General features: G+C 41.0%; 1 protein-coding gene across 3 annotated transcripts; it reads left to right on the top strand.

Annotated features, from left to right (window-relative positions):
* The first annotated feature begins 17589 nt into the window (after window positions 1–17589).
* Window positions 17590–69196, top strand: Aldh3a2 (aldehyde dehydrogenase 3 family member A2). 3 transcript variants are annotated; one of them, XM_077800665.1, is made up of 13 exons: window positions 17590–17931; window positions 19757–19988; window positions 20743–20828; window positions 22964–23172; window positions 24399–24516; window positions 26369–26510; window positions 35735–35901; window positions 37700–37799; window positions 41940–42175; window positions 45584–47391; window positions 47636–47761; window positions 53808–54061; window positions 68778–69196. In XM_077800665.1, the coding sequence occupies exons 1-10, from the start codon at window positions 17779–17781 to the stop codon at window positions 45596–45598; spliced, it is 1458 nt and encodes a 485-aa protein (XP_077656791.1). In that variant the 5' UTR covers window positions 17590–17778; the 3' UTR covers window positions 45599–47391; window positions 47636–47761; window positions 53808–54061; window positions 68778–69196. The 3 variants fall into 3 exon arrangements, with proteins under 3 accessions (XP_077656791.1, XP_026236108.2, XP_026236107.2); XM_026380323.2 differs by lacking the exons at window positions 47636–47761; window positions 53808–54061; XM_026380322.2 differs by lacking the exons at window positions 47636–47761; window positions 53808–54061; window positions 68778–69196 and adding an exon at window positions 43058–43181 and having other exon boundaries at window positions 45584–45670.
* The last annotated feature ends 2893 nt before the right edge of the window (window positions 69197–72089 follow it).

Raw genomic sequence — 72089 nt, 5'->3', positions numbered from 1 at the left:
TCTTATTGTTTCTTTTGCTGAGAAAAAACTTTTTAGTTTGAGTAAGTCCCATTTGTTGATTCTATTTGTTAACTCTAGCGCTATGGGTGTCCTATTGAGGAATTTGGAGCCCGATCCCACAGCGTGTAGATCATAACCAACTTTTTCTTCTATCAGATGCTGTGTCTCTGATTTAATCTCAAGCTCCTTGATCCATTTTGAGTTAACTTTTGTGCACGGCGAGAGATGGGATTCAGATTCATTTTGGTGCAAATGGATTTCCAGTTTTCCCAGCACCATTTGTTGAAGATGCTATCTTTCCTCCATTGCATGCTTTTAGCCCCTTTATCAAATATAAGATAGTTGTAGTTTTGTGGATTGGTTACTGTGTCCTCTATTCTGTACCATTGGTCCACCCGCCTGTTTTGATACCAGTACCATGCTGTTTTTGTTACTATTGCTCTGTAGTATAGTTTGAAGTCTGGTATCGCTATACCGCCTGATTCATTTTTTTTTTTAAAGAGAGAGAGATAATATATTTTTTTAAAGAGAGAGAGATAATTTTTTAATATTTATTTTTTAATTTTTCGGTGGACACAACATCTTTGTTTGTATGTGGTGCTGAGGATTGAACTCGGGCCGCACACATGGCAGGCGAGCACGCTACCGCTTGAGCCACATCCCCAGCGCACCAGACCTTTATATTTTTAATTTTCAGACAAGCTAAATTGCTTAAAGCCTTGCTAATTTGCTGAGGCTGGTCACAAACTTGTGATCCTCCTGCCTCAGTTTCCCAAGTCACTGGGATTACAGGCATGTGCCACTGTACCCAACCTGCATTTCTTTGGTTTTAAAAGATGATAGTTCCCATATTGCCATCACCTTAATAATTACAATTAATACTTAGATAATGATTATTACATACCAAGGAATGGTATAAGGGTTTTCCATAAACTAAATAACTTAATCCAATGAAAACAACCTTGTGATATAGGTGCTATTGTTCCCCCAAGTTGAAGTGTCTGAAGTATAGGGATATTCAACAACTTGACCAAGGTGCTCAGGTGGTACTAGACTTCTTGGCAAGCTTTTGGTTCCTGCCATTCTCTCCCTCTACCCACCCTCAGAGACAAGTCATTGGGACTTCCACAATATGTACAAATTAGGATTTAATTTTCTCTCCCTGACTGAACATTTGCTAAATTCTATCAAATTCTTAACTCCTGTCTTCCTAATCTCATAATTCTATGAAAGGTGTTATCACTAACTGGTAAAGAACCTACTATGTTCCAGGCACAGAGGGTGAATAGGAGGAACAAGGGATGGGGTAAAAAGATAAAGCATGATTAAAAGGTAAATTATGATTTATACTTATTAACGTACAATTAATCTCATTTTTTATATCAGTGTTAAACTATGCTTGAAGCATATAATTAACATGAATCCCAAGAAGGAATGCATCCCTGGAGTGGAACAGGACAAAATGCACGACCACTCTCCTTCATGCTTAGTTGGGTGTTCATGCCTGGGGAGAAGAACCTGGATTCTAAAGTTTCGTAGTCAAGCAAAGAGGAGACTGCTTGAGATTGGGCCACCTCAGTCCCCTCTATCAGTAGTCTGGGATTCAGTGACTTTCTCTCAGGCCCATTGGTATTCTTCTCTTCCAAGTAAGTGGAAAAAAAAAAAGTCCATAAATGGCCACTGTATGGATGGTTATGAAAGCTTTATTTTGTAATACCCCCCCAAACTAGAAACAATCCAAATGTCCATCAACAGGTGAATGAACAAACTGGCATATCCATATGATGCAATACTACACAGCAGTAAAAAGGAACGGACTGTTGGTACATTCAGTAACATAGATAAATCTCAGGTGTGTGAGTTGTTCACCAAAAAAATCAACCATGTAGTTAGAGTTGAAAATTTCAGCCACACTGGCTCCCCAATACCTGGGGAAGAAAGAAGAACTGCAGTTCAATTATATGGCCAATAATATAACCAATCACATCTGCATAATGATTATTGTATACCAAGGAATGTTCTAAGAGTAAAATAATATAACCAATCACATCTGCATAACCCCATATAAAAAATCTGGGCTACAGAGCCCAGAGGTGCTTCCTCCTGTTAAACACTTGATATCTGGGAGGGTGACACACTTGGATTTCAAAAGAGGGCCTGGAAGCTCTCTAACTATCTTGCCTGTGTGTTTCTTTTGTTGGCGGGGGAAGAGGCACTGGGGATTGAACTCAGGGGCACTCGACCACTGAGCCTGGTCTCCAGCCCTATTGTGTATTTTATTTAGAGACGGGGTCTCACTAAGTTGCTTAGTGCCTTGGTTGCTGAGGCTGGCTTTGAATTTGCAATCCTCCTGCCTCTGCCAAAACCACCAAATTGTTTTCCATGGTGGACAACAATTGTTTTCCATAATGCACCATGTTTTCCTTCCTACCATCAATATATGAGGTTCCAATTTCTCTACATCCCCAATGACACTTATTATCTGTGTTGTTTACAATCACTTAGTCCATGTGTAGTGATATCTCTCTGTGGTTTTCATTTGCACTTATCTAATGTAGAGCATCTTTTCATGTGCTAATTGGTCATTTGTGTAACATCTTTGGAGGAATGCCTATTCAAATCCTTTGTCCATTTAAAAAATAGCCAGGTATATACCACGCTTGTCATCCCAGCTACTCAGGAGGCTGAATTAGGAGAATCACATTCGAGGCTAGCCTGGGTAACTTAGAGAGACCCTATCTCAAAACAAAATATTAAAAGAGCTGGGGATGTGGTCAATGGTAGAGTACCTCTAGTTCAATTCTAGAACCACATAATAAAAGTTTGTTTTTATATCAATTTTAGCTTAAAGAAAAACTATGAAGAAAGTAGAGTTCCCTAAATGCTGCCTCTACAACCAGAGTTTCTCTTATTATTAACATCATGCATTAGAGGAATAAATTTGTATATGATGAATGAATATTGATGCATTATTCACTAACCTCCACATTGGAGTTCACTCTTTGGTTTGTCCAGCTCTATGGGCTTTGACAAATATATAATGCCATGAATCCACTATCATTGTTACCAGAGACAGTAGCTTCACTGCCCTAAAAATCCCATTTGATCTACCTACTCCTCTTTTCCCAGTCTAGAACTCCTGCCAATCACTGTGATCTTGCCTTCTCCAGAAAGTTGCATATTTGGAATCACAGAATATGTGACCTTTTGAGACTGGAGTCTTTCACTTAAAAATATGCATTTAGGGCTGGGGCTCTGGCTCAGTGGTACAGTGCTTACCTAGCACATGTGAGGTAATGGGTTCGATCCCTAGTACCACATAAAAAAAAAAACAAAATAAAAGTATTGGGTCCATCTACAACTAAAAATATTTTTAAAATATGCATTTAAAAATTATACTCCATGTATACATAATATATCAAAGTATATTTTAGGGGCTGGGGGGTCATAGCTCAGTGGCAGAATGCTTGCCTAGCATGTGTGAGGTACTGCATATAAATAAATAATAATAAATAAAGGTTCATGAACAACTAAAAAAAATTTTTTAAAGTGTACTCTAATGTCTTGAGTATCTAAAAAGAACAAATATTTTTAAAAACGTTTCTCAGAAGGTCTGGAAAATGGCAGGATGAGTATCCCACACAAACCTGTTCCTCCATAGAATGGAAACAGAGCGACAGACGTGTAACTGCTTGAGGAGGTGAATGGTCAAGGGTAACCTTTTGAAACTGTCACCAGAGAAAATGAATCTTAGTAAAATCCAGAGAGTAACTGCTGCGCCCCTCCCCTGACTCAGACAATGGCAAGGCCCTACTGAGGTGGATGGCGCAAGGCGTCCATCCTCTGGAGGAGCGCAGTATGTTTCTGGGAATGGGCTGATTTGTTTTTGTATTCCTTTAATAAGTATAGTTGTGATTTCTCATATGACCATTAAGTATGAAGGAAAAATCATGACTTTCCCAATTAATGCAACCACTTCTAAAGCATAGATCTGTTTGCTCTAAATGCAATGATTCAGCTGTGGAGTGTAAATTGTTAATGTCTAATGAAAAACTCCCTGTATTCCTGTCAAGGAAGTTTTTGAGAAATTAAATTAAAATCTAGAGAAGATAGATTAGTGCTTAGTACTGGGCAACTTGTTCTTGTTCCTGTGCACAATGGTTTGTGCTCTTACTTTTGTTTGATTAAAAGTAATAACAAATCAACCACTTTCCGTAACCATGGCACCGGTTCCAGTCAGTAAGTCAAGAAACAATAGTCAAGGTATAGGCCAATAGTTTGGGACATTTGTAACTATTATTAAAAGTTAACTAAGCAGAAACAGCTCAAAACAAAACGCGAACTGAAAGTACAAATGCTTGCTTATGCATAAGCCAAGATACATTCTTCTATTCTAATTGTAACTACGTAATATTTTGTTTCTTTGAATAATGATTCCTGTTTTGTAACCACAAAGTACTGTAAGCCTGCCAAAATGAAAAGTATATATGATCAACTTCACAAGTAAAGATTGGGATCAACACCTTCACTTTGGTGTCTGTGTTGTTTCTCCACCCCCTCTTTCGCCGACTCCTCACCATCCGTTCGTCTCCTGAGACCCCCTGTTGGAGCTGGTCTCCGACAAGTAACAAAGCAAGAGAAGTGGAATACCCCAGCACTTGGCACCTCTCTTGAGGGTAAAGGACAAAGGGCCAGAGCATGACTCAGAAGTCTGCCTCCCACACATAAACAGCTTAAATAAATAAGTGAGCTAGAGTCTGCACAAGAGGCAAGCTTTGGAGATCTCACTGCATCTCTCAGCGATAGCCAGGATCATCTTGGAAAAATTCCCACTGTCTGAGATTTATACTGCTCTGGGAGGCAGAAAATCAGGCACAAGCACATCTCCAGATTCCTGTGGACACCTCCCTGCACTGACCAGGCAGAAGGCAGCCATGCAAGACACTCTTGACTTAGGGGAATGTCTCTTGACACAAATCCACAGAGAGTTTTATGCCACAGGGATATGACAGGAAGAAAGTAGAGGGCAATGCCCTGTGGAATCAGTGGTTTCAGCAAACCTGCCCTCTGTGCCTGGGAGCAACACCAGTCCTATGTAGTTACCATTGGGGGCTGAGTCTGAAGACAGTGAGGTCAAGAGTAGCAGTTTCTATAAACTTCCTCCAGTAATTCAATTGCTCCCCAGTCCTCGGTGGCTTTGGCCTTTGCCACACTCCTGGGCACACAGACTGAAAACCTCTAGAATGAACGTAGGCCTGGAATGGGCTACATTCTACCCAAAGTTGATTGGCAAGAAGGTGTGATCCACCACCACCCAGGCCACACAGACCCTTCCCACTGGAAGCAGAACTGAAAACCTCCAAGGAAGAAAGATTCCTGACCCTAAGGAAAGGTTCAGTAATGTTGTTAATAATTCATATATGTTGATATTTCTAAAGAGGAGTGATCCAGATGTCCCCTCTTAAGGAACCAGTAAACAAATGACATAAAGGAATATTAGTAATGATTAAAAATATGTCTTTAACAAGTGCCTAGGGATAAATTACATATTCTGTATAACCTCATATTTGTGAATAACAGAATTATACTGAAATAAAATACATTGAAAAACCCTTAACTTTTGTAGCTGAGAAGTGCAATTGTGTCAATTTTTTTAATATTTTTAGATTTCCCCCCCAATTTTCCACAGTTAATGTATAAATTAAGTAATAAAATGTTATTTAATAAATATGAGCATTTGTTTTGTACAATAGCAAGCAGTTCATTAGTAGGCAAAGAGAAAAATCTGACATCTCACTTATTCTAAAGGAGCTTAGAGTTTGATAAGGGATTTTTTTATTTATTGGTTTTTTTTGTTGTTGTTGTTTTTTTTTTTAAGGAAAGACGAAATAAATGTGAAACCTCAGCTCATTAAAAGTAGGGATTGAATAGTATTTCCCCAGTGTCTATCACTGTGCTTTGGTAGAGAAGAGACAATAGCATATATTTGGTGGTTCTGTTACCAAATAAAGAATGATGAATTCCGACTTGAGATGAGTCAAATACAGTAGGGGGTCCCAGTCTTTACCTGTTACTAAAAAGAGACACAAAGCCAGGCACGTTGGTGCTTGCTTAGAGCCCCAGCTACTTAGAAGTCTGAGAGTACAAGACCACTGAGGCCATGAGCTTGGGGGAGCCTGAGTGATCCAGCTTTAAAAACAGGGAGGGAGGGAGGGAGGGGTGGGGGAAATAACATTGAAGACAGTTACTTCTTAAGTCACCAAGAGATATTTCCGAGACGACAGGATAAGAAAATGAAGTCCCTGTGTTTATAAGATACAAGAAAGTACTTGTGATAGCTGCAAGATCAAAATTTCACCTAGAAACAGGGACAGGGTAAAATTTTTTTATCATGTAAAATTTTTACTATGGTTGGATACAGAGCAAAAGGAGTTGTTTAAAAACATACTGCAGCATTCATTCCATGTCTCATTAGACTATTTTTTTCCTAAAGAAAATAAAATTCATTATTACTGAAATCAATATAAAATGCAGATGTGATATAATCATGGAAAACAAATCTATAACAAAAGCACATGAATTATGTAATGATTCTATATATTTTAGAACCTCAATAAAATGGGTAATTTTCTTCTCTCTCTCTCTCTCTGTCTCTCTTTGATACGAAGGATTGAGCCCAATTCCTCATGCATGCTATGCAGGTGCTTTAATCACTGAGCTACATCCCCAGCCCAAATTTCTCAAAAATATAAATGAATAACATTGATCCAATGAAAGAGATTTTCAGAATGATTTTCATAAAAGAAATTGAGAAAGTTGTAAGTAGGATTAAACTCATCTAAAATATGAGCCCTTGACAGTTCTATAGAATCCCACCAATAATTTATGAAATAGATTATTTCTATACTATTTAAGTTTTCCCAGAGTATAAAAAAGAACAAAATTTTAATTAGCTTTATGAAGTAAGAATAATGTTAATACCAAAATCTAACAAAGAAACAAAAAATAAAGTTAGACTGGTCTTGCTTATAAATGCCATTGCAAATCTCTTAAATATTTAACAATATGAATTCAGCACCTCAAATAAAATAATTTCATAATCAGAGTAGTTCAATATGAGGAGATCAATAATTATAACTTATCATCACAATAGTTCTAAGGAAAGAAACGATAGGCTCAATTTTATAGGCACTAAAATGGCATGTGACAGAATACTCAAAGCTTCTTATTGGCAATATTCAATAAAATAGACTCCACGGACACTTCATAAACATAATTTAAAAAAAACATGCACACACTTACAAAGCTCTGTGTGTATATATGCATGTAATTCAGCTCCAAATCTAGCATGCTATTTAATTGAGAAACATGAAAACATTATCACTGAAGTCATAAGAATTTCCACTAATACTACAATTTATTATACTACTACAGGCATTAGGAAAAGAAAGAGAACTACAAATCTGTGGTAAAAAAAATCTGTAAAGAATATCAAATTAAGATTATTCACAGATTATATGACTATATATCTGGAAGACTGAGAAGCAACTATAAGTCACTGTAAATAATAAGAATTCAGAATTTTATTCTGCTGCAGAATAGACACTAGTATTGCTGTATGTCTATACATGTCTGTATAACCAATGTGATTCTGCAACCTGTACACTCAGAAAAAATGAGAAATTATACCCATTTGATTCAAATGTATGGTATGTCAAGATCATTGTATTGTCATGTGCAACTAATAAAAAAAAAGAATTCAGAATTGTAACAAGATTCAAATTCACACACTCATTAATGGCCTTCATCTGTGATGTTAAAAGAAAAACTGTGGGGAATGGGGTATAGCTCAGTGGTAGAGCACTTGCCTAGTATGTGCAAATCCCCATCTATGTTCTATCACCAGTATTGGGGGGTGGGGGTGGAAAAAAACTTTAGACAGATTAAATTTAATAGAGCCTATGTGGGCAAAGAATGATTTATGAATTAGACAATATTCAGAAATAGAAAAGGCTCAGAGAGCTCCACCCAATAAGCATGGGCAGTGAGCTTTTATAGGTAGAACCCAGAAGCAAAGTAGATAAATCACCTTAGGTTTGCCTTATTTAGCTTGCTGTGATCAGGTATTTACCTTATTTGGGCATGGTCTGAAAAATTGGACATCTGTGATTAGCTGAAGCTCAGCTGTTTGCGATTGACTGAATTTTGGTTCAGTCAATTGCAAATTTTGTTTCCTTATTTACTTAGTTAACATTGTCCTTTGTTATAGAAGAACTCTTCAGTACAGAGACAGCTTCAGGGCAAGTGCCTACTGTTTATTTAACTACATAACCACCTAGATCATTTAATGGAAGGAAAGGCCTTATCTACACAGAAGGATAGCTGTGTAGGGATAAAGTAGGACAGTGATAAAAATATGCCTGAGCCAAACTGGCATTTCATCAGCTATGTGAACATAAAAGCTTTGTTAGAGAAGCACCCATTTCATAAAAACAGCTGGCTTCCAGGTATTGGTCATGATATTAACAAATAACTTTACTTGTTCCTTTCTCATTTTGAAAGGGTAAAGTTTCTAAGCTGGAAAGCTTGAATGTAAAAGATTAGGTATTATTAAGTTCCTCTGTTACACCCAGAACTTGGAATTCCTGAGATAGTTAAAACAACGCCCTACTGGCCGTTTAGCCTAGGGCCCTGTGCAGTTCCTCACAGGGCCCGAACCAATCAGTTTGAATGTGTAACCCGCTTAGGAATGACGAATCACCCCCGCCCCACCTGTTCCTGCCAATGATTGTGCCAATCACGTCTCAGAGTTGTTGTTCAATTTCCCCACGCCTCATGATGATTTGTTCTGATGTATGCAAAGCCCACCGCCTTCTCCAAAAAGTGTACTTAAGTTCTGCTTGACCTTTGCTCTGGGCTGCTCTGCTTCTTGAGTAAGCACGGAGCCCCAGCGCGCTGGAATGGATCCCCAATAAATCCCCTTTTGCCAATTGCATGGAGTAAGTCTCTTGTGTGGTCTCTCCCTCCGACGCTCCACCGGACCCCTCTTACAATTTAGACATGTTTTCTTTTTCTAATTGTTCTGTGTCAAACTTCCAATACTATGTTGAGTACAAGTAGCAGAACCAGACATCCTTATCTTGAGCTGAGGGAAAAACTTAGCCTTTCACCACTTTGTTTATAAATGGCCTTTATCACATGGAAGAATTTTCCAATCTTTGAATCATTTTTGTTTTTCTGTCCTGCATTTTTTATTGTGATAAAACACACATAACAGCATTGACCTATACATTGACCTCAATGGTGTTTAGTATATTCACACTGTACAACCATCATTACTACCTACCCCCAGGACTTTTTCATTATTCCAACTGGTAATTCTGAAGCCAGATTTAAAGATAGTCAGTGTAGTTAGGTAAATCAGGTCTAATATGGAGTAAAATCCAAAATGAGGGCCATGTTGAGAATGAAGTCCAGGAAAAGCAGAACAACTCTTGGAATGTTAATGTCCCCAAGGCCCAGAGCCCATCCCAAAGAAATGTTAATGAAACAGCTCCCAGCAAACTTGAAGATGCTGACCCAAAAGTCCTTCCTGCCCAGATTATTCCTTTGGCCTTCCCACCTACATTCCATCACTGAAAGATAATAGAACAGAGGACAGGAATGCGGGAAAGCTAAAAGAAGACCTTAGCTATAAAAGAGGGAGACCTCCCCCCCCCCACTTCCACGGATTCCACCTCTTGGGTCCCCTTCTTCCTCCGGGAGAAGTCTTTTCTGCTGTCCTTTAATAAAGCCTCTACTTTCCACTCTGACCTTGCCTCGGCGTGCTTCTCTGGTGTTATACTTCAACATTGGGGAAGCAAGAACTCTCACCAGTAAAAAGCAGTAACAATTCTACACCCATTAAATGGTAACTCCTGTTACCTCCACTCCTTCCCGAATCCTACCACCATTCCCTGGTAACCACTACTTTCTGTCTCTATGAATCTGGCTATTTGAGGTAAATCATACAAATGGAATTACATAGTATTTGTCTCCTTTTTATCTTAGGTAATTTTATTTAAACTTCTATTTTTCATCTCTTTACCTTTTGTTCTCATTTTCTGTTAAAGGGTTCTTTATTCTTCCATTTCTTTCTTGAGTTTTAATTACTTGTTTGTCCTATCTTGTGTGAGAAACAATGCTCACCTGCCCAAACCCAAAGAATGGACTCAGAGATCCGAGGTGTGGTGAAAATCGAGACTTTAGTGACAGTCTTGAAAGGATAGGAGGCACACCAGGAACAGTTATAGCAAGCAATTTATTTATTCCTTGCATACAAATCCTCCTGCCCCAACCCTGTTTTTCATACGCAGGGTACTATGGGGGTTATAATCATCCCAGGAATCACCTAAGTTTCCTTATAAGGTCATTCCCTTTTTGGAAATGACTCCTGAACCAATCAAATCTAGGTGTATGTCTTTAAAAAGGAGTGCATCCTGTGGGGCCTAACTTTGGAGTTGTTTATGTTCAAGGATGTTCAAGGATGCACTAAGCTGGGGAGTGTTGGGTGGGAGTGGGGGAGTTTATTCCTGATGTCTGCCAGTGCAAGATAAGGACATGCTGGTTGCTGGTGGTTTTGTGCTTTATAGTCATCAAAACAAGCTGTTGTGCAAACTGGCTACCAGTAATCCTTCATTCAAAGCTGAGCCATTTGCATTCTTTAAACTAAATACTTTGCTTTGAAAATAGACCATCAAATATTTTATTCCTCACATCTGATCTATTCTTTAACCTTCCTTTGAACATTTTTTTTTTGGTACCAGGGATTGAACTCAGGGTCCTCAACCACTGAGCCACATATCCAGCCCTATTTTGTATTTTATTTAGAGACAGGGTTTCACTGAGTTGCTTAGCGCCTCACTGTTGCTGAGGCTGGCTTTGAAATGGAGGTCTTCCTGCCTCAGCCTCCTGAGCCACTGGGATAAAGGGCGTGGACCACCATGCCTGGCTTGGACTTTTTTCTTTTCAAAGATCATGTTTAAATCTGCCAAGAGACTGTATCATACACCTGGATATTTATTTTGTACAAGGTTTGTATTTCCTTTTTCCTTAGTTATATATACATGTGCATGTGTGTAACGTCTATGGTCCTGTGATTATTCTTTTTTGGCTATTACTGATCTGTGACCATAAACTACTATGCCAAAGCTAGCATTTGCTGAAAAGGAGTGAGGTAAGAGTTAGGAAAGGTATCTAAGGCAGTCTGAGGCTCCAATTCAGATTTTATTCAGATTTGCTTAACCTTTCATAAAATTTGTTATTTCTAATCATGTAAATTATGAAAAGAGTCAAAAAACACATGAAAAGGTGTAATTGAAAGGAAAGTGATCACAACACTCTAGCGACCAAGAGCTCTTTATTGCAGCAGTGCAACAGAGGAGAAAAGAGAGAGGGGGGGGCAGCTGGGGAAGGCTTTTATAGCCCTTCTGCTGTGCTGCCTAAATCTAACAGGTCTGTGGGTTTGCAAGCTGCCTTGTTGGCACAAGGGGGGTTAAGTGTTCGGCCTTGAGTGGGGGCTTAGGCATTTAGGCTTGAAGCAAACAGGTGATAAAGAACCAGACAGAGGGTTTGAGTGGCCAGGTCATCCTGCAACTAACTTTGTTTGGCATGCCCTGCAGACAACTTATTCAGCCTGTCCTGCACCTAACATCCATAATCATTAATCAATAGGGAAATGCAAGTTAAATTCACAATGAGGTATCACTATACATCTTTCAGAATGGATAATTTTTAAGAAGCTGACATTAGCAAGTGTTAGAGAGGCTATGGAATACCTAGACTGTGCCATACATTACTGTTCCGTATATTGTTATTCCAGTTAAATTGGTATAAACATGTTGAAAACTTATTGGGTTACTAAAGTTAAACATATATTGCTTCTGCCCAGAAACTCTATATTAGCAATTGGGTAGGCCCTACCCAACTGAGAAATGATCTGGGTAGTAGATATACAGGTAGGTTAATTATGTACACTATTTTGTACTTAAGTGTAAGAGGGGTCCGGCGGAGCGTCGGAGGGAGAGACCATACACAAGAGACTTACTCCATGCAATTGGCAAAAGGGGATTTATTGGGGATCCATTCCAGCGCGCTGGGACTCTGTGCCCACTCAAGAAGGGAGCGCAGCTCAGAGCCCAGAGCAAAGGTCAAGCAGAGCTTAAGTACACTTTTTGGGGAGGGCGGGAGTCTTTGCATACATCAGAACAAATCATCATGAGGCGCGGGGAAATTGAACAACAACTCTGAGACGTGATTGGCACATTCATTGGCGGGCGAGGGTGATTGGTCATTCGTAAGCGGGTTACAAATTCAAACTGATTGGTTTGGGCCCTGTGAGGAACTGCACAGGGCCCTAGGCTAAATGGCCAGTAGGGTGTTGTCTTAACTATCTCAGGAATCTGGGTGTAACAGAGGAATTTAATAATACCTAATCTTTTACATTCAAGCTTTCCAGCTTAGAAACTTTACCCTTTCAAAGTACTATCTAATAAAATATACTATTTATGTACACTATTTTGTATTTAAGTACTATCTAATAAAATGTACTATTTATTTAAGTACTATCTAATAAAGTGTATTATTTATTACCAAACTCTCCACCCCCAAACTGATGGCCTATATGCAAGGTTTAGGTCTTTGATCTCCTCACAAAAAAAAAAAAAAAAAAAAAGAAGAAGAAGAAGAAGAAGCACAGAGCTTGTTTTTAAGGCAAAGGTGAAATAAACAATTATCTCAACATCTGAGGGTGGAAAACGGTGTGTACCCAGGACTTACTTCTTTCTTCTGGTTAATTTCATTTCTTAGATAGCTGGATATGATTTACTTTTTAGTTATTTTCCCCTACAAGGAGTATATTTATTGCTTAGGATTATTATCACAGATTTAAGATATTTTATTTCTTCCTACTCCACAGTGTAATCTGAGGACCTATACAATAGAAATGAGTGAAATTTAGCAAGTTTTTCTATAATAAAGTCTCTTTTGATGGGAAGTGGCAAATAGTTGATTTGAATGTCTGTCTTTAACATCTGAAAATTTACTGACTCATGAAACTACAAAGTGCAGATGTACTTTTAACCTACAAGTTTTTACTAAGTACAATAAATCTTATCAGGACACTGTCTCTAAACTCTTCTTTCTTTTGTATTGACTTTATTTTTAAGGATTCATTTCCCTCTGGGTGCTAAAAAAAACTAGTTACACGGAGCTCTATGATCATACCAAATACATATATAGTAATCCTACAGGGAAAAGCATTTCTTTTGCATGATACTGTTAACAAAAGTTCCAGGGAGGACTGAGCTTGGGGCATTGCACATTCCTGAATGAATCACTGTGCTGAGGAGGATTTGATTCTCTATCTAGATATGCATGGATCATTTAAACCCCTGAGGTTATGATGGGGAGTGGTGATAGTGAATTTCCCATAAAAAGATGCCTCCTTTAAAAAAAAAAAAACTGGAAATGGGGTTGGAAAAGTACCATGGACAGGCCTTCTAATATTATTACAATCTAATACCTTTCCTGAAAGTAGCTTGGGAGGACTCATCCCATGTTTTTGTATCCTGCAGTTGCAATTTCATTGGCCCTTAGCTACTTAAATGAATGGATCATATTTGAACCAGAAAAGAGAATGTTTCAATTTGGGAGCACAGTAAAAGAATTCTCAGTCCTCTCCTTGATTCCATACATAAATTGCCTTGTTAAAGTGTTTGAATATGGGTTTTAAATATGCCCATCAAAATGCCATCAATTGATTTCTCTAATAAAATGTGCAAGAGCAAGTAAGAGTCAACTCTGTGATTATGCCATTAGAATCACAATACATTAGTTTTGTAACCTTCACATTTTATCCTCAATAGAAGCAGCTCTTCTCAGAGATTAACTCACCATAGAGGATATTGATTGCTCTTCAATTTCACTCTGGAATCCTTATTTATATTTAAAAAGATTTATAGCATGGTTCCTATTTCAATTTACTTTACAAAATTTATGCGTACACAATGTTTATTAGTTCAGAGTTTAAAATGTTCACTCTTTCAGATTAGATAAAGATAGTAACTGAGTGTACTGTATGGTAAACTTTGAGCTGATTTAAACATTGCCACACAGTTCTAGATGTTGACCTTAGACAGTTGGCTTACTAAGCACAGGCATTCCTCAATTATGTATGGAGTTGACTTAAAGATTTCAATGTCTGGGGCTGGGGTCATGGTTCAATGGTACCGTGCTTGCCTGGCACATGTGAGGTACTGGGTTTAATCCTCAGCACCACATAAAAATAAAGATTAAAAAAAAATTTGGTATGTCTTGTGGGGGGGCTATTGCCTGTAATCTAATAAGCTGTTTACCTTCTCCCGGGTCTCCTCTTACCTACAATTTCCCAACCTTAACCATAACATCTCCATATGGACTGGCTTGTTTTGTTCTGTTTTAGCAGGCAAGGGAGAAGCAGAAGGGAAGAAGAGTTTGATAATCTTGCCAATTTTCTTGCTTCACTGTTTTATCAGCTTTTTTGCTGCCATGACCAAAAGACTGACAAGAACAAATTTAGAGGAGGCAAAGTTTATTTGGCACTTATGGTTTCAAAGATCTCTATCGATCCATAGTTAGCTGGCTCCACTGCTCTGGGTATAAGGTGAGGCAAAACATCATGGTGGGTGGGCGTGGTGGAGAAAAGCAGCTAAGACACAGCACCAGAAAGCAGAGACACAGACAGTTCCCCTCAACACAGACAGAATATAAACCCCAGGGCTCTCCCCCAGCAACCTATCTCCTCCAGCCACACCCTGCCGGCCTACAGTAATCCGGATCAGGGAGTTGATGCACTGAGTAGGTAAGGCTCTCATAAAATGATCATTTCACCTCTGAACATTCTTGCATTGTTTCACACATGATCTTTTGGGGGGACTTCTCATATCTAAACCGTAATATTCACCAAAAAGCTCCTTAAACAAGCCTCAAATTACACGCCGTTGAGAAAACCACAAATTAGCTGGTCATGCCATGCAAAGGAAATGGAGTGAAAAAGCCCTGGGGTGGGAATGTGTTCAGTGACCTTCAAGGAACATACTAAAAGGGAACATCCTGAACTTGAGACTATTAGGTTAAGTGAAATAAACCAAACTCAGAAGGTTGAGAGTGGTATGTTTTCTCTCATATGTGGAAGCTAGAGAGGAAAAAGGAAAAGAAAGTTGGAGGTGGGGCAGGGATCTAATGAATCAAAGGGAGATCAGTAGAAGAAAAGGACCAGGGGATGAGAGGAACAGAGTGAGGGCAAAAATGTTAGAGAGTGATATTGGCCCAATTATATTGTTATATTGTGTATGTATAAATTGTAACAACTAATCCCATTATTATGTACAGCCATAATGCACCAATAAAAAATGTGGAAAGAAAAAAAAAAGAGGGAGCATCCTACAAACATAGGTATACCCAGAGGCCAAGACATACAGGGTTGTAGAATCTGGTGTGGGCTTTGGATTTTATTCTTAGTGTGACTGGAGGCTGTTGGAGTTTTGAGCAGGGAGCTAATAAAGTCAGGGTGCCTTCTAAAGGATCAACAACAGTCAGGTGAAGAATTAAGCTACAGCAAAGTCCATGAGTCAGGGTCCAGTCACAAAATAGAAAATAATCTATTATTTCATATTGGGGGAATTTTAAGAATAACAGATGTCAAAACGGAGAATGGGGTGATACAAGAGATCAGAAGCTTCTACAAATAACCCTGGCTGGAACCCATAGGGCTGAACAGCTCCTGTGCCAACTGGAGATGCTATCCTCTCTTATCCTCTAACAGACAGGTGTCACCTTGACCAAGGAAGGAACTCCTAGAGTCAGGAAGAAGCCAGGTGGCATGAGAGCCTAAAAAATATTGTCTATGCATTCTGGGTCCCTGCGGTACAATCAAGGCAAGTGTAGAACTGAGAAATAACAGATAAATAACTACCAAGGAGGCAAGAGCAGAAGTAAGGAGACCATTAGGGTGCTATTGCCATACATAGATCAGGTGAAAGATGATTATTTGAATTAGGGTAGAAGTATTTAGATTTAATATATATTTTAAAGACAGCCAAAGAGAAGAGCTAAGGACTTCAGCTTGAGTAAATGGGATAAAGAACAGTCTCATTTATTGAGACAGGGAATACAGGATGCATATATTGTATTTGGTGAATAGAGTTCAATTTAAAGTTAAGACTCCTATTACAAATTCAAATGGAGATAAATAGAATGTAGCCGAACCCTTTGGAGTTCAGAGGAAAGATCAGAATTAGAGCCTTCTCTGACCACTATCCATAGGATTACTTGAGCTAGTGAAGGTGAAAAGAAGACCAGGGCACTAGAACACTTAAAGAACTGAGCCCCAGGGCACTTGAACTTAAAAGAGAACAGAAAGGGGCAAAAGATCCAGCAAAGAAAACCCAGAGGACTCCAATGGGCTAAAACAAAACCCAAAAGAGTGCAGGGAAAGTGGGCGGGGTAGCGGGGGGCACTGTTTCTAGAAATGAGAATGACCAACTGTGCCAAAGGTTGCTGAATAGAACAAGAATGCGAACTAAGCTCTCCTACTAAATCTGCAAAAAGGAAGTGGGAAAGAAAACTTGAATAGTGTGGGTTCCCTCTATTAGGAGGAGTTGAGCAGAAAACCAGGATGATTTGCAGCTGAGAGAGGGAGGGAGGTGGGGGATGTGGCTCAATGGTGAGTGCAGGCTAGCATGCATGAGGCCCTGAGTTCCATCCCCAGGGCCTCCCCGCCACCCGCAAAGCCCTAAAACCAAAAAAACGGTTGGGAGATGATAATGCTCATTAATTATATTTCTGGAAATTATCCCTGGGCTAGCATTCCAGGAGATTAATTCCTGAGTTCCTGCCCTCGAGAGAATTTCTGGGCTCCACCTGCAATGCTAAGTTGTGGCATCTAATTCGCGAAAGGCAGGCTCGCGGTGGCGGGTGGGGTGGTGGTGCTGGGGGGGTGGGGGCAGCTGGAGAAAAAAAGGGGTAAAGGTGGGTCCTTCCTCCCCTTGGTGGCCTCGGTGGCTGGTGGTTTGTGGCTGAGGCGGCGCTGGGCTCTGGGGCCCACTCTCCCACCCAGAGGCGAGACCCTGCCCACCTAGGCCCAGGGCGTTCGGCCCCCCCAGGCCCCCGGACTCTGTGTATTCAGCCACATCTGAAGAGCCACAGAACCGAGGAGGAAGGAAACCCGCTTTCCAGGGCGTCTCGGTGTGTGGGCCGCATTCTCTGGGCGTCTGGGTACTTCCTGCACGATGTCTGGCTCTCCGCAGCTGCTTGCCCCTCTGCGACTCAGCTCACTTCTCAAGGACTACTTTTCCCTTTTTGGGGGGGAACCATCCAGGGGTTCCCTTCCCCAGCCCCCGCAACCTCTTTACTCACCTCGGCATCCAAAGCCCCGCCGCCTCCGCTCGCGGTCAGGGAGGGGGGAGCGGGCGGGGCCGCGCGGTCACGTGGGCCGCCAGGACCAATAGGCGCGCGGCTCGGGGTTGAGCTGAGCCTGGCGGCGCTTCTGTTGGGCAGTTGGACGTGGCCGGCGCTGAGGCCGCCTGGGAAGTAGCATTTAGTGGGACAAGTGAGGGGCGGCCTGGGTTCAGCGGTGGGAGTCCAACCGAAAGGAGGAGAGAATATCTGAGAAGGGGGACAGCGCCCGCAAGCACAGCCTCCATCCCGTTCGCCACGCCCCAGCGCCCCGGGAGCTTGCCTTTTTTTCTTGAGGACCAGGCCATGGAGAGCCTAGTCCAGCAGCTTCGACAAACTTTCCGGTCCGGCCGGTCGCGACCCCTGCGGTTCCGGCTGCAGCAGCTCGAGGCCCTGCGAAGGATGGTGCAGGAGCGCGAGAAGGACATCCTGTCTGCCATCGCCGCCGACCTGTGCAAGGTAAAAGTACGCGGAAGGAGGGGCGGGGATGCTAATCTCGTGAAACCTTACTCCGGGGCCAATTTCCGCCCGAACTTTTGCTTTTCCCTTTATTTCTGATTATGCAAGCACTGTTGGAATATTCTTCCCAGCAATACAAACAAAGCAAAATTCCTGTCGACTTTCCGATTCTCCTTATCCTCCAGTCTTGCTTAGATCCAGCCCTAACTGAATCAGCAGAGACCCTGAAAGTGCATGCGTTTCCTGAAGTCTGTAGTTCCTCTTCTGAGAATTTCTTTTTATATTCTTGCTCATATTTCTGTTGCACTTATGGTCCTTTTCCTTATGATTTGTAGGAACTTTTTGTATATTCTGGACGTCAAAAGTTTATCAACCTGACTTATAGCCAGATATTTTGCTCCAGGTCTATTCTTATAACTTCGTTTTTAGTTTCTTCTGTGGACAGTGGTTTGGGGGTTATTATTTTTGCACTCAGATTTTTCTTCATTGCTTTGTGTATTCTTAGGTCTTTGCTCCTCAAATTCTGCACTGACTGTCTCACCTGGGGATCTTGTTAAACACAAATTATGGTTCAATAGGTCTGTGATGAAGACTTGAGATTGAAAGTTTCCAAGGAGATCTCCTGTGAGACTATACTGCCTTTTTTGGAAGCACATTTTGAGTAGGAAAGTTTTAAGTAGTATTTAGGGTATAATTTTTTCTAATTTTCTATTGCTATAATTTTTTCTAATTTTCTAATATTTATGTATTTTCTAATATTGCTTTCCTCTTGCTTTTGCTTTTTATGTACATTCCAGGGATAGCAAGGCTATCCCTGGGTTTGATTCTTCCTTCCTCAGTCAAAGACTATTTCAAGGAGTAGTAACAGTAGTAGCTATAGAATTTCCTTTGGAGTACTTATGGTGGAGAGGGACTGTGATATTAAATAAACAAAGTGGAGTAATTAAGATTCAGAACTGCTGTAAATCATTTATTCATTCTATAAGCTCCAAATATTTTTTTTTCTGTGTGTGTGTAAATACGTGATTACTGAAGAAATATAGTAAGTTCTCATCTCTTAAGAGCTTTAAACTTAGTTGGGAAACAGAGCTTACAGTTAAAATATGAGTATAGTTATAAACCAGTGTGTTAAAGGTGAAATATTAAGATACAGGTCAAAAGCATAACTGCTATGGTAGTTAAAATGTGATCAAGGCAGGGCATTATTAATCAGGGAGGTCTCCTTGAGAGAGATAAATGTTTAAATTGAGTTTTAAAGGACTTAGATTAGTAAAAGGAGGTTTTAAAAGCATTGCATATATTGCATAGGGAGTTAATAAGTTCTAATAGAGGAGTTGGATTGCAAACCAGCTAGTATGGTAACCCATTTGTTGTTACTATAGATGTACCTGGCTGCAGCTTTTTTTTTTTTTTTTTAAAGAGTGAGAGAGAGTGAGAAAGAGGGAGAGAGAGAGAGAGAACTTTAATATTTATTTTTCAGTATTTGGCGGACACAGCATCTTTGTCTGTATGTGGTGCTGAGGATCGAACCTGGGCCTCACGCATGCCAGGCGAACGCGCTACCACTTGAGCCACATCCCCAGCCCTGGCCTACAGCTTTTGACATTCATGTACAAGTCTATCCTACTCATTTTTTTAAAAAATATTTTTTAGTTGTGCATGGACTCATTATCTTTATTTTGTTTATTTACTTTTATGTGGTGCTGAGGATCGAACCCAGTGCCTCACACATGGGAGGCAAGCACTTTGCTGCTGAGCCACACCCCAGCCACCATATCCTACTCATTTTGTTAACTGAAAGTTAACTGCAATTCTCTTTTAACAGAGTGAATTCAATGCATACAGTCAGGAAGTCATTACTGTCCTTGGGGAAATTGATCTTATGCTGGGGAATCTTCATGAATGGGTTACTGCTAAACCAGTTAAGAAGAACCTGCTCACTATGATGGATGAGGCCTATATTCAACCAGAGCCTCTCGGAGTCATACTGATTATTGGAGCTTGGAACTACCCCTTCGTACTCACTATGCAACCACTGGTGGGAGCCATTGCTGCAGGTCTGGTGTGAGCTTATGTCTTTATGCCTTTTTAGAGGGGATTATTCTCTAACATTGGTTATAAAGTAAGGATTGTGGCTAATTAAGTATATTTTCTTTGGTGGTTTGCCTTGGTTTATACCAGAAGTGTATCGAGAATTCATAAATATATACTTTTAAATGAGCTGCTGACAAGATTTGAATGAATGTTGTTTTGAAGTAACTGGGGAATGAACCTATGAGACTGAAAGGCATCTGAGTCAATAGGTGCAGGAATTTGGGGTCAGGCATCCATATTTAATGTAGTTTCAATTGCTGGCTCTGGCCTTGGTTGTACCATTTGATTCTGTCTGACCAGTTTTCTTCATACTGATAAAGGATCTGGGAGTAATACCAGCTTGGGTGTATACCACATGCCAAGAGATTGATTTCTTACTGTGGAGAATCCAGATTGTCAGCTTTATGTTGACATAGTCTATTTGCTCATTAATTCTAGAGTACAGAGTAGAATCCAAGAGCAGAATTAGGAGGAAAACATGATAGCTGGAGGAGTGGGAAAGGCTGGAGATGTATGAATTAAGGGGTTAGCAATAAAGAAGGAGAAAATAAAAAGGAAGAGAAAGTAAGACAAGCTCTGATGTTCCTTGATGAAGACCAGACTTAAAACACTGCAAAAATAATTGGAATATCTCACCTCTACATGAATATCATTTTGGTAGCCATTAAAATGACTAAAGTATTTGATATTACTGTTCTGATTTTTTATTTTGTTTAGGAAATGCTGTGATTATCAAGCCTTCTGAACTAAGTGAAAATACAGCCAAGATCTTGGCTAAGCTCCTCCCTCAGTATTTAGATCAGGTAAGAATGTCTTGACCCATTTCAACACATCTGTTCATAGTGGAAGGTATACATTTGATTTTCCTGTATGTCATTGCTAGCTGGGGAATTGTTTGCAGTTTCCTTAAGCCTTCAACAATTGGCTTACTAAAAGAAGATAAGTTCCAAATTACACTGTGGAGAAAACTGTCTCTTGTTTAGGCTTGTGGCTTCCTAAGTATGCCAGCTATTCACAGATATTCTTCTACAGTATGGTGTTTGTGATTAATCCTTTGCACTATCATGATTTTTAGATGTTTTCATTTAATGAATTACTTAATGAGGGGCTAGCACTGTGCTGGCTGTTAGTTTATTTTTGTCACTGATAATCTCTTTTGTCTTAACAGAATATAATACTATATTATTATATAAGAGTACTTCTGCTTTTTAAAAGGGCACACTTGCTGCATGAAAACTACAGAAAGTGGATTCTCACTCTGAGTTAAAGTGCTGGCATTTAAGAGTATTCAAAGTCTAAATAAAGAAGATTCTTTATTCTTTTTAAGAGCTTTAAACTTGGCTATGGGGTGATTTATTCCTTTGTCTGAATCAGAGGTTCTTGTGCTCTCCTAGGGAGTAAGATAGTCACAAATTTAGGACTGCTGAGTTCCAAATGAAATTGTTGTGGAATTCATTTAGCTTTCAACAAGACAACTTTAAGGGGCTGGGGATGTGGCTCAAGCGATAGCGTGCCCCTCTGGCATGCGTGCAGCCTGGGTTCGATCCTCAGCACCACATACAAACAAAGATGTTGTGTCTGCCGAAAACTAAGAAATAAAATATTAAAATTCTTTCTTTCTCTCTCTCTCTCTCCTCTCTCTCACTCTCTAAAAAAAAAAAAAAAAAAAAAAAAGACAACTTTAAAATATACTGCCTGAATTGTACATATTAATTTATAATGGCCTTGAGGCCAACTCTGGCTCTTGGAATAACATTGTTCTCTTTGTTATCACTGTCATGCCCACAGAACAATTTTGTTCTAATAGCTGTGGTTATCCAATCCAGAAGGATGAAATGGAAGATAATGAGATGTCAAGGATTGAGTAGGACATGGAGCCAAAAGACAGAAGATTAAGGTCCTGCTTTGTCCCTCACCAGGGGTAAACTCATTAGTAGTTGACTATCCAGGCAGGGAGGGAAATAAGGCTTTAGTTGCTTCAGTTAGCTTATTAGGCAGTCCATTACATATGCTGTGGACATGAAGCCACAGAAAAGTTAAAACTTGAAACGTGTTGTGCAGTTAAACCATGAAATGAATGAGAACTAATTAGCCTTTTAAGGAGAAGGAAATCAAATGGAAACTTGAGGTCCACAAGTCAGCTTTTGCTTCATACTCAGAACTCAGAATTTTTTCAACATCTCCCCCTGTCTTCCTTCTTTGCCATTTGTTCTCAGTCATTATTTTTCATGCTGTTATTGTCCAAAGTGGTCTCTCTTTTAGAGTAGCTACTAATAATAGCACAGTGCATCTAAAGGTTCAGTTCACACTGTCCACAGAAACTATGTGAATTCTCCGACTAACAGATAAGAAGACTGAGGCTCAGAGATGTTTAGTAGCTTGCCTAAGGTCATACATGTTAGCAAGTAGCAGAACCCAGAATCTGTCTGAATATACTTCAAAAGTAAGCATTCTCAGTCCCATGTTATATATACTATTCATTCAGCAGACATGAACTTGGCTTCTTTCTTGGACTAAGTCCTATTCTACAAATAGATTAAGCCATGGACCTTGGACTTGTCATGTGGTCATTAATAGTAGCCACTTTCTCACCTAAGTCTTCAGCTTCTATACAACACCCTTCTTTTCTCTCATGCATTTCCCTGGTCAGATTCAGCCATTTGCTCTTGTTTGTGCCTTCATTGCAAGCTTACATAGGAAAAAAAAAAGTGTTCTTTTCATGTCTGTTTCATATAGGTTTTAAAGGTTCCCACGTACCAGCAGACACTATGTCTTTTCTTCCACTTGTCCTTGATCATGTCCCTCTTCCATCTTCACAGGCACTTGTCTCAGTCTCCTGGTTTTACTGAATGTTACATGTTTATATTGAAGAAGTTGCTAATGTTAGACAATAGCATTAAATTGGCAATGTAAGAGTTTATGTTTCTCTTTCTTTGAGGACCTATATGCTGTTGTTAATGGTGGAGTTGAGGAAACCACAGAGCTTCTGAAGCAGCGATTTGATCACATTCTCTATACGGGAAACACTGCAGTTGGAAAAATTGTCATGGAAGCTGCTGCCAAGAATCTGACCCCAGTGACACTTGAACTGGGAGGGAAGAGTCCATGTTACATTGATAAAGATTGTGACCTGGACGTTGTCTGCAGGTGAATCTGGCTCTGGTTTCCTAATTTTCCCAGCACAATGGAGACTTTTCCTAGTACATTAATGTGAGCCTTTGCACTTGAACCCCATGCCTTATGGTTCTAAGATAGGTCATTAAACTTTTGTGGTAATAGAAGCCTTTCACAAACTGTCTTTTGATGCCACTATCAGAAGTGATGAGCCATAGGTTCTGATATTGTATAGATGTCCTTAGGAATATTGGAAAAGTTCTTTCTTTTCTCAAGATTATAGTTAAATCTGGTGAGAAATTTTATTGTTCTCTTAGTCAGTGATCCAGTAAGTAGATAATCCAAAGTATTGTGTGTACCTAGTGAAATTTTTAAATTCTCAGTTGAAGAGGTATTTTGTTGATCTCTTAACTAAGATCTTTTTTTTTTTTTGATAGAAACCAGTACTTCTCCTCTTTTAACTCTGAATAGCACCTTGCAGTCAGGAACTAGAAAATAAAAGGATTCAGGTTCTCTTCTTGAGGGTTTGCTACCAGGAAGTGCACAAACATAGAACTACCTCTGTGCTTTGGGTGGTGTGGCTTCCCTTTCAGAGACGGGTGTTGAGAGCCACAGCCAAAGGGTTATGCTCAGCCAGACTGTGACAGACGGGGAGCCAAGAAGGAGGTGTGGTGGTGGGTCAGTGTTCCAGGTTGGCTTCATAAATATAATCATAATCACCAGAATAAGAGAACCTCTGTCAACGAATGTTGTGGTCATGGCCTCTGTCCATACATAGAAAGAGTTTTTCGTCGGAGAGGGTTCCACATAGAGGCGAGTGGTCTTAGATCCTGACTGTGTCCTGCTTTACTGCCTGCACATCTTGCCAGCAGCAGCTATAGCCACAGCCAAAAGCAGCAGAGTCTGAAGCTAGCTCTTGTCATCCAGGACAGCCTTCAGACTGGAGATTAGAGGTAAAGAGGTGTTGGAAGTCTCTTTCTCCTTCCTGAGGCAGGCAATGACTTCACTGCTTTTCAAGTACTCTTTCATACGAGGTGACTTGAGAACCTTCCTGCTGCTTAGAATATTCTACCACAGAAGGAAAAAGTATTTTTATAAGTTCCAGACAACCAATTTAGAGATGAGTTTATTTATTTTTTAAAAAAGAGTACCAACTAAATATATGAATACATTTTGGTTGGAAAACATTCAAATGACACAAAGTATGTAACAGATGAAAATTTGAATTTTATAGCTAACCTAGGTTTTTTTCCCTCAAGACGCATAACCTGGGGAAAATACATGAATTGTGGCCAAACCTGCATTGCTCCTGACTACGTTCTCTGTGAAGCCTCCCTCCAGAGTCAAATAGTGCAGAAGATAAAGGAAACTGTGAAGGTCTGTGTTTAATACATTTGATTCTACTGATTTTAGTATGTAAGGAAACATTGAACTATTTGCAGATGACATCCCTATCCCCCTCTCCCAGGAAATTTCCAGAAGCATATGTGCCTGAATTAACTTGTTAGCCAGTTAAAAATGCTCTGTATACCTTTTATAAGAATGGGTAATGGGAGCAGAGTTAGGTTGATGTAAATCCACTTAACTTGTCTTTTGATTTGTTGATTAATTGTGGTGTATTCTTAAAAAGAAAAAAGGTAAATAGCTAATTTTTTCTTTCCTTTTTTTTTTTTTTTTAAATTGGGAGTTGAACTCAGGGCCTTACATTTGCTAAGCAAGCACTCTACCACTGAGCCCTTTTTAAATTTTTGAGATAGGGTCTTGCCAAACTGTTGAGACTGGCCTTGAACTTGTAATCCTCCTGCCTCAACCTCCTGAGTCACTGGGATTACAGGTATGTACCATCCTGCCCAATCTCTTTATCTGTACTTTTGAGAGAATGTTGCCAATCCCTTGAAGTATAATCAGAGACTTTTTGACATATTGGCCTTTGCTGGTTAAGGCTATCAGTTTTTGTATATGTAAGTAAAGTTCTGCATGAGGAAACTAAGGAAGGCTTCATGGTGTTATCCTGAGCTGAGATTTGAAAGAAAAATGTAGGATTTAAGTTGGTGGAATGCAATGGGTTCACCCATATTACTGAGCTCAGCAGTGGGAGGGGGTTGCTATGCACCCTTACTGAAAGAAATTGTTGGAATGATTGTTGTTAAGTCAACCAGTGTTACTTGAACACTAGAAGAAGCAACAAGAATTCCAAAGAGGCATGTATGATCAGAGAAGGAAAATTGCATACCAGGGAGTTGAGGGAGGTAAGATAAGGTGCTAAGCTGGACATTAGTAATGGGACTGAAATATGAATCCAGACCAGGAGAACATGAAATGTGGGATGTGGGATGGAAGAAGAGTAATTGAAGGTACTTGTGAGATTGGAAACATTGGGAATTGGCAAATTGCTTGTTGAGTATGGTGATGAATTCATTTTCAAAGGAATAGGGCCCCTTTGTCTTCCTTTGAGACATTTACACAGTGTTTCTCAACCGAGCTTCATGTTAGAATCACTACAGAGCTGTTTAAAAATAGATTTTCGGTCCTTATCCTCCAAAGATTGATTCAGATCATCTGGATCCTCCAGGTGATTGTGTGATGCATTCAACCCTGAAAACCACTGTTCGTGGCCTGGTCTTTGGGCCCAAGAACGTGCATTTCAGCAAGCTGCCAGGTGGTTCCTGCCACTCAGACTTGAGAGTTGCTCTTGGTGGAGGGTGGGTGAATAATGTTAATTTTAATTGCGATTAAATCTAGAGCTCTCACAAGGCTTTGAAGTGATGCAGCAATTCAGTAGTTTTGGGTTTGTTTTACCCAATAAATATTGATTGTATGCTTATTATGATTCTTTGACCTTGGTATTTACCAAAGCTGTATTTTGATCCTTCAAGTGGTTTTACTGTCATCCAGAGAAGATACAGGTCAACGAAATAGAGTAAGACTTCTTCTCCAAAACCTGCTTCTACAATCATCCCAGGGGAAGCCCATAGGTAGATTGCAAGAGAACCTACTGGAACTATGGAAAATAATAGATCAGTTAGGGGGTATGTTTTATTTCTTACCCTAAACCTGCCAAAAAGCTTAAACTTATTGCTATTATACTACTACTAAATATTTGGGGGGTAGAGTGTTGGATTCTATGAGGATATAAAACCAGATTGATTTTCAGGCATGAGTAGATTTTGAACTCAGAGTAATTGAAAAATGAATTTGTGAAAATTAAATGCTTTTTTTATTTCAATAGGAATTTTATGGAGAAAACATAAAAGAGTCTCCTGATTATGAAAGAATCATCAATCTTCGTCATTTTAAGAGGATACAAAGTTTGCTTGAAGGACAAAAGATAGCTTTTGGTGGGGAGACTGATGAGGCCACACGCTACATAGGTAATGGAAATTTACCTTTTTCTTTTTTTTTTTTTATTGGTTGTTCAAAACATTACAAAGCTCTTGACATATCATATTTCATACATTTGATTCAAGTGGGTTATGAACTCCCATTTTTACCCCGTATACAGATTGCAGAATCACATTGGTTACACATCCACGTTTTTACATACTGCCATACTAGTGACTGTTGTATTCTGCTACCTTTCCTATCCTCTACTATCCCCCCTCCCCTCCCCTCCCCTCCCATTTTCTCTCTCTACCCCTTCTACTGTAATTCATTTCTCTCCCTTGATATTTTTTCCCCTTTCCCCTCACATCCTCTTATATGTAATTTTGTATAACAATGAGGGTCACCTTCCATTTCCATGCAATTTCCCTTCTCTCTCCCTTTCCCTCCCACCTCTTGTCCCTGTTTAATGTTAATCTTTTTCTCATGCTTTTCCTCCCTGCTCTGTTTTTAGTTGCTCTCCTTATATCAAAGAAGACATTTGTCATTTGTTTTTTAGGGTTTGGCTAGCTTCACTTAGCATAATCTGCTCTAATGCCATCCATTTCCCTTCGAATTCCATGATTTTGTCATTTTTTAGTGCTGAGTAATACTCCATTGTGTATAAATGCCACATTTTTAATCCATTCATCTATTGAAGGGCATCTAAGTTGGTTCCACAGTCTAGCTATTGTGAATTATGCTGCTATGAACATCGATGTAGCAGTATCCCTATAGTACGCTCTTTTACGGACTTCACGGAATAGTCCAAGAAGGGCAATAGCTGGGTCAAATGGTGGTTCCATTCCCAGCTTTCCCAGGAATCTCCATACTGCTTTCCAAATTGGCCACACCAATTTGCAGTCCCACCAGCAATGTACAAGTGTACCCTTTTCCCCACATCCTCGCCAGCATTTGTTGTTGTTTGACTTCATAATGGCTGCCAATCTTACTGGAGTGAGATGGTATCTTAGGGTGGTTTTGATTTGCATTTCTCTGACTGCTAGAGATGGTGAGCATATGTACTTGTTGATTGATTGTATATCCTCCTCTGAGAAGTGTCTGTTCAGGTCCTTGGCCCATTTGTTGATTGGGTTATTTGTTATTGTCTAATTTTTTGAGTTCTTTGTATACTCTGGATATTAGGGCTCTATCTGAAGTGTGAGGAGTAAAGATTTGTTCCCAGGATGTAGGCTCCCTATTTACCTCTCTTATTGTTTCTCTTGCTGAGAAAAAACTTTTTAGTTTGAGTAAGTCCCATTTGTTGATTCTTGTTTTTAACTCTTGTGCTATGGGTGTCCTATTAAGGAATTTGGAGCCCGACCCCACAATATGTAGATCGGAGCCAACTTTTTCTTCTCTCTGATGCAGAGTCTCTGATTTGATATCAAGCTCCTTGATCCATTTTGAGTTAACTTTTGTGCATGGTGAGAGAAAGGGATTCAGTTTCATTTTGTTGCATATGGATTTCCAGTTTTCCGAGCACCATTTGTTGAAGATGCTATCCTTCTTCCATTGCATGCTTTTAACCCCTTTATGTAATTTTGTGGATTGGTCTCTGTGTCCTCTATTCTATACCATTGGTCCACCTGCCTGTTTTGGTACCAGTACCATGCTGTTTTTGTTACTATTGCTCTGTAGTACAGTTTGAAATCTGGTATCGCTATACCTCCTGAATCATACTTCCTGCTTAGAATTGCTTTTGCTATTCTAGGTCTTTTATTTTTCCATATGAATTTCATGATTGCTTTATCTATTTCTACAAGAAATGCCGTTGGGATTTTGATTGGCATTGCATTGAACCTATAGAGAACTTTTGGTAATATCACCATTTTGATGATGTTAGTTCTGCCTATCCATGAACAGGGTATATTTTTCCATCTTCTAAGATCTTCTTCTATTTCTTTCTTTAGGGTTCTGTAGTTTTCATTGTATACATCTTTCACCTCTTTTGTTAGGTTGATTCCCAAGTATTTTATTTTGTTTTTGGATATTGTGAATGGGGTGGTTTTCCTCTTTTCCAGTTCAGAAGATTTGTCGCTGATATACAGGAATGCCTTTGATTTATGCGTGTTGATTTTATATCCTGCCACTTTGCTGAATTCATTTATTAGCTCTAGTAGTTTCTTTGTAGACCTTTTTGTGTCTTCTAGGTATAGGATCATATCATCCGCAAATAGTGATAATTTAAGTTCTTCTTTTCCTATCTTAATGCCTTTAATTTCTTTTGTCTGTCTGATTGCTCTGGCCAGTATTTCGAGAACTATATTGAATAGAAGTGGTGAGAGAGGGCATCCCTGTCTTGTTCCAGATTTTAGAGGGAATGCCTTCAGTTTTTCTCCATTTAGAATGATGCTAGCTTGAGGCTTAGCATATATAGCTTTTACAATGTTGAGGTAAGTTCCTGTTATCCCTAGTTTTTCTAGTGTTTTGAACATAAAGGGATGCTGTACTTTGTCGAATGCTTTTTCTGCATCTATCAAGATGATCATATGGTTCTTATCTTTATGTCTATTGATGTGGTGAATAACGTTTATTGATTTCCGTATATTGAACCAGCCTTGCATCCCAGGGATGAATCCTACTTGATCATGGTGCACGATCTTTTTGATATATTTTTGTATCCGATTTGCCAGAATTTTATTGAGGATTTTTGCATCTAAATTCATTAGAGATATTGGTCTGTAGTTTTCTTTCTTTGAGGTGTCTTTATCTGGTTTGGGAATCAGGGTGATATTGGCCTCATAGAATGAATTTGGAAGTTCTCCCTCTTTTTCTATCTCCTGAAATAGATTGCGGAGTATTGGTATTAGTTCTTCTTTAAAGATCTTGTAAAACTCTGCTGTATATCCATCCGGTCCTGGGCTTTTCTTGGTTGGTAGTCTTTTGATGGCTTCTTCTATTTCCTCACTTGATATTGGTCTATTTAGGTTGTTTATATCTTCCTGACTCAGTCTGGGTATGTAAGGGTCCGGCGAAACGTCGGAGTAAGAGACCGCAAGAGACTGTTTTATGCAAAAGCAGAAGGGTGGGTTTATTTGGAGACCAGCATGCTAGGGCTCTCTCTATAGCAAAGAGAGATAGAGCCCTGAGAACAGCTTGAACAGAGCTTATATATTTTCCCTGGAGAGGGCAGCGAGAGAAGTTACATTTTGTAGTTTGGCAGTTGGGGACAGCTCATTCTGGGAACAAGATTAGCAGACAGTCCACAGTTAGGGACAGCACATTCTGAGAACAAGATTAACGAACAGTTCTTAAGATTTCAACAGTGTTTTGTTAAGCATATAGAGAAACGGAGTGACAAGTACCTATTTTTATTAACCTTTCAGGTAGTTCATATGTCTTAAGGAATTTATCGATGCCTTCACTATCTTCTATTTTATTAGAGTATAGGGTTTCAAAATAATTTCTAATTATCTTCTGTATTTCTGACTTGTCTGTTGTGATGTTGCCTTTTTCATCCTGTAAGCTAGTAATTTGGGTTCTCTTCTTCTCTTTGTTAGCGTGGCTAGTGGTCTATCAATCTTATTTATTTTTTCAAAGAACCAACTTTTAGTTTTGTCAATTTTTTCGATTGTTTCTTTTGTTTCGATTTCATTGATTTCAGCTCTAATTTTAATTATTTCTTGCCTTCTACTGTATTTGCTGCTGATTTGTTCTTCTTTTTCTAAGGCTTTGAGGTGTAGTGTGAGGTCATTTATTTGTTGGCTTTTCCTTCTTTTAAGGAATGAACTCCATGAAATTATTTTCCTCTTAGTACTGCTTTCATAGTGTTCCAGAGGTTTCGATATGTTGTGTCTGAGTTTCCATTTACCTCTAAGAATTTTTTAATTTCCTCTTTGATGTCTTCTGTAACCCTTTGTTCATTTAGTAGCATATTGTTTAATCTCCATGTGATATAGGATTTTTCCTTTCTCATTTTATTATTGATTTCCAATTTCATTCCATTATGATCAGATAAAATGCATGGTTGTATCTCAACTCCTTTGTAGTTGCTAAGATTTGCCCTGTGACATAATATATGGTCTATTTTTGAGAAGGAGCCATGTGCTGCTGAGAAGAAAGTGTATCCGCTTGATGTTGGGTGGTATATTCTGTATATATCAATTAAGTCTAAATTATTAATTGTATTATTGAGCTCTATGGTTTCTTTATTCAACTTTTGTTTAGAAGATCTGTCCAGTAGTGAGAGAGGTGTGTTAAAATCTCCCATGATTATTGTGTTGTGGTCTATTTGACTCTTGAACTTGAGAAGAGTTTGTTTGATGAACGTAGGTGCACCATTGTTTGGGGAATATATATATTAATGATCGTCAAGTCTTGTTGGTGTATGGTTCCCTTGAGCAATATGTTGTGTCCTTGTTTATCCTGTTTGATTAACTTTGGCTTGAAGTCTATTTTATTTGATACAAGTATGGACACCCCTGCCTGCTTCCGTGGTCCGTATGAGTGATATGATTTTTCCCAACCTTTCACCTTCAGTCTGTGTATGTCTTTTCCTATCAGATGAGTCTCCTGTAGGCAGCATATTGTTGGATCTTTTTTTTTTTTTTTATCCATTCTGCTAGCCTATGTCTTTTGATTGGTGCATTTAAGCCATTAACATTTAGGGTTACTATTGAGATATGGTTTGTATTTCCAGCCATATTTGATTATGTATGTTGTTTAACATGATTTGTTTTTCCTCTATGCTTAGTTTTTCCTTTACTGTGCTACCTCCCGCTGTTGGTTTTCTTTGTTATTTTTCATTTCCTCTTCCTGTAATGTATTGCCAAGGATGTTTTGAAGAGCTGGTTTTCCAGCTGCAAATTCTTTTAACTTTTGTTTATCATGGAATATTTTTATTTCATCTTCAATCCTGAAGCTTAATTTCACTGGATACATGATTCTTGGTTGGAACCCTTTTTCTTTCAGCATTTGAAATATGTTGTTCCAGGATCTTCTAGCTTTCAGAGTCTGTGTTGAAAGATCAGCAGTTATCCTGATTGATTTACCCCTAAATGTAATCTGCTTCCTCTCTCTTGTGGCTTTGAAGATTCTCTCCTTATTCTGTATGTTGGGCATCTTCATTATTATATGTCTTGGTGTGGATCTCTTATGATTTTGTACATTCGGTGTCCTGTAGGCTTCTAGTATTTGGATTTCTTTTTCTTTCTTTAAGTCTGGGAAGTTTTCTAGTATTATTTCATTGAATAGATTGCTCATTCCCTTGGTTTGGACCTCTATACCCTCTTGTATCCCAATAACTCTTAGGTTTGGTTTCTTGATGTTATCCCATAATTCTTGGATGTTCTGCTCATGATTTCTTAACATTCTCGCTGAGCTGTCTATGTTCTTTTCAAGTTGAAAAACTTTGTCTTTGTTGTCTGAAGTTCTATCTTCTAAGTGTTCTACTCTGCTGGTAATACTCTCGTTTGAGTTTTTAATTTGGTTTATTGTTGCATTTCCAGGATTTCTGTTTGTTTGTTTTTTATATCCTCTATCTCCCTATAGAGTTGATCTTTTGCTTCTTGGATTTGTTTATGTAGTTCATTGTCAAAGTGATTTTTCATTGTCTGAATTTGCTGTATAATGTCTTCCTTGAAACTCCAGATCATCTGAAGCATGTATTTTCTGAATTCTTTGTCTGACATTCCATCAGCTGCAGATATTACCTCATCTAATGTTGAATTGACCTATATTGTTTGTGGTCCTTTCTTTCCTTGTCTTTTCATACTGCTCATGATTCTTTCTAGTTTTGTGAAACTGTTGTGTTAATGGTTTTCCCCTTATATATTTGTATTGTTCTTGTATAGCTCCAAAATCCCTCTTTTGCAGAGAAAGACAATATTAACAGTTCCCAATGTCAACAGCACATTATCTAAGCACAAATTTTCATTCTTAATACATTTATAGTTAGATTCTAAGTCTATAGATATTGGTTTTAATTATTACTTAAGAATATATTCATTAGTTTCATAAAAGGCGTACCATATCTGGTGGCATAGAACTTAATTTCAGACGAAGGACGTTATACTTTGAGGGAAAGGAGTGAGGGTATGAGGTTAAACTAACTTAGCACCTTTGGAGAATTCTAACCAATAGGCTGGTAATTTATGGAAGAATTTATAGATTCAACCTCCTATCTGTATTTAGATATAGATAGCAAAAGTTAGGAGATTGAAAGTGGGATAGAGAGAATACAAAAGAGAAAGAAGAAAAAAAATAACGAGGAAGAAAAGAGAAATAAGAGAAGGAAAAGGAAAGTAAGATAGAAATAAAGGAAAAAAAATGGGGGGAAGGTGGGGTATATGCATTTCCTCTATATTATATTACTTGGTAATTCGGTTGTTCATGCACAGTTCTTGGTTTCACATATGTTGAAGTTGTGGAAGAGAGAGAAGAAAAGAGAAAGAGAGAAAAAAAAAAGTCTCTCAGAATTCTGTTTTCCTTGCTTCCAGTAGGCGGCGTTGTCTATTCCTAGCTTGAGCCTCTCTATTCAGGGTGGTGGGTATAGCCAGTGTGAAAGGAAATGAGCTTCCACCTGTATCTTCCCTACTCTAGTCTCTGAGGTAGAAACCAGGTGTCTGTACAGTTGTTGTTTTGCGTTGATAGCTATAACCCCTAAAAGCTTGTGGGAAATATTTTGAGTTATTGCAGCTAAGGGTGGGGGAGTTGGAAACCCTGTACCTGGATCAGCGGCAGATTGGTGTTGGAAGCCACACCCCCTTTGATGGGCTTTAAGGGTTGATGGGCTTCCTCCAGACCAGCACACAGGGCGGGGCCAGACTTCCTCCTCTGGGGCTGGCTTGGCGAGCCTTCCTCCTCCCTACCTTATTGTTCTGCAGCTGGCCCTCAAGAAACTGCTTCCTCTCTCTCCTCCGTCTCCCTACCTTTGCATCTCAGCCATACTTCCCTTCTGCATATTCCACTGTGTCCCACACAATATTCAAGACACAGAGAATGTCAAATTTACCTTTTTCTATGGGAAGATGTCAGTTTGACAGATTTTACTGACTATTACTTTATTGACCCTAAATAAACTATTATTTATATATAGCATTTCATTATTAAACTACTGAATTCTGCTTTCTAATATACCACTTTTCTTAAAATCTGTTTTTAAATGAATGTGCATATACACGTTTAATACCACTTGTGCTGCACCGTGAGAAGCAGAATAGAACTTTGTAATTTTCTTGCATTCATGGATGGGAAAGTAGCACAAAGAAATAGCTGCGTCAAAATTCCGCAGTTAGCCAATGCCATTGACAACAGCAAAAGTAATGTTTTGGTTTGTCATGCTTGACTTTATTATTTGTTTACCTTCTTTGTGTTTTTTTTTTTTTTTGCTATAAATATGTATTATTTTGAATTTAAACACATTTTTCTAAAATAACATATAAAACAATTATATGACACATTTGTTGGCAAAGAATCTGCTCCAAATTGCTTTACTTTACCTCTCTTAAGAGTTAAGGTGCTGCAAGAAACCAAAAAAACTACTTAAAAAAAACAAAACAAAACTTGAAAGACTTAATAAGGAAAAAGTTATTCTCTTATAATAATCTGTCCTAGTCTGTCCTAGATTGTATAATTCAGTAGCTCAAGGATACCTTAAAATCCCCTTTATCAGTCTTTCTCTTCTCCTGACCTCTCTATCAGCTTTGCCCTCTTCTAGCTAATAAATGGCAAAGACAAGGGGCTATCATCCGTAGCTTTGTCTGACTGAGCTGGAGCTAGGTTACTGCGCCTGAGCATACAGCTATGCTGAGGAGTTGTGGGAGGCTCAAACAAGATTGGTTCTGTGACCCAAGGAAGACCTGGGCAGTGAATTTGGGGAAGCAGCTTATGTAGGAGTACTGCTACAAAGTGCTGTCCTCAGCCACGCTGCCAAAAGAATTAAGTAGAAAGTAGGGATAAAGAAAAAGAGCCAACTTGTTATTTTCAGATGTCTTCTCTCTTTTTGTTTTTTAAATGTTTATTTTTTAGTTATAGGTGGACCCAATAACTTTATTTTATTTTTATGTGGTGCTGAGGATTGAACCCAGTGCCTCATGCATGCTGGATGAGTATTCTTCCTCTGAGCCACAACCCCAGCCCAGATGTCTTCTCTTTTAGTTTTGATCCAGTTTATTAACAGGGTCTTCTTGAATACTGCTAATTGATGACTTTACCTTGTATGGATGCTGGGATACCCTGCACAGCTTCTTCAGCATTCATTTTGCTCTTCTTTCTTGTGCTCTTTCCCCATTGTAGACAAAATAGGGAATTTTTTTTTTAAATATTTTTAGTTGTAGATGGACACGATTTATTTATTTATTTATTTATTTATTTATTTAATGCAGTACTGAGAATTGAACCCAGTGCCTCACATGTGCTGGGCAAGCACTCTACCACTGAGGTTGTTTCTAATTTGTTGTAAAACAAATTATGGTTTATTTATATATCAAAGTCCACCATGGGCTGGGATTGTGGCTCAGTGGTAGAGCGTTCGCTTAGCACAGGCGGGACCCGGGTTCAATTCTCGGCACCACATAAAAATAAAGGCATTGTGTTGTGTCCATCTACCAAAAAAAAAAAAAAAGAATCTCTCTTTATCTCTCTCAAAAAAAAAAAGTCCACCAAATGAATTCATATTTATAGCTTGTTGTTTTGGGTGATGAGGCCCTGGGATTATCACTGCATCCCTCCCCTGCTCCCTGGGGTTAGATCTGAGTCCACAGGGGTGAGTGTCATAAGTCCTTTTGACTCACAAACACCTGTATAATAGGAAAACTTTCCACAACCCCCGCGCCAAAATAGGGAATCTCGACCACATAAGTATGGTTTTCTAAATCTAACAGAGTTGTAATAATATGCATGAAACAACTTGAGTTAAGAAGAAGCAGTATGATGAAGAGCTGTCAATATTCCCAGAAAGACCAGTTCAGGGAAAAATGTAACTATAACCTATGGTTAAATATGCATATGACCAGGAACATAATGTGAATAAAGATGTATTTGGATATGTATCTTTCTCTTGGTTTGCATAAGAATCCTGGTCCACTTGCTCTGAAGATTCTTAATTGCACAGTTCTGTCACAAAACCAGGGCTGGCACATGATAAGAGGACTCTTTTTTCCCCAGTAGATATGACTTGGGTGGGAGAGAGAGAAAGGTATGGGTAGGTGACTCAGTGAAACAAAACTAAGATGAGAGTTTTGCATTTTTGTCTTCTACTTTAACATTTTCATTTTGTTTATTTTCTCTTTAGCCCCAACAGTACTTACTGATGTTGATCCTGAAACCAGAGTGATGCAAGAAGAAATTTTTGGACCAGTTCTTCCAATAGTGCCTGTGAAAAATGCAGATGAAGCCATAAATTTCATAAATAAACGTGAAAAGCCCCTGGCACTCTATATATTTTCTCATAACAACAAGGTAATCTTTATGAAAAAAACAGCTCACTATCTTGAATGACTGTTATGTTTATTGTATATCAAAGTCCACCAAATGAGTTTATATTCATAGCTTGTTGTTTTGGGTGATGAGGCCCTGAGGTTATCCCTGCATCCTTCCCCTGCTCCCTGGGGTTAGATCTGAGTCCACGGGGGTGAGTGTCATGAGTCATTTTGACTCACAAACACCTGTATAATTGGAAAACTTATAAGTACTAACATTCAGTGCTTTTGTGACACTAATCTTCCAGGCATTGCTGTATGAGAACCTGTCCTTGTAACCGAAATGGCATTCATAGCCACTCAGATGAGGCTAGGTAGGACACAGACCTTTGGCACCATCATATAAATAATTGTAATACTTTGGATTTCAGTTTCTCAAATTAAATTTCTTTTTTGTTAGAATGGGGAACCCATATCTTGTAGTCCAGCATCTGTGCCACTTTCTGCATGGCTCTCTCATTTGTGTCTCTGGGTAATGGGCTACTGCTAAAAACCAGTGGCTTCTTTGTGGGCAAATAGGCTCAGGCACTCTCTGAAGAAGTGGGAGAAGAAAAAGGGGGAAGATGGGACCAGTCAGTCTGAAGAGTTCGTAAGCCAGGTGTGTTCTGGATAGTTCTGCTGGTAAAAAATAGCAGTTTTTCTGTGACAGCTTCTGGAGCTTATGATGCTAACAAGACACCAATAGCTATAGATATTTGAATTGAGAAAAATATGCAGAACCCAGAGAAGACTGAGTTTTTCACAGAACAATGATCTGTCATTTTGAATGACCATGGATAGATAATGTGGTGAGTGGTAACTCTGAAACCTAAAGTCTCTTGGCCAGGGTGCAGCTGAGTGGGGAGCCCTGGGTCACCTGAGGTCACTACAGCCCATATTTGACATCTGCCATGAAGAACTCTCAAGGGTTTGTTGGCACTCAGGTGAAATGACACTAGTATAATGTCATGTCCTTTTTTGGATCTTAGGCCAGCCAACTATTTACTTCTTCAAAAATAGGATGCTAAACTTAAAATCTTAAATATCTTGCATTTCGTAAAGATTAAAACATTTTAATTGTATACTACAATTTAGAGCAGATATTTTTAGATCTTTGGATTTTAATTTCTAGAAATCCAAAGATTTTAGAAATAATTTTTAAAAGTGGGATATAATCTGAACTGTCTGTTATAAAAGCCTTTTGCTCCTGTTTTGTAGAGAATTAAGTCTATGTGGCAGTCAAGTGAATAGGCCCCAAGAAAGTTCAGGGGTGCCTCCTGCAATGTATAGTTGAAACACTGGGAACCAGAAATGTTTTATTAATTTTTTTTAGATTTTGGAATATTTGCACATGCATAATGAGATATCTTAGGGATGGGACTCAAGTCTGAACACAGAATTCATTTATGTTTCATATACACATAGCCTACAGATAATTTATGCAGTGTTTTTAGTAATTCTGTGTTTGAAAGAGTTTCATAGCGTGGGATTGTCTACTTGCAGTGTCATATTGTCACTTAAAAAGTTTGGGATTTTGGAGCATTTCACTTCTGCTTTTCAGATTAGATGCCCAACCTGTACTTGATAAGTGTCTGAGAAGTTAGATATTAACATGTTTGCTAAGTTAACCACAGTGTAGTTTGTTTTTATCCAATTGGCATCGTGTCCCTAGACTCAGGAACTCTTGCTGGCAGTGAAAGAATGTGTTTTCCTTCCACACGGTCCTACCTATGAGGAGCTCTGAGCACTCCCTGAGATGCAAGTGTCACTGACCTGGATGCCTTTGGTCTGTTCCTTAGCTCATCAAACGCATGATTGATGAGACATCCAGCGGTGGTGTGACAGGCAATGATGTCATCATGCACTTCACTCTCAATTCTCTGCCTTTTGGAGGAGTGGGTAAATATCACTTTCTTTGCTCATAATAAATTCAGAAGCTCTGCATTTCAACAGTTTTTTGTGCAGCCTGTTAAAGAGCTGATTGCTATAGGTCACTGCATGATTGTTCTCTTCTGAGAGAGACCTTCCCCAGCCATCCAGTTGACGGTAGTTTTCCTGATTCCTTGTACCCCAGGGTGAATCTGTCCTGTCACCACTTCCTGTCCTCACTAGCACTGGCCACACTTGTGGGTACTTTGTTCATTTCATTGCTTTACTTGTTTATTTTATTCCTATATTCAGGAAATTTGAGGACTAAGACTCCAGTCTCATTTAATGAGATTCCCTTTCTCTCTCCCTCTTTCTCTTTCTCTTTCTCTCTCTCTCAGTGAGGTAATGAAAGAAACATTTAGAACGTCAGAGAAGAGATAGCATTCAGAGGGTTTTCTGATATCCCTTTGTTTTCCACTCAAGGTAGTGTCAAGTATAATCAGCGAGTACCTGTATTGGGTCCTCAGCCCTCTGTTGGGGACGAGTGGCCTATGCTTGCCTGTCCTTCATTTGAAGAGAGTAAGATTCCCATGTTCTAGAGAAAATGGGCTGTGGACACAGCCTGGTCCTGGCCATTCCCTTTGGGATGTGATCTACCTCTCTCTTCCCCACATGAGATGATTGACTCACCTTTTTATTTCTTTGGGATCTAAGTGGTAGATATCTCTGCTGTACAGTAGCAATACTACAGAATAACCAATGTGGAAAAATTCTCACAACAATAAGCAAACTATAGAAACAACTATCTTGAAAGCCCCTCGTTTATTTTCTCTAAATGTAATAATATAAATTACTCCATGGGATGAATAGCCAGTCTGGCAGGAACATCTGTTCCTGGTTAAGGAAACCTTGTTCCATAGCCAAGGAGCGCTGACTTGCTCCCATGAGTGCTACTGGTCCCTTCTGGGGATGTAAACAGCACCAGCACCCAGCACGATACTGATAATGACATACGTGAGGGAGACTTGGGGAGAGACTAGGTAGACACTGCCAGATCCAGACTGGAGAGGGTGGTGGCAGAAGAGATAGGGGAACAGGAAGGAATATTTTGGGGGTCAAGCAGAATTTCCAGATGGAGTGTATGTGAAGGAACAGGTGAATGAAAGCAAGTTGGCTCCTGAGATTTTGGCTGGAACACTTATAGTTTTATAGCCCAAATTCTTAAAAGATCAGACTGTTGTCTCTAGATCCTCATCTCATCCCACAAGATTCTGTCCCCCACCATGCTACCGCAGCAAATCTGCCATTGTTTCACATGATGTTACCAGTGCCCCATTTGCACATTTAATTAATTGGGTTTATTTCCTATCTCTGCTAGGTAACATGTGGCATCATCAATAATACCCTCTTTTTAAAAACAAAACAGACTTTCCTTCACCAATGCAAAAGCAATATGGGCTTTTTAAAAGAACTTGGACAAAATAGAAGAGCCTAAAAAATAAATTTAAATTATTCATAACCCCACATGAGAAAATAGCTGATATATGTCTTGCACATATATGTGTACATGCATACACAGATTTAATGTTCTGTGCAAAGTGGTATCTTATTGTATGTGACAAGATAGTGTGAATGCTTTATGTCATGATTTTAGTAACTGTTCCATCATATGAATCTGGTAAATTTGTGTTACCAATTCCTTCAGTTATATTTTTGTGACCTCAAAGTTTTGGGTATTATAATTTTTTTGTAATATATTTGTGCAATCTGATTATTTCTTTAGAAAATATGTCTAGAAGTATAATCACTGTTTTAAAAGTGCTTGTATATTTCTTTCCTGAAGGAAATGCTTTTTTTTAATTTATTTTTTATTATTGGTCTTTCAAGGAAATGCTTTTTTCTTCTAATTCTAGACGCAACATAGGCTTAATGGCAAAAAGCCTAAGCAGTTAAACAAAACACAGAATGATATAAGGAAACATGCAATAACCTCTCAGACATAGACAATTATGTGTATAACACCAAAAGTTTTGGTATGAAGCTCAGCTTTTTCTTTAGAGTTGCTTTCAACACATCTTGCCATATATCCTTGCGAGTTGTATTATCACTATTTCTGTGAACAGCGTAGGAATGTCCGCTTCCTTATATCCCTAAACCGGATTATTCCATTACAAAATTGCTAGACCAAAAAGTGTCTCATTTTAATTTGAACTCCTGTCATAATTAGTGAGGGTGAGCTAAAGATTCTTGTGAATTTCCTCTTTATGTCCTGAGATATTTTGTTGTGGTCACCTCTTTCTTATTGATTCATAAGAGGCCTTTTTTATAAGTAAAAAAAAATTAACTGTATCTGTAACAAATTACTTCTTTCCAGATTGTAATTTGTCTGTCAGTTTTGTCTGTGATTTGAAACCTTTGTATAGTCAAATCTGTGAGGCCTCCAACTTCTAATTTGGCTTAGAAAGTCTTTCCTACTTTAGCATTATAGATATTCATGTGTAGTTTCTTTAAATTCCCTAATTTTCTTTTTATGTTTTAACTATGGGTTTAATTTTGGAATGTTTTATAAGAAAGAATGCACCTTTATTTTTTTTCCAAAGAGTAAGTTTGTGCTGGGACCATTTTTGTCATAATTATCCTTCTATCATCTATATTCAATAAAAACAATTACTTGGGTCATTTTTACATTTTCTCTTTGCTTCATTAACTTTTTGCTTATCTTTCCCTGGACCAATACACCAGTTTTAATTACAATAGCTTTATAGTTAGCTATGTAGTTAGCATATCAAATGTGCTTATTATCTGCCAAGAGTTGAGTCTATGCATTTTAGAGACCAGTAGCTAGTAAATAGTAGAACCAGGAGCTGAGCCCAAATTTCCTGTCTCTAAAAACCATACATACAACCAATTGAGTAGTTTACTCCTTAGGAACAATTCTGCTCAATATCTAAAAGTATATCCCTTGTGGATATTATTTTCTAGTGTTTTATTGCCTATCACCTAGGCAAGATGAACTTTAAAATCAGTCACCATCTCCTCCTACTCAAAGAGAAAAACATACCTTTGAGATTTCTTGGAATTTTGATTAAAATTGCTTTAATCTTAACAAATTATATTGGGAAGAATTTAGATCTTTAAAATGTGGAGTCTTAAGGGAAAAGTGTTCCATCTCTTCATTTATATAGCTGTTTTATGTCTGTCAGTAACACTTCGTAGTTTTCTTTATGTGGCCTTTTACCTTTAATTTTAAGTATTTTTCACGCCATTTTTCTTCCTTAAGTTCTTTATACATTTTCCCCCATTTCCTTCCTACCTTGGTCATGCCTTTGGCTGGCCCCTCAGCCTCTGCTCTTCCTTAGTGTTAGGGTTTCTCAGGGTTTGGTCCTGGGGCTTTATTGTGAACCAGTCTTGCTTCCTGAATGATCTATCCCTTCTTGTAGCTTCTTCAGCTACCACTTCACCTGCAGCCTGGCCCTAATAAACTGCCTCTTGTCTTCCAGTTGCCTGGCCTTATTTCACTGTGTCATGTACCTGCCATTCTCTGTGCCCAGCACATGCGTCTCTCAGTCTGTTGTACCCATAGTGAGTTAGAAAAATAGAAACTTTCACAGAACTGGCTTCTTAGAGGGCAGAGTTTTCACTTACTTATTCTCACCCAGCTGCATAACCCTGTCACCCTAGTCTTTGTCACTACTTGGAGGAAGCAAGTGGGTGAATGGAGTCATGGATAAATAGAGCCATACTGGGATGATAGGAGAAGAGTCTGACATATTCTGGCTTTGCCACTCAACAGCCACATGACCTTAGGCAGGTTAATTAACCCTGTGAGCTCCCTTTCCCTTTCTAGAAACTGAACTGATAGAACTCAATACAGTACTGATGAGGTGAGACTTATAGAGAATCTATTTAAACTTTTCACATGGTCCCTGCTACCCAAGAAGGACTACAAATCCTTTTCTTGCTCTTGGAAAGCATCCTGGTTGAAAGGGAGGTTGATTGTGCTGAAGACAAAACTGGGGAGGATTTCTTGAAAAGAGACATTTGCTGGCAGAGAAATTCAGTGTTATTCATGCAGCAGGGAGTGCATGTAGGTGTTCTCCATCTGCGTGGAGGCAGAGGAGTAACCCAGGTCACCTCCAGTGAAAACTGTTTTGTCTCTTCTCTTTTCAGGTTCCAGTGGGATGGGGGCTTATCATGGAAAACATAGTTTTGATACTTTTTCTCATCAACGTCCCTGTTTATTAAAAAGTTTAAAGAGAGAAGGTGCTAACAAACTCAGGTATCCTCCCAACAGCCAGTCAAAGGTGGATTGGGCAAAATTTTTCCTGCTGAAACAGTTCAACAAAGGAAAACTCGGGCTTCTGTTGCTCACTTTCCTGGGTGTGGTGGCAGCAGTGATTATCAAGGTGAGTCCCCTTTCCTCAGGAGCTGCCGGTTCTGGTCCTGCCCTAGTGACTGCCACCTTTACTTCTTTTCTCCTGTCTTAGACCTTCTCTAGTTTTATAAATTAATTCTATCAAGACTCTACATAAACTTTTAGTGTCTCAGACAGGTTCAGTGTCCAGCTTCTTGTTTTTATGAATAAAGTTCTTGGCACACACCCATACCCACTTCTCATCTTTGCCTGCTTTCCTGATACTATGGCAGAGTTGAATAGTTGTGATAGAGATTGACCAAAACTTTAACGAAAAAGTTTGCTGACCTCTGGCCTAAGAGTTTAAAATACTGGAACTTGCTTACAGAGTCCTGAGCTGTCTAACCCTCTGATCCTTATGGTACCCAACTTTCCTCTTCAGCTTCAGTTTCACTCTTGAATGTGCATGAACTCAGCACACCACGGGGATGGGAGAGTGCATTCTGTGGTGGACAGTAGTGGTGAAGGATATTTTATGAGGCTTGAGTGTTTTCCCCCATAATTAACTACTAGATAATGTTTGACTTTGTTGATTGATTGTTCTAGAGATGGGCTTAGCAAGAGGCCCTTGAGAAAGCTGCCTTCTCCAGGCAGTTTGTGTATATTTGGTGTGAAGGAGAAAATCTATGGGGTTGAAAGTTAGAATGGAATGGGGGAAGGCACCTGTGTCATTGTATCCCCTGGCCAGCCAAGGAAATTCATTGAAAACATTTGACAACTTCCAGTGAAGAATGGGCATGAAAGAGAGGCAAGATTCAAGTATTTAATGGAAATTACTATATTTATATCAATGTTTTGTGTGAAATTTACAGTAGCACAGTTTTGGTGGAACTCGAGATACCAGTTACATTTGAAATCATTTGGGTTTTCTCAGAAATACCGAGCTGTGCTGAGGAGAAAGGCCCTGTTGATTTGTCTGGTAGTTCACAGACTGCATTGGTCCAATAAACAGTGATGGACAGGACATTTCAAATCCAACTCTGTCTTTTAAGAGTGAGGTAGGAACTCCTTATTTTCTTTCTATGCATATGGTAGGCCAAGTTTTTGGGTATATTTTTGTTTTGTTTTTTGGTACTTGTTTTTCTCCAACTGGAGGCTTAGGGTTACTGAAAGTAGAGTGTTTAAACTTACCCGTCTCGTTTCAGACTTTGCCTAGAGTATTGAAGTGTTAAAATTCACCTCACTCGCAGATTTAAATAGGACAGGGTGGGTCACTAGGAATCTAAGAGAAATGTATAGGGGCAACTGCTGAGCCTACATCATTTCTAGAAAAAGAATGGCCATCTATGAGCCTCATTTCTCTTCCTTACACACTCAGCTTTCCTGGAGGAAGGGCCAGCTCTTTCAGACCTGTAGTCACCGTTGAACTCCATTTCATTATTTAAGAATAATTTTTAAATCATTTGGTTGTGCAGATTAGCTTTGAGTTTTTAAAAAAGTTTGACTTTGGAATTCATAGTGACAATGTATTGAATCAAACATAACTTGCAATTTAGAAAGTTTCTACTTTTACTTCTATAATCATCCCTAGGTTGGAGCCAGGCTTGGGTTTCTGGTTCTTGTCTGCCTGTTTTGCTCTTCTCCTGAGACAGTGATCCCCTAGCCTCATATGCATCTTGATCGGGGTGGAATTTTTCAGCCTATTGGACAATATGGAAAACCAGGCTGGGTCTGTGCTCCCCAGGCTCGCCCTGTCCCCAGAAGGCTTGCCCAGGTGCAGTGTACTGTACCAAGTAGGTTTGAATTCACAAGAAGGGTTTGGGAGTCAGGTCTTCCTCTGTGCAGATCTAGAGAAGCAATAACATATAGAATCCTTTAGCTGGGAACAAGAATTTGTGAGTTTGATTCTTGGCTCAGTTATTGGCTTAATTGACTTTGATCAAGGTCTTTCCTGAGCCCTCACTTGGGCCTGAGCTATACAGTGCAGAAGTGGGCATTGGTGACTTTCTAGGCTACTTTGAACTCTCTCCAAGCTCCTTACTACTATCTGACACATTTGTTGTTGTGTTTTTTTTTTGTTTGTTTTTTTTTTTTGATTCACTTTTGGTAGGACCAGTGAAATTTGGTTTTCTTTGCCTCTTTGCTTCCTTCTCTGCTCTGGTTTCTGAGATTTTAATCTTCTTTTTATCAAATCATGTTTAATTTTAAATGAATGAATCTATATTGTGTATTTACTTAAGTTTTTTTGTATTTACTTTAAGTTCTTTTTTTTAACTTTTAATTGACATAATGTACACATTTATGGGATATACGGTGTGTCATTTCAACACTTGTACAATTTTTTTTTTTCTGTACTGGGGATTGAACCCCAGTATGTTTTATCACCGAGCCATATCCCCAGTCCTTTTTATTTTTTATTTTGAGACAAAGTTACTTGCCAAATTACTGAGGCTGGTCTCAAACTTGAGACCCTATTGCCTCATCCTCCTCAGTTGCTGAGATTATAGGCATGTGCTACCACATCTAGCTACTTGTACACAATTTTTAAAAAAATTTTGTTTTAGTTATAATTGGACACAATACCTTTATTTTATTTTTATGTGGTGCTGAGGATCGAACCCAATGCCCCTCACATGCTAGGCGAGCACTCTTCTGCTGAGCCCCAGCCCCATCCCCGGTAAACAATTTTTAATGATAAGATCAGGGCAGCTGGCGTCTGTCATCTCATATTTATCATTGCTTTGTGTTAGGAACATTCAAAGTCCTATTAGCTTTTTTGAAATATACATTTAGTTGTTGTGAATTATAATTCGATAAGCCTTTATTTATTGTAATCATAAACATTTTTCTGAAATGGCTTTTCTGCACTTAATAGTTTACTCATTTTGTTTGATGTTTGATTTCATTTTATTAATTTACTAGAGTCAGAATGAATTTGGAACATAAGTCCACAAAGTAAAGTTCAAAAAAAGCTTATAAACTACAGAAAGCATCATAGGTGGTCTGAGTTTGAAGGGTGGAAAAACATCATAGGTCCAAGTTGATAAATGCCATTGGCCTTTTACAATTAATAGGATCGCACTTCAGTGGATGGAATAACTTCATTCCTGTTTCTGAATTTAGAAACAAGTTTGCATATCAGTTTTCAAATCATACAGATTTCAGCTTCCTGCTTTCAGTGCCAGCATAATAGATGAGTGTTTTCAGCCCCAGCTTTTACCTACATGCTGATTCTGAATAGAATACAGCCCATCTTGCTATTGTTACTGTTGAGGAAGGGTGTGACCCTGGGTCTTCAGTTGAAACCACACTTAGACTTCATAAGGATGCATAGCTATCTTTATTGTACAATACATTTAAGAGTCTCTTAAGATAGGGGGTATTTAACTGTGGTCCAAGACTGGTTGTGGGTGACTTTTAAATCAGTTGAGTAACCTAAACCACTTTCTCCTCTTTCCAGGCTGGATACTACTGAAGAATGAGTCTATTCAACCTCTTCTACTGAATTATTCCTCTATAAATGGCTAATGAACTGATAATTTTTCACTCCTACCAAAATCAGAAAATATGCGTATATGCCATGATGAAACCTAAAAGTCATTACCACTCACCTTTAATAAAACTTGCCATTTCAGCCAAGTCCTGAAATTCCCCAATAATAAGAATAGTTAGAGAATTTATTCTAGATTGTGCTAGGGGCAGGAATGTGTTTGGCTAAATCCAGACTCCTTGAAGACTTGAACCTGCTCAGTGACTTTCATTCCAATTCATAGGACATCCAATCCCCTGCCCCTGCTGCCGCCATCACTGGGTGAAGCTTTCAAGAGCTCAGTACTGCCCATGGCTACCAGTAGTCCTCTGTAGTATAGAGAGGAAAGGTTAGTTATTCCCAGTTCCCTTTGAAGTTTGCTGCACTAAAATTGGGTTGGGGGAGCAAGGCTGGGGTAGAGGTTTTCCCCTCATCCATTGGGACTTGAGAACTTGACTTCCAGCAGTTAGAGTTCTTCATCCTTTTTCATTCGTTCTCTATCATCTGCAGGTAGTTGGTTGCTACAGTCTGCAGGGTTATCCATAAATGCTCTTTGTGAATAATATCACTCAAAATGTCTTGTAAGCTCTAGGGGCTTGCTAGAAAATCCTTGCCAGTTTCATGCAAGTATCACCTGTCTTTCACATAACGTTGGACTTACATCTTATTGAAACCTAACTAGCACTTTTTAAAATGCTCTGATTAAAGTAAGTGTGAAAATATTGCCATGAGCAGTATCATATGCCTGTAATTCCATCCACTTAGGAGGCTGAGACAGAGGATTGCTTAAGTGCAGAAGTTCTCAGCCAGCCTAGGCAACATGGTGGTCCCACCTGCAAATAGTCATCTCAGGACCCTAAAGTTGCAAGTCAGTGATCTTCAAGGACAAGATTTAATCATCTAATTTCTAGAGTACCAAACAAGTAAATTTCACTCTTTTAAACCTCAGAGAGGTTCCTTTCTATTCTATTCAGCTTGCAGGACTTAAAATGGGGGAATCATTTCCTGTCACAAAAAAAAAAGAGGCCTTGGATATTAGGACTTTGGGGCTTGAGAGCTTCATAGGGAAGAGAGAGTGGATAATATAGAGAAGTTTAGAGAATGCTGTTTAAGTGAGTTGGCCATACTAAAAAGAATGGAAAAGGGTAAGAGGATCTCCTGAACAAATGGGCAGATCTTCTCACTAGAGCCTTGTATCACCAAGGCCTGAGGTCCCTCATTCAAGAGGGAAAGTGCCAAAGGAGGTCTATGTGGAACAGGGTGTTCTCTCCAGGGAGTGCTATGCTGTGCCTTGGAGCTCCTGGTTGCAGGATCTCAGTTCCTTTCCTTGAATTTGAAAGAGACTTGGCCCACTCAATGAAAAAAGTATAATTTGCACTATCAAATGTATAATCAATTTTGTTCAGTAATTTGTTCCATTAAGGCTGTCTGCAGTTTGGTATATCTTTATCATCTCACAAGGTGTCAAGAATTAATCACTGGCCTAATTTAGGAAAACAGTTACTTAAACTGTGTTTCTGATAGAATGATCAATCATAGAATATCTTACATAAAATTTCAATATGGAATTCTCATTTAGTACATTGTATTTTGTAATTTCTAGTTAAGCTAAATTATTGGCTTATCTACTAATATATTCTCTAAAATAAATGGTTATATTTCATAAAACTGACATGAATTTTGATATCATTTTTCATGTGGAACCTCGGACATGCCCTGTTGGAGATGATCCTTTGATCGTAAGTTTTCTTCATTTTTTGCTCTTGTCTACCAAAGGTGGTATTTGTTAACTTTCTTTATTGTGCTTTCTCATTTTAAATTCTTAGCCAAGAAAATTTTCTCAGACTTTGGTTTCTGGTTACTTGGGGTGGAGTTGGGGGTGTGGGTGCAGAGAGGGAGAGGGAGAAGGAGAAGAGAGATACTGATTGGTGGCTACCTGTGGCCTAATTCACCATTGAACCCAAAGATGTTCACCAATTCCAGGCCTCAAAAGCATCCAGGAATTTGGATCAGCACTGGATCCCATCCTGAGGCTCTGTGGCAAAATCATCTTTACTGCTCTGGTTTATATCATATCACTGCTGTAAGAAAAAAAACAAAAACTGCAATGTGAGTGAGTACTTCTCCAAGTCCGTGATATTGAAAATGTTAGTGGGATGAAAGACTGCAGATCCACAGACAACCCCTGCCCCAGCCAGGGCCTTGCAGCATCCGTGTCTGCAGGGGGCTGAGGGGTCCTCTGGGCAGGACACACTGCCCGCTTCTCAGAGGGTTTATAGAGGCTCTATGAACAGACAGGCAACAGGCTGTGCCTAGAACAAGTCTAGGCACAACTTATAATGTTAGTGGGTTTTGCAATTTTTATTTTATTTGAATCTTTAATTTGAAGCCATTTATATTCTGTGTGCTGTGTGTGTGTGTGTGTGTGTGTGTGTGTGTGCGTGTGCGTTTTACTGGGAGTAAACCCAGAGGTGTTCTATGAATGAGATGCATCCCCAGCTCCTTTTATTTTTTGAGACAGGGTCCAAGTTGAGAAGTGAAAGCTGCCTGCTTAAAACACTTATCCAAGAGGATGATGGGCAAGTCATTTCATTACCTTATCTAAAATCCAAGCCCACTCATGGGTACTTATCTGGTTTCAGGCTAGTCGGGTTGAGCTTTTTACTTTGTTTGATTTTCAGTAGGTTGGCCATCGCAGAAAGGCTTGGGTTTTACATTTCTCTTTGTAACTATGGAGGGTGCTTATACTGGCCAACCACAATGTCAGGAATAGAGGCTGAGGCTCCAGTAGCCCCTTCACATTCCCCCCAGCTTACACCCCAGACCACTGCTGCTGCCAAGTCCTGATGCATTCAGGCACTTCCAGCTGAACAGTCACTACCCATGCTGGTCAGGGGCAACCGACTCACTCACCTCTTCTGCAGCTAGCTTTCTGTCCAACTGGAAGGGAAAGGTTTAAAAAAAAAAAAAAGTAAAAAGTGTCACAGGCCAGCATTCCTATCCAGAGGCCTGTTGGAGACAAGTGCCAAAAGTACATGTCAGGTGACCACCCCAAGCCTCTCCTGACTTCCTCCCACCACATGCCACAATTCTCATTCCAATCACAAAGATTAGCAGAGTGCCCAGAGGGAGCGGATGATGCAACGTATACTTCAGTGTTCACAGTGGCTCCAAAAGGGTTGCTTCCCAGGGACTGTGCTGTAGGTATGCTGGGAGAGTGACAAGGGACAAGAGCCCCAACAGTTTACATGGCATTGCTTTATTTGTATCACTTAATTCAAAGCCTGAGGAGGCTGTCATAGGGAGACCTGATCTATGCATGAACATAGAATAGTGTGTTTTAGACAAAGATCCCGAGTCCCCACACTTAACCTTCTAGTGTTTTAGCTCACTAGAATGTAAAGGTGGAACCAGTGGCCAACCACCAGCTGGTCTGGGAGACAGGACTAACTTCACATGGGGAAGACATGGTATATTGGCTTCCTGCGGCTGTTCTAGCAATGACTGCAAACATTATTTTACAGTTCTGTAGGTTAGAAGTTCAAAGTGGGTCTCACTGTATGTCAAGGACTGTCTTCTGCTAGATTCCTCAGGTTAAATCTTTTTCTGCCTGTTCCAATTTCTAGAAGCTGCCTGCATTCCTTGACCTGTGGCCCCCATAACGCCAACTTCTTCCACCCCCACATCTTGGGCTCTGGCCATCCCACTTCCTTATAAAGATCTTTGTGATTAGATAAGGTGGTTTACACCTGTAAGTACGCATGAGTGTGCTTGAATTTTAGATAAGGTGGTTCACACCTATAATCCCAGCAGCTCAAGGGAGCTGAGGCAGGAGGATCTTGAGTTTGAGGTCAGCCTCCCTCAGCAACCCATCGAGGGTCTAAGTAACTTAGTGACACCCTGTCTCAAAATAAAAATAAAATGGTCTGAGGATGTGGCTCAGTGATTAAGCACCCCTGAGTTCAATCCTTGGTACCCTCCCCCCACCAAAAAAAAAAAACCCTTCATGATTATTTTGAACCCATCTGGATAATCCAGAATAATCTTTGTATCTCAAGATTCTTATCACATCTGCAATATCCCAATCGCTATATGATACTCAGGTTCTGAATATTGGGATGTGGATATCTTTGGGGGCCTTTATTCTGTCTACCACATGTGGCAAGATAGGTGGTATCTTAGTCCATATGCAATAGGCAGCCCTTGCCCATTGAAGTCCATGAGCATGTCTCATCTCACAAACAAAAACTGCTTTGCAAAAAGTACTAACTCTTTCCTTTATTTGGTTAATCTTTTTCTCCCAATTTGATCCCAGATGAAATAAACCAAGGAACTACAGACATAGTTTATGTCAAATGGCACTATTTATCAGTAGTATTTGGTTATCTTTAATGAAAATGAAGGATAGGTAGGATCTTGTTTTGCTTTTACACATTTGCGCAGGTAGTCAATGCATGGAGGAGAGATGTGTGCGTCTTGAACAATGAAATATAATGTGCACATTTCTGGGTTTCATATATCATGACATAGAGGATGATTTTTGAGGGTTAAAAAAAAAGTTCTCCCAAATTATGACTGACATACTCTGGACCAGTATTTCTTATCCAGAGATGATTTTGCCCCCAGGAGACATTTGGCAGTGTCTAGAGACACTTTTGGTTGTCACAACAAGGGGATGCTACTGGTGTCTAACGGATAGATACCAAGGATGCGGCTAAAATCCTGCAATGCACAGGAAAGCCCCCATGACAAAAAGTTACCTGGTCTAAACACCAGTCAGTAGTGACGAGGCTGAGAAACCTGGTGAGCATTGTGAATTAAAGTGGCAATTTTAATGGCAGGCAGTTGTAATGGTGGCCCTGCAAAACTGAGGTTTTAGGCCCATTTTAGAGAAGCCATGGGCCAGGGGACTAGAGAGGGATATAATAGGGAATTTCATGAAGTTAAATAGCTGGGACTGGGGCTAAGTTGTCAGCATATCCCAAGTTGAATGGAGGCTGTGCATCTGTGGAGGAGAGGCCAGAGCAGGCTGCAGCCTCCCACATGTCCTTGGATAGTGAAGCTGACGCATGTGGCAAAAGAAACGAGGACCCAGAAGAAATTAAAAGCTGGGGCAGACCTGAAAACAGTCCAGTTTTGAAGGTGTCTCCAGCCCACACACAGGTCCTTCTGCAGAGAATGGAAGCCTTACTAGCTAAAGTGTTTGAACACAGTCTTTTACTAATAATTGACTGAAAGCTATAGTTAGCAGATGAGAAAAAAAAAATTCTGGGCAGAGAGATCAGCAACTGCCCAATGTAGAGGAGACAGGAGTCACAGAATTAGTCCAGGAAAAATATTAAGCAACCAACATGATAACAGTCCTGGGGTAAAAGGTCACACAAACTCTCCAGGTCAGAGGCCCAAAATAAACCTCAATAAATTAGAGAGGGCTGGATTCATACAAAGTACGCCCTCTGACCACATAGAAATACCTACCAGGAAGAAATCTCCAAATATTTGGAAATTAAGTAATATGCTTTGAAGCCCATGGATCAAAAAATACATCACAATAGATATGTAGAAAGTTTGAACTCAATGAAAAGAAAAATGTATTAGGTGCAATGTTTACAGGGAAATGTATAGTCGTATTTTTTTATCGTTACTGTTTATTTTTGCCATTCTGAGAAGTGAACCCAGAGGCAGTTGACCACTTGAGCTACCTCCCCAGCCCTTTTTTATATTTTATTTTGAAACAGGGCTGAACTGATGTCAAATTTGTGATCCTCTGTGGTCTCAGCCTCTTGAGTTGCTGGGATTACTATGGTATGCCACTGTACCCAACAGGAAATGTGTAATTTTAAATGCCTATGTCAGAAAAGAAGAAAGATCTCAATCAATAACCTAATTCTCCAACCCAAGAATCTAATAGAACAATCTATACCCAAACAACAGTGAAAACCAATGAAACCAACCCAAAAGTTAGTTCTTTTTAAATATATATATATATAAATAGATGATTGACGGACACATACCTTTTATTTATCTATTTTTTATGTGGTTCTGAGGATCGAACCCAGTGCCTCACATATGCTAGGCAAGTACTCTACCACTGAGTTATAACCCCAGCCCCCAAAAGTTAGTTTTTTGATAAGATCCATAAAATTGAAAAACAGCGAGGATTTGACCTTAGTAAAATAAGACCAAGAAAACAAAAAGTAGGACACAAATTATCAAAATCAGGAATGAAAGAGAAGATGTCACTACTGATCCTAAAGAAAAGCATTGGAATATTAGGAGCAACTTCATGCCGAAGAAGTTGACAATTTGGTTTAAATGAATATGTTCCTAGAAAGACATTATTAAACTAATTCAAATAGAGAAACAAAATCCAAATAGACTTACAATAAATAAGTAGATTTTTTTTAATTACTAAATTAACCAGGAAAATGCCAACTGGAAGAGGCAAAAGCAACAGTGTTGACAGATCCCAATCAGTGGAGGAGCCATCAGTAAAGGGATCACCCTGGTCCTGCTGCACCCAGGAACCTTTGGTCACAGGGTCCAATTGTCTTGCATGAGACTCATTCATTTGGGTTAGATACTTATTTGCAGGACAGGCACCATATAGGATATGTTTTCCTGCAGGGGTGAGAATTCCTGGACTAGCAGCAGCACCTGGTAACCTGTTAGAAATGCAGAGTCTCAGACCTCACCTTTAACCTACTGATGTAGACTCTTCCAGGTGAAGCCCAGCTATCTGTGACCCCAGTCCACCAGGGGATTTAGGTTAAAGCTCCAGAACCACTGCTTCCCACAGAGGAGCTGGTTGGAATGTGCCTGTCTCCGAAAGCAGAGCCTTTGATGTAGGAGGACATGAAGTAGCTCATTCTGGGATTGGGGCAATCAGGCCTCAATCTTGTGGGGATGCTGGAAGGTCCCAGGCTTACAGAATGAACCTGGACAGTGGAAGCTGAGTGACAGGGAGGAAAGACCATTAATGAGCCATGCTTTTTATCTAAGCCAGTCTCCAGGAGAATCCCAGAAGCCAGGGAGGAGTTAGTGAAAAGGGAACAAAGTGGGCAGGAAAGATGTTTGTTGTGCAGGGAGTGGGTCAAATGGCTAGTGCAGCTGGTTTGGAAGGTCTAACTGCCAGCTCCCAGGGATAGCCCTGACTCCCACATGTTGGGCCATTCCCTGACCCAGGCCCTTAACTCAGCAGATGCCAGCATTCCAGGGTTCACCAAGAGAGGACTTCTGTGTAGAGTATGTCCCAGAAAGCTAGGCTGCTTTGCTTGTGCAGCATCTGTAGCTCCCAGAGTGGATACAGACCATGATGCTGAGCCCCATGGGAATCTGAGATCCCATGTAAAAAGGTGTTATGAAGCTACCCTCCAGCCTCTGGAAAGGGGTGGATTCCTGAACCAGGAAGAGACCAGAGGTGGAGTGCAGGGCAGCCTTCCAGCCTGGGCCCAGACAGAGGAGAGCAGGAGTCAAGATGGATGTGAGGAGATGGCATGCATGGTTGCTGACAACGAGCAAATGATATCAGGGACTGGGAGAAAACCGGGTTGAGAATGTCCCACATAAGCCACCCATTCCATCTGGGACATCAAGGCAGGCTAGCTTTGCAACTGAAATCAGTGTGATACAAAAATCAAATGAGTAAGTGGATTTTAAAGAAGTGACTGTGGGGCCTGGGATTAGAGCGCTTGCCTAGCATGTGTATCACTGGGTTTGAGCCTCAGCACCACATAAAGTTATAAAAAGAGAACAATAATTAAAAAGAAAAAAGAGTGAATTTGGCCTTAAGTAGACCAAAAAAGCTCCTGGTAAGGAAAAAAAAAAAATTCAATGGAACCATCTGTGAAAAAAGAATCACCTGAGCTGGGGTTATGGCTCAGTGGTGGAGCACTTGCCTCGCATGTGTGAAGCCCTGGGTTTGATCTTCAGCACCACATAAAAATAATACAATAAAAGCATTGTGTCTATATACAACTAAAAAATGATTTTTTTAAAAAAGATCACCTTATAAATTATTTTCATTATCATTATTATTTGCAGTGCTGGGCATGGAACTCAAGGCCTTTTGCATACTAGGCAAGCACTCTACATATATCCCAGCCCTATAAATTGATAATCTAAGTATAGATTTTTCTGAATACTTTGCTTAAAGGTTTTACAGACACAGATGGCTTTCAGAAGGCCAGCAGATGCCTATATGAGTGACATGGGCCACACCTAGGGAAGAAGGTAATCCAGCTCTTGCAACTGTGGTGGAGAGTCTTTTGCCCTTTAGGGTGCTATCACTCAGCTCCGACCAACTGTAATGCATAGGAGCCTGATACCTGACAAGGCGAGCACCAGAGGTGACCCACCTAGAAGCCCAGAACACTAGTTTTGGTCCCAACCCTGCTTTCAATACCTAAGGTATGAATGACATGTTCCATCTTTCAAGACAATACAGAAATTCAGATTATAATGTAAAATCTCTCCGTTTTTAAGTAATGCTTTAATTCTGACATCTGTGAATGGATATCTCTCTCAGTGGACTGTCGGCCTCTGTGTGTGACCCTTGCTATCAGTCAAGCAGGGACTGGGTCTGGTGGGCCTGGGTCCCTTGGGTGACAGAGATAGGTTTTGGGATGACAGCTTGCACCCTCCTGTGGCACATTTAGGCTGTCAGGTGGAGGATGAGGGCAGGCATGCCATTAGGGGATTCATAGGCCATGTGGCTACCTTGCAGGCCTGGATGGAGAGATCCATCAGGCAGAACAAGCCTGGGCCTAAGATAACATGAGACAGCACCCTGCCCACCAATGCCCCAGACACCAGGAGATGCCAGATGCTGGATTGATAGTGCTCCTCTGCTTAGGAACAAACATGGCTTTGAAGGGCAGATTTGCAACAATAACAAGAAAAGGATGTTTTTGTTTATCCTGATAGGAAAACGCTGCCCAGTTCTGGAACTCCCCACAGGCTACACCCTGCATGGTTTGTCTTTTCAGATAAACTCCTCCGTGAATGTGGCATGGCCAGGGAGGAAAGGAGAATAAGCCAAGAGTCAAGACAACCTGAGTTCTGGTCTTGTGCCTGCCATGAGATTTCTTTTTTTATTTTTTCTTTTTATATTTATTTTTTAGTTTTTTAGGCAGACATAATATCTTTATTTTACACTTATGTGGTGCTGAGGTTCGAACCCAGGGCCTCACGCATACTAGGTGAGCACTCTACCATTGAGCCATAATCCCAGCCCTCTGCCATGGATTTTCTGTGAACCTCTGAACTACTTCTCTCATTCTTGGGGCTTGTTTTGCTCATCTGTAAATGGGGGACAGAGGTTGGAATAGATGGTGTCTCTAGGCCATTCCAGCCTTTGCCTTCTGACCTCAGGCTGACTCCACACATGGAAGGCACTAGACAAAGGCCCCAAACCTGTCAAGCCTTGAGCATGGTAGCACACACCCTAAGGGTTTGTTCAGTCGCTCACTTCCCATGAGTGCCCACTCAATGCCAGGCCCATTCTGGGATTCAGCAGGAAGGCCAAGGTCTTCATCCTGGGTGTTTACAGCCCGATGGGGACTTGGACCAGCAAGGACAGATACATCTCCAGCTAAAGTCCCCTGCTGGGCTCTGGGTTGGTGAACTACTTATCCTGGGAAGGGGGCTTCTGAGCTTGGTGAGCTGCCGCCAAACTGTTGCCCACCCTGTGCTCTTTCACATACCCATGAGGGAGCTCCAATCTCATAGGCCCACCACTTAATGAATATCATGAGCATGCTGGGAATGGCCAGGGAGCAGAAGGGGAACCAGTCCTGCAGGCACTGGCTGCATCAGCCAAGAAACAGAGGCACCAGAGCTGACAGTTGTTTTTCTCGCCTGCCCTGATATCTGCTGGGATATCCCCTTGCTTCCCATTTCTGATTCACAGGTCCAGCCGTGAAACATCTTGCACAAGAGGTGTAGGCTGTGTTAGGGCTAGTGTTGGGGTGAGCAGAGGAGGAGGCGCAGGGTAAGGTATCAGGCTCACTGGCTGGCACCAGAGGTGACCCAACTGGAAGCCCAGAGCACTAGTTTTGGTCCCCACCCTTCTCTCAACACCTTGGGATCTTGGTCAACTAACTACCTGCCCTTTGAGGCTGTTCCTTCATCTGAAAACTGCAGGAAATAAGGACCCAGCAGAAGTCATAAAGTAGAATAGGCTGCCCACACTTAGGACCCGGGCACTGCCTTTCTGAGGCCCCAGTGTTCCTGAAATGCCTAGCAGAGGGTGCCCTCCTCATGGCAGAGTTGGCTCTCTGGAGGCAGAAAAGTACAGGCTGGTTGGGGATGCAAGGCCAGGACTGGTGATTGGGGCAAATTGCCTGACTTCTGTGTCTCAATCTCCTTTATATAAAATGAGAATCAGGTGCTATAGGGGATATTCTCAGGAGATCAGGAATGAAGTTGGAGAAGTAAAGGGGAAGGAGGGGATCCCGAAGGGACATGAGGCCAGCATAAGACAGGGCCTTCACCTCCTCCAACAAGGCTCCCTAGACCATCTGCCTGTTGGACATCCCTGTTCTATAGCAGAAACAGTATCCTGAGGACCCTCTCGGCCTCCCAGAGCTGGGGTGGCCCTACTTACCTGCCCATGTCTTCTGGTGTGGATTCTTGAGAACAGTGTAGAGGAAAAAAAGATGGCCTATGTGAAACGGGATGTGGTGTTGGTGTAAACAGAGCCCCTGGGAAGTAGGGGAGCAGGACTGGGGCCATGTAGACTTGGCCTCTTGCCCTGCTGGGGCTCTTGTTGTAGGGGATAAGTGGCTTTCTGCTGAGCCAGCAGAAGGTAGGAGGGAATGCAGGCATGGCTTCTCAGTACCCTGTCCTGGAATCAGCCTCCCCAAGCCATAGGGCCCTCTGCCACTCCTTCTTCACCTAGGCAGCCGTGACTCCAGTGTCCTGAGGCTGCCCTCCTGGGCTTTCCACTTGACAACCTTTCATGGTGGGCTAGGGCAGGGGAGGGGAGTGATTTTCCTCCTACCACATTGGGCCCTGAACTGAGGTGCCATGGGTCATTCTCAGAACCTGAGGGACTAGCAGACCTCCCGAATTCCCCATGACCCCCTACTTCTAGAGATGGCATAGGGAGGACTTGGATGGTGACTGATCTGCCCTGACCAGGGTAGAGAGCTGCCCCCTGGCCAGGTCCCTTCAGCACACTAACACACAGGTTCAGCATGGAAACCAGGGCATAGTTGGCCATGCCATTGACAGTTATGACACCACTGAGGACTTACACTCAGAGGATCCCCTGACATAAATGAAAACTGGCCTTGCTGAGGTGTAGGGCTGGTCTGAAGGAGTGTGTAAAAGGTGAGGCCTCGTTTGGGGATTGGAAGAGACCGGGACAAATAGCTTCCCCCTGGCCCTGTCCCAGAGACCAGGACATGGCAGGGCAGGTTGGAAATCGTCCCTTGAAGTGGCTGGTTCATAGATGGCAGAGAGGGAGGAAACGCCCCTTGGCACCAGCTCCACTGGAAAAGGGCATTGTGCTGGAGGAGGGGGCTGTCTCTGTAGCCAAGGACATGTACCTGATCGTGCAGGTGTTTGCCTGCAGACTGGTGAAGAAAAACCACTTATATAAAATAATTTTTTTTTCTTTAAATAAATTATAACACCCCCAAATACCAAACATTAACAGACATTCCTTCCTAGGACTAGGTACCTAAGTTTGTTCAATTACATCACTGAAGTATATCCAGGACCCACTCTTGGAGGGCTGAGGCCCATGTGGCCACATGGGCCTGTCTGGCCCTGCCTATGAGGGGGTTCAGGGCATCCACTTGGTTTCAAAGGAGGTAAGATTGTTCTCTGAGAGAGTACTCACCAGAGTCCAAATTTAAAGGTCATGCCTACCCCAGGGTCTGATTCTGGTTTCCAGAAATAGCTTCAGAGGGAGTAGCCTTAGACTAAGGGCATAACAGGAACTGAGCAGTGCTGGCCAAGGGCAGCCTCTGCCAAACAGGTTCAAGACCCTTTGCTGGGGAGGACAGAAGGCAGGCATGTATTTCAACACATGGTACATCCATAGAAGCCTACCCAGGGCCTCACCTTCCTGTCACCTTTCTTTCCCTAGCTTTTTCTTCTTTTCAGTATAGTATGTGGTTAAGAGTACAGAGCTGGGACTACACTGCCTGGTTCAAATCCTGGCTTTGCCTCTTATGAACTGTGTGGGCAAATTATTTAACATCTCTGAGCTTTGGTTTCCTCATATGTAATTACAGTATTATCCTGTAAATGTGTATATCTAGTGTAAATATCTATCTATCTATGTAGATAGATATTAAATTTAATATCACAATGTGCTTACAAAACAGTATGTGGTAAATTTAAGCATTCTAAGTGTTAGGCAAAAATTGTGTAAATGTTATTAGTCATTATTATTACTGGCAGTTAAATTATACAGTATCATTTTATGGAAGGGCCTTGTTTTGCTCAATAAGAGAGATGCTAACCGAGATAGGGTTATAGAATGTTTCCCTTTGACCTGGCCCCCTGGTCCTATTTGGCAAGGTGTTCTCACCATGGCCTGAAGAGCCCAAATAGGTTTATAGGGATGACTCAGAGAAGAAAGAGCAGCTCTTTCCAGTGGGTTCTGTGATACAGAAAAACCATAGATGCAAAAATTCTCTATGAAAGTCCGGCAAATCGAATACAAAAACATATCAAAAAGATAGTGCACCATGATCAAGTGGGGTTTATCCCAGGCATGCAAGGCTGGTTCAACATATGGAAATCAATAAATGTGATTCATCAAAGAGTTGGTTCTTTGAAAAGACAAACAAGATTGATAAGCCCTTAGCCAAACTAACTAAAAGAAAAAAGAGAAGTCCCAAATAATAAAATTAGATTTGAAAAAGGAGAAATTTGCCACAGACATCTTAGAAATCCAGCAGATCATTAGGGACTGTTTTGAAAACTTACACTTCATTAAATTGGAAAACCTCCAAGAAATAGATACATTTCTAGACAAATACCATCAGTTAAAACTGCATCAAGAGGACAAAGAACACCTAAACAGAACAATAACTAGTAATGAGATTGAAGCAGCAATAAAAAAACCTTTCAACAAAGAAAAGCCCAGGGCCAGATGGATTATCAGCTGAATTCTACTAGACCTTTAAAGGAGTCATGCCAGTATTCCTCGTTATTTCATGGAATATAAAGGGAAAGAGCACTTTCAAATTCATTCTATAAGGCCAGTATCTCATGCCAAAATCAAATAAGGACACATCAAGGAAAGAAAACTACAGACCAATATTCCTGATGAACATAGATGCAAAAATACTTATTAAAAGCAAGGGCTGGGGTTATAGTTCAGTGGTTGAGCGCTTGCCTCGCTTGCATGCATGAGGTACTAGCTTTGATCCTTGGCACCACATATAGATAGATAGATAGATAGATAGATAGATAGATAGATAAATCAAAGATTGTGATCATCTACAACTAAAAAAAAATTATAAAAAAAGTCAGATGGGGTGGTACATGCCTGTAACCCTAGCAATTTAGGAGGTTGAGCAGAAGATTCGAGGCCAGTCTCAGCAATTTAGCAAAGTCATAAGCAACTTAGTGAAACCGTGTCTCAAAATAAATTTTTTAAAAAGGAGGGGGTTTGTTTGGTAGGTGGCTCAGTGGTAAAGTGCCCCTGAGTTCAATCCCTGGTTAACAAACAAACAAAACAAAAAAGAACTTCATAAAATGTTAGTAAATTATATTCAACAATATATTAAGCAGATTATACACCACAATAAAGTCGATTTCATTCCAGAGATACAAGGAATGAACCTTGGTTTAATATTCTCAAATCAATAAATGTTAATTCATCACATAAATAGAACTAAGGACAAAGATCACTCAGTCTTCTTAACAGATGCGGAGAAGGCCTTTCAGCACCCCATTCATGATGAAAGCAGCAAAGAAACGGGATAGAAGAGATCTGTGTCAAGATCAGAAAGGCTGTCAGTGAAAAACAAAAGCCAATTTCCTCATAGTAAATGGGAAAAATCTGAAAGCATTTCCTTTACGATCTGGAATGATGTCCACTCTCACCACTTCTATTTAATATAGTGCTAGAAATTCTAACCAGAGCATTTCTGCAAAAGAAGTGTTATGGTTTAGTTATGTGGTGACCCCCAAAGCTCATGTGTGAGACCATGCAAGAATGTTTAGAGGTAAAATGAATGGATTATGAGCAGCTTAACCTAATGAAGTGAACTAATCCCCTGATAGGGACTGATTGAATGATAACTGTAGGCAAGTAGGGTGTGGCTGGAGGAGGTGGGTCATTGGGGCATGATTTTCTGGTGTCTGAGTTGTCTGTAGTGAGAGAAGTCTCTCTTTCTCTTTCTTCTCTCTCTCTCTCTCTCTCTCTCTCTCTCTCTCTCTCTCTCTCTCTCTCTCTCTCTCTCTGCCTTCTGGTGCCATGTCCCGAGCTGCTTTCCTCTGCCACACTCTTTTGCCATGATGTTCTGCCTCACCAAGGGCCCAGAGCAATGGAACCAGCTACATACACAGACTAAGACCTCTAAAACCCTGAGAGCCAAATAAACCTTTCCTCCTCTATAATTGTTTTAACCAGGTCTTTTGGTTGCAATGGTGAAAAGTTGATAAAAACAATAAGGAAATAAAATGGATTAAAAAAAAAGGAAAGAAAGAATTCAAATTATCACTGTTTGCAGATGATGATCCTATACCTAGAAGATCCCCCCTCCAAAAAAAAAAAAAACCCTCCATCAAAAAACTGCTAGAGCTCATGAACAAATTCAGCAGAGTGAATAGGAGATTCAAAATCAATATACAAAACTCAATAGCTTTCCTATGTACCAACAATAAATCTGCTGAGAAAGAAATCAGGAAAATAATTCCATTCACAATAGCCTAAAAAAAATATCTAGAAATAAATCTAACCAAGGAGGTGAAAGGTCTCTACAATGAAAACTAGGGAATAGTGAAGAAAGAAATTGAGGAAGACCTCAGAAGATGGCAAGATCTCCCATATTCATGGATAAGCAGAATTAACATTGTTCAAATGGCCATACTGCCAAAAGCAATATACAGATACAATGCAATCCCTCATCAAAATAACAATGGCATTCTTCACAGAACTAGAGGAAAAAAAAAGTCTTAAAATTATTTTGGAAGAATAAAAGATCCAGAGTATCCAAAGCAATTCCAAGCTTAAAAAAGCAATGCTGAAAGGCATCACAATACCTGACTTCAAATTATACTACAGAGCAAAAACTGGATGGTACTGGCATAAAAACAGGCACATAGACCAATGGTACGTGTTATGGTTTGGATGTGAGTCATACCAGTGAAAGAGCTGACTTTAAAAAACAGTATAGCACTGAAGACCAGAGACAAAGCCACACATTTACTCATGACTGTCTGATCCTTGACAAAGGTGTCAACAACATATTCTGGGGAAATGACACCTTTTAAACAAATGGTGCTGAGAAAACTGGTTATCCATACAGGGTGGGATATGCACAGAAATCGACTCGAAATTGATCAAAGACCTAGGAATTAGACCATGAATTAGACCTAGAAGAAAATGTAGGATCAATACTCCAGCCTACAGGCACAGGCAATGACTTTCTCAATAAGACCCCTGAAGCTCAGGAAATGATGTCTAGAGTGAATATATGAAGTGTTATTGAATTAAAAAGCTTCTTGGGCTGGGGTTGTGGCTCAGTGGTAGAATGCTTGCCTAGCACATGTGAGGCCCTGGGTTCAATCCTCAGCTCCACTTAAAGTAAAATAAAGACATTGTGTCCACCTAAAAAATAAATATTTTTTAAAAACCTAAAAAATAAATATTAAAAAAAGCTTCTGAAAGCAAAGGAAAGAATTAGGAATGTGAAGGGAGACCCCCAGAATGGCAGAAAATCTTTGCTAGCTACTCCTTTGACAGAGGGTTACTATCTAGAATAATGAATTAAAAATATCTACACCCCAAATATCAAATAACACTATTAATAAATGGACACATGAATTAAACAGACACTCCTCAAGAGAATAAACACAAATGGCTGATAAATATATGAAAAGATGTTCAATGTCATTAACCATTAGGGATATGCAAATCAAAACTACATTGAGTTTTTATTTTACAATAGTTAGAATGGCAGTCAAGAATACAGATAATGGGGCTGGGGATGTGGCTCAGGTGGTAGCGCGCTCGCCTGGCATGCGTGTGGCCCGGGTTCGAACCTCAGCACCACGTACAAACAAGGATGTTGTGTCCGCCAAAAACTAAAAAATAAATATTAAAAAATTCTCTCTCTCCCCTCTCTCTTTAAAAAAAAAATACAGATTATAATAAATGCTAGAAAGGATGTGGCGGAAAAAGAACACTTTTACACTGTTACTGGAATTGTAAATTAGTCTAACCACTATGCCAATCAGTATGGAGGTTAGACATGGAACCACCATATGACCCAGCTATAACACTCCTGCATATTTGTCCTGAAGAATTTAAGTCATCACACTGTAGAGATATATACATACTCATGTTTATTGTGGCACATTTCACAAAAGCCAAGTTGTATAATCAGCCTACGTGTCCATCAGTAGTTGAATGGTTAAAGAAAATGTGGTATATATACACAATGAAATTTAATTTAGCCACAAAAAAATGAAATTTGTCATTTGCAGGGAAATAGATAAATCTAGAGATCATCATGTTAAGCAAAATAAGTCAAACTCAGAAGGCCAAGGGGCATATGTGTTCTCTCATATGCAGAAGCTAGAAAGGAAAAAGGAAAAGAAAGGTGGGTGTAGGTTTCATGAAAGTCAAAGGGAGATCAGTAGAGGAAAGGGACCAAAGGGCTGGGAGTAGGGGAGAGAGTGGGGGACTTAATATTGGCCAAATTATATTGTGTACATGTATGAATATGTAACAACAATCCCCATGTATGCACAATTATAATGCACCAATAAAAAATGTGGAAAAATAAATAACTAGTGACTGGTTAATAATTTGTGGCACAACCATGAGATGCTAGGTGACCTTTAAAATTGATGTTGCGGAAGGCTATTTAATCATATCAAGAGACTAATAACCAATTTTATTTATTTATTTATTTATTTGGTACTGGGATTTGAACCCAGAGGGGCTTTACCATTTTACCACATCCCCAGCCCTCTTATTTTGAGACAGGGTCTCACTAAGTTGCTTAGGGCCTCACTAAATTGCTGAGGCTGGCCTCCAACTTGTGATCTTCCTGTCTCAGCCTCCTGAGTTGCTTGGATCACAGATGTGCACCACCATGCTAGGCTCTAATGACCTATTGTAAAGGGAAAAAGCAGATTATAATACAGTATACACTGATAGACCTCACTTCAATACATGTTTGTTTTAATAGAATTCTGAAAATACATAGTAACCTAACTTCTCTCCGGGTGGTAGGAGTATAGATAAGTATAGATAATTCATAACTTTTCTGCCCTATGTTTTCCATGTTTTCTTCAATAATTTTTTTTTTTTCAAATCAGAAACAACATGTTATTCCCCTCCACCACCACTTCTTTTTTGGTACTGGCAATGAACCCAGGGTCTTTCACGTGCAAAGCATATATTCTACTTGTGATCTACACCCCAGTCCTATGCCACTTCTTAAAAATTCAATTTGTTCATTTAGGGTCAGAATTCCTCTTCCCCTTTGAGTCAGCCATTGCTCATGGCCCAGCAGGAATTCTCTGTGGGTTAGTACTCTTCCCCAGCAGAAAGGGAGGAAAACCAAGGAGCCAGAATTTAAGAGAGTGTATGTAACTCTGCACTCCTTCATGCTCAGCAAAGCAAGTCACCTAGAGGAAATGCAAAGATGAAAATCAACACCTGGTACTATTGACCTGCAAGAGAAAGAGAGGCTCTAGCACTGACCAGACTGTGCCCTCTGGGACTGGGGCATGGACCACTGCCCACGATGTCCTGGGCACCCAGGTTTGAGGAGAGGCAGAGAGATCTGCTGGGCCAGTGAAACCTCAGCATCAGGATTGCTGCTACCAGGTGCAGGTGCCAGGAGGCAGAACCTGAGAATCCAGACACTCAGCCTCATGACTAGGGAACTTAAACTCAGAGTAACATGTAGTTTATAAAAAAAAATAAAAATAAACACACACACAATCACAAAACAACCAAATGAAGTGTACATAGTATAAAATGAACAAGGCATCCCCATGAGAGGGCATTTCTAAATTTAATAATAAGGTCTGTAATTCTTCAAAATTTGGTTTAGTGTATTTTCTCCTCTTTTGGAATAATGGGGCAGGGCACAATTTATTTTTTTCAAAATCATTTATGAAACTCTAGCATCTGGACACAAACGCATATCAAATGCAGATCCTAAGCTATTTCTACACTTTCCTTCTAAATTGAAATTGGCTGTCTCTCTGCCCCCTGGTGGTCGGAGCTGGAGTGGCATACTGTGCAGGAATATCCCTCTGAGTATGAACCCTGGAACCCTGCAGAGGTCCTGCCTGATCTGTTGCCAAGAAAGGCACGGGTTCTGGTGGGTGGGCTTTCTTTGGGCTCCCATCCAGAACCTGGGTTTCCCAGGACCTTTTGGGTCTGGGGCAAGCCAGGGATTCCCAGTAGGATCCACACAGAATCTGGACATGGCCTGCCTGAAGAGCATCAGGATGTCCTAGGAATCAAGAAAGAGTACACAGGGGCTGTGGGTTGTGGTTCAGTGGTAGAGCACTTGCCTAGCAAGTGTGAGGCACTGGGTTTGACTCTCAGCACTGTATATAAATAATGAATAAAATAAAAGTCCACTGATGTCTAATACACACACACTTTTTTTTTCAAAGAAAGAGTGCACAGCAAGAAAAGCATCAGAATGGCAGCAAGAGCCTGCCTCTCTGTAGGATGACCACCGTGGTTTTCTTATAGGGACAGCTGTGCAAAAGAGCTGTCCCCTGGATGCTCAGACATCCCAGTGCCTTGGTGAGCACAGCTCTGTGAAACAGTCCAATGGTGTGAGCCAGAGCCAGCACGTATCCGCATCAGTAGATGCCTCCATAGGGGGCCTGTGGCACCCTCCCTTTGCAGCCTGCTTGTAGAATATAGTTGCAGCTATTTCCTGAGCCCTAGCTCCGGGGCATGCCTTGGCCAACCTCTTTTCACTATGGTTTCCACTGTTTTTCAAAAGCACCCACGGAGGAAGGCATTATTCATCCCGAGTATGGCCAAAGCACATGCTTGAAATGTCTTTCTGCTGGTAAATTGCAGTTAGGACCCAGCCCAGTCTCCAGTCTCCAGGTCCGCTGGCAAGCCAGAAGCCCCAAGGAGTGCGCCCTCTTGTGGCCTAGTGTATTGCAGAGCAGCACCTGAAGGTCATTCATTGCAGCCACATCCCACCAAAGTCCTCCGAGGCCTCTGACATGCACCCGCACCTCAAGCAGGCAGCTGAACATGGGGGTGAGGAGAGGAGTGAGTCAAGGTTGGGGTCCCAATTGTTTTCATTGGAGGTCAGGGAAATCTGTGAACATATCCCCATGTCACAAAGAGGGAAGACATTTTATTGCCATTGTGATTATTATCATAGGACACAAAAGGAGAGGAAATACAGTTGGAACCCCTGGCACCCTAGCTACAGGGTAATTGCTAGCATTTATTACTTCACTCTTTCCATGACTTTTCTGTGTTCCTCTCGTCTTTGGCTGGCTCTCCGCTGGTCAGCCGGCTTCTTCTGAAAGTTTGGCCCAAATCTTCCCTCATCCCCCTAGGGGTTCTGAGCCCCAGGGTCTGTTATGTGAAGTCGGCTGCTTCCAGGTGACGGAGCACATGGGTAAGTGGTCACCCTCTTGGCCTTCCATTGCTTAGCTCCTGTCACAGGACTGTGTATCTTGCACTCATAAGCCATGCTGTGCAGAGAGGGGTGTGTGACGATGGGGAGGTATCAGGGGCCCCAGTTATGGGGGCTCAGGCAGGACAGTAAAAAGTAAACATGAATCCACTCACTCCCCCGTTCTTCCCAAGATGGATGGTGTTTCATGCAAATAACCCACCATCTGCTTGGTATTCTCTGGGGTCAAAGCTTTTCAGAGTGCTGACCCACAAGGCTTTCAGCAGGTCAGTTCATCTTCTCGAGGGCATATCTTTGTCTGAGCATCTTCAAAATCCGTTCCCACAATATTACCCAGAATTGTTATGATAGAAGTTTCTGCACTCTTTATTTAAACATTTATTTCTTCGTGACCAAATTCTTCTCTCCCACGCATCCAAAATTTCAAAACCCAGATTGGCCGGTTCAACCAGGTGAGTATCAACTTACTGCTGCAGTGCAGGAGCTGCTGCCCGCTCCTCCCCACTGCCATTGAAGGTGGCACAGTGGGAACTGCTTCCTCGAGGTGTGGGTTTCAGGGCTCTCTAGTCCTCCAGATCTCCCAGGGAATGACTTTCCAGTGGTGTGATGCCTCTCTTTCCCAACAAAGGCCCTGTATTTATTATGGTGCTAGCAATTTTAGCTTGGGTTGCACAGCAATCAGTAGGCTCATCCACCCTCTGGGTTTGCTTTTCTGGAATTCATCCCGTGGAAGCCAAAATGAGGTTTTTAAAGACAGACCTGAGCCTCATCCTGTAACCAGGTAAGAACTTTGAGATTTCAGCCTCTGCCTCTTCTCTGTCCAACAACCATGTCTCAGATACCACACGCTGGGGACTGATCAGCAGCTCATCTCTTTCAAACAGGGGCTAATGTTCCCCTAGATTATGAAAGCCAGTCCCTGTGACATCTACAACCTCTCCCCTTCCAGATGATAATGTGTTCCCACCCTACCCCACTATTTCCCTTGGGGTACATGGCCTATGATTTCCTCCCTAATACCAATTTCTGTGTCAGTAATGGCTCTTTGATGGAAATGGTAGAAACTAACTTATGATAATTGGCAAAAGATGGAGGAGGGGAAGAATTGTTAGCAGGGGGTCTCCAAGAGAACTGAGCAGCCATCCTTGAGAAAAGAATCGTGGCATTTCGAACTCTCAAGATTATCCAAGGGAGACCCCCTGAGCTGACAGCTCCAAACACCTTCAGTCCCAGAGACAAACTCTAGGAAGATTGAGAAAAGGACCAACCTATGATGGGAAAGGAGACAGAAAGGGTCAGAAGGAGAAGAGTCAGGAACCACCTGGAGTGGTGCAGTGTGGTCCTTCCAAAGGATGGGATGCTGGGCAGAACGTGCCGGCACGTTCTGTTCTGGTTTTCTATTACTGCATAATACATGTCACCAGAACCTGGTGTCTTCAAACATCATTATTCACATCATGACTCTAGGTTGCCTGAGGTGAGCTGGGTGGTCTTTGTCCACCTGGTCCTGGCTGTGACTGTTGTCACCTGGGGCTCAACCGGACTAGTTTGATCTCAGGGCTCACTCACAGGTGGTGGGGGTGCCTGTTCTTAGCTGTCACACAGAGCACTACTTCCTCCTTCACAGGGCTTCTCAGCAAGGAGCTGCACCAGAAGACAAGACATTCCAGGGTACAAGTGGAAGCTGCATGCACGTTAACACCCAGACTGGAAGGTCACCCATGCCCCTTCTGCCCCTCTGTGGACCAACATTTAATGAAGGAGGAACAACCTCCATATCTCTATGGCTGAGAGTCTGCAGCTTCTGCAATCCACCACCAGTCTCCCTTCTTTCTCTCCCCTCCTCTTCCATCCTTCGTCTCTCTTCTCCTTTTCTATAGAACCCATTCCTCTTACTTGATCACTGAGACAGGGCAGAGCAGTTCCCCTGAACTTGGTGTTCTTTTCTCAGGAGACTTGGGCCTTCCCAGTACCCTCACAGGGAAGGAAAAACGCCATGTTCGATAGATTGTGGTCGCTGTGTCAAAATAACTGAGAAAATCAATTTTAAGGAGGAAAGATTTATTTTGGCTCATGTTTTTAGAGGTTTCAGTCCATGGTCACTTGGCCTTGTTGCTTTTGGTCTGTGGTCAGTCAGAACATCATGGCATGCAGCAGCTGGTGGTATGAAATTGCTCACCTCAAAGCAGCTAGGAAGCAGAGATCAGAAGAGTCCAGGGACAAAATATATGCTGGGCATTTCCCCAGGGACTTTGCTCTCCTGACTACACCCTAAGTTCCTATAACCTCCTAAGGGCACCACCAACTGGGGACCAAGCCTTCAACACATGAGCCTTTGGGGGACACTCCAGATTCAAACTGTAACAGACCTAAAGCTACAAAATTCTGGGAATGGCAGGAGGCAGAGATTGGGACAGGGTAGGGGAGATACATGGGGTAAGGAGGCTTCCAAGCAGCCAGGGGAAGCTTTGCTCGCTGGGGTAGGGATGAGCAGTCCAGGAGGTGCCAGGAGGAATTTACAAAGCACCAGGACTCAGTCATTGTGGGTACAAGGAAGGCTGGGCCCATTGGGAAGAAGGGTCATATAATTGGCTCTCAGAACAAATGATGGCCAGGTACAGTCTGAGGCTGGGGTCTCAGTCAACCTTTTCTCCCTCAGTTATGCTTTACCAGGTCCAAGATCTCCCTAAATAAAATAAAGGTATCGTGTTCAACTACAACTAAAAATATTTTTTTAAAAAAAAAGATCATGAGTTGCCAGGGGGTGGGGGGAAGGTGGGATGGGTAGATAGGTGGGGCACACAGGACTTTTACTCCTCTGTAGAGCACTGTAATGTGAATCCATGCCACCAGGTATTCATCAAAACTCATAGAATGAATAGCACAGAGTGAACCCAAATGTACATCATGGACTTCTTTAGTTCATAATAAGGAATCAATATTGGCGAATCCATTGGAAATACACACAGCATCCTCATGCAAGATGTTAACAATAGGGGAACATGACAGGGTGGTGGGTAGCTGTAAAGGGGTATAAGAACAAGAGTTTGGGGCTGAGGTTGTGGCTCAGTGGTAGAGCACTTGCCTGGCCTGTGTGAGGCACTGGGTTCCATTCTCAGCACCACATGTAAATCAACAAAATAAAATCCTTGACAACTAAAAAAAAAAAAAAAAGAAAGAACAAGAGTTTTCTTTAAGCCTAAAATTGCTTTAAAAAAATAAAATACACTAGAAAACGGAAAGGTTTCTAAGGAAAATGCCCTTTTTCTTTTACATGTCACTGGTAAATGCAGCCACAGCCTTCTTCACAATAGTCCAAAGTGGAGACAACTCCAGCGTCTGTCAACTGATAAAAGGATGAGCAGACTGTGGTCTCTTCACACCGTATAATATCACTCCACCATCAAGGAATGAATGGAGTACTGATCCAGGCTACATCATGGCGGAACCTTGAAAACATCGCACTAAGTGGAAGATGTCATACGTGAAAGAACACATACCTGTTTGATGTGAAAAGCCAAAAGAGGTGGGTTGGGAGAGACGGAGTCGGTGAATGATTTCTGGAGATGGGCCGAGGACTGAGGATGACAGCCCCAAGGGGTTCAGGGTTTCCCTTGGAGGGGTTAAAATGTTCTAAAATTGTGTTGTGCTGAGGGTCACACATACCTGTGAATGCACTAAACCCACTAAATCGTATGCCCAAAAAAGGTGAATGTGGTGTGTGAATTGTATCTCAATAAAGCTATTTAAAAACCGCGGAGCCGGGGGAAGGAGGCTGTAAGCCCCTTCACATCAAGGTTATTAACTTATAGAGATGGTCTGTGATCTAACGTGGAAAAACAGATGTTCTGTAGTTTGGGAAAATGTATAGAATGTGGGTCAGAGGCTCACCTGTGAGCCAGCCAGGAGCAGCAGTGACTGACAGCAGTCTGTCAGTCTTGCCACACTGACTGTGGCTCGATGCCAACCCCATGCCCTTGCCCCCTGGTGGAGACCCTGCAGGTGTCCCACAGCTTGAACGTCTTGCTGAAGGAAGTCCCATTCAAGGGGTAGAAATGGACATTAGCAGTCCTGGGTGGCCCCAAGTGGGCTGGACAGACAAATCCAACTGAGGAACCCAGCAGCCCCATATCCAGGTGGGAATATATTCATTCTGTGCCCAGACTGAGCCACATTCAAAGTCATAAGGACCAGCGGGTGCATTGGGAGCCCACAAAAGATTGAGAGAGAGTGGGTGGGAGCATCTCAGGCCATTCAACTGGCGGGGGGAGGCAATGACCAGCAGGTGAGGGTATTGGGGGTGGCAGCAGGAGGTGCTGCACTGACAGAAGGGCCTGGATCAGCAGCCCCAGGTGTTGGGAGGCTCCTATACTAGGCAGGCCTCATGGTAGAGTCCTGAGCTAAGGAGCCTGGGGTTCTCTGCCCAGGTCAGTTTTAGACTGGCCTCAGGCCTGTAGCCTATAGAGGTCAGGAAAGAGAGGGATTGGGAGTCAGGAGAGGCCTGTTACCCACTCTAGGTCAGGATTATCCCTTCTTTCCCAATATTCCAGGAGGATCTCAACAGTGGGGTCTCTGAGGCCAGGTTTCTCCGTTGCCTCGTGGTCACCTGTGCTCCTAATTCTGACACTCCTGCTGAGACTGGGTAATATATTATGAACAGAAATTCATTTTCTTGCAGTTCTAAAGGCTGGGAAATCCTAGAATTGAGGGGCCAGCATCTGGCAAAGGTCTTCCTGCTGTGCCATCCCCCATGTGAGAAGTAAAAGGGGGCCAAACTGCCCCTTTTAGAGTGAATCCACCCCTGTGATAATGAAGCCAGAATTGGGCAGTCAGTGTAGATAGGTAAATAGAGTCAGGAAGACAGAGTCAGGTCGGATCTAGGAGGCCAATTTTGAGTGAGTCTGGGAAGTTGGAGACTGTCCCCTGAGGGATCTTATCAAAACCCTGCCCCCCCTCCACCCTGTTGCCAAGGTAACCTGTCCCAGGAATTGCCCCTCCCTATAGGGAGCGATAAGGTTGTTAATGTGTCCTGGTCTACTCCATCCTGCCCTTTCCCCTTCAGCCCACCTGTTTCCCACCTTTGGGCCCTCTCACAGAGCATTCCTGGGCCTTGTCAAGTATGCAGGGAGGAGAAAGATAAGGGGGGAAAGGCAGGAGAACAAAGGAAGCCTAGGACATATTAAAAAGGGCAGAACACCTCGCTTCTGGGGATACCACAATACCAGCTATGGCCCCCTTCTCCCTCGCGGGAGAAGTCTATGTTACCCCTTTTAAATAAACGTGGCATGCTTCTCTAATGTTCAGACTTCAGCATGTGGGGAAGTTAAGACTTGTCACCAATAACCAGCGGTATCAAAACCAAACCTGCTTTCATCAATCCATTCATGAGGGCAGAGTCCTTCTGGACTAATCACCTCTTAAAAGTCCCACTTCTTAATACCAATGGCAGTTCAGTTTCAACGAGAGTTCGGGAGGAGATATAACCTAGCATCAGCTGAGGCTTCTTTTGCTCAGTTTTGACAGAGATCATGAATAGGCAAAGCACAGATCCCTTAGTGTTGTCAGCTCTGAGCTTTGAATGCCAGCAGCTCTCAACTCTTAGTGTTAGCAGCTCTGATCCTTGAGTGTCGGTGGTTCTCACCTCCCAGTGTTAGCAGCTCTCCTCATTGATCTTCCAGTAGCCAAAGCCAGCAGTTGCCGATGTAATGCCAGATTTGTGGGACCCCAATAGACCTCCAGGAGCCGAATCCGATGCAGTCACACAAGAGTCTTTATTACAAGCTCGAGCCTGGACTCACAACCATTTCCGATGCAGTGGTCTCAGGGAGTGAGCCCCTATCCTTTGTTCAGTGAGATTGAAGTGGCACCCCCTTTCTCCACAGAAAAGCCCTCTTCACCGTGGCTGATTTTAGGACTGTCAGCAAAAGAATCTCTGCAAAAGAGTTCAATGTAGATAAACTTCCTATCTTCGTGTCGCCCTGTTTACTTGGCCACTGGCTGAGAAGATACCAGCACTCCAGGTGCTGGACACCCCCTTACTAGTTTTTCACAAATGTATCCAGTATAGTACTTTGTAGAAATGTGCAAACAAGGCCTCTGGCCTTGAGCTGGGCTTCACAGACATGTCTACATTTTTAAGATAAGTTACAAATGGGCTCCATGGTAACAGCTGGCAGGGGGAGGAAAGAAAGGGGAGAAGAAGCTCTCTCCTTCTCAGGTGTTGTCCTTGAAGGGTTAACTTGCCCAGAACAGTGAAAGAAAAAGCTGCTTTTATGTGAACTTCTGCAGACTGTGAATTTCTGAGCCCCTCCCCTGACATGCTAGGTATAAAACTCTGAAACTCCCTGAACTCGGGGTTCAGGGGATTAGTTGATTACAGCAAAAGCTGTGCCCTCTGAACCTGGCTGCAGCCATATAAAACTGTTTCCTGCTATCTTCAGTGCCTTGCCTCGTTTGTCCCTACAACAAGATTTTATAGTTTTTTGGGGGGATATTCTATGTGTCACAACATCACACAGCAAATCATTCCATACCAAGGAAAAATCAAACAACAACTCTTAACATTGATTAGCACATTCACTGTCGGGAACAAGTTGGGTAGGGGT

The sequence above is a fragment of the Urocitellus parryii genome, chromosome 7 (assembly GCF_045843805.1).
Source record: "Urocitellus parryii isolate mUroPar1 chromosome 7, mUroPar1.hap1, whole genome shotgun sequence".
NCBI lineage: Eukaryota > Metazoa > Chordata > Mammalia > Rodentia > Sciuridae > Urocitellus > Urocitellus parryii.
Note: the sequence above shows the minus strand (reverse complement) of the source record. Positions and strands in the feature narration are given on the sequence as shown.

Bases quoted from the DNA above. Each gene is read 5' to 3' on its own strand.
- Aldh3a2 (XM_026380322.2), top strand. From the start codon at position 17,779: ATGGAGAGCCTAGTCCAGCAGCTTCGACAAACTTTCCGGTCCGGCCGG. The intron at 19,989-20,742 runs GTCTGGTGTGAG...TATTTTGTTTAG, and splicing joins GGTGGGAGCCATTGCTGCAG to GAAATGCTGTGATTATCAAG. The intron at 26,511-35,734 runs GTAATGGAAATT...TTTTCTCTTTAG, and splicing joins TGAGGCCACACGCTACATAG to CCCCAACAGTACTTACTGAT.